Raw genomic sequence first — 63,228 nt, 5'->3', positions numbered from 1 at the left:
TGTCAGAGCAGCTCACAGATTACTGATTACCTGTACATAGCCCAACTATAATTTAGCCCAAACAACTACGTCTTTCCCAACTGTATTTAATTAATTAATTTATTTTGCTCCTTTGCACCCCATTATTTTTATTTCTACTTTGCACATTCTTCCATTGCAAAACTACCATTCCAGTGTTTTACTTGCTATATTGTATTTACTTTGCCACCATGGCCTTTTTTGCCTTTACCTCCCTTCTCACCTCATTTGCTCACATTGTATATAGACTTGTTTATACTGTATTATTGACTGTATGTTTGTTTTACTCCATGTGTAACTCTGTGTCGTTGTATCTGTCGAACTGCTTTGCTTTATCTTGGCCAGGTCGCAATTGTAAATGAGAACTTGTTCTCAACTTGCCTACCTGGTTAAATAAAGGTAAAATAAATAAAAATAAATTTAAAAAATGCTCGTCGGATGTGGCAGGGATTGCAAACTATTATCGAATACAAAGGGAAACCCAGCTTCGAGGTGCCCAGTGATGCGAGCCTAACAGACGAGCTAAATGCCTTTTATGCTCGCCTCGAGGCAAGCAACACTGAAGCATGCATGAGAGCACCAACTGTTCTGGAGGACTGTGTTATCACGCTCTTCGTAGTCGATGTGAGCAAGACCTTTAAACAGGTCAACATTCACAAGGCCGTGGGGCCAGATGGATGACCAGGACATGTACTCAGAGCATGTGCTGACCAACTGGGAATTTGGTCATTTTCAACCTCTCCCTGATTGAGTCTGTAATACCTACAGTATATGTTTCAAACAGACCACCATAGTCCCTATGCCCACCGCGCCATAGCATTCACGTCGCTAACCATGAAGTGCTTTGAAAGGCTGGTCATGACTCACATCAACACCATCATCCCGGAAACACTAGACCCACTCCAATTTGCATATCGCCCCAACAGATCCACTGATGACGCAATCTCAATCGCACTCCACGCTGCCCTTTTCCACCTGGACAAAAGGAACACCTATGTGGGAATTATGTTCATTGAGTACAGCTCAGCATTCAACACCATAGTGCCCACAAAGCTCATCACTAAGCTAAGGACCCTGGGACTAAACACCTTCCTCTGCAACTGGATCCTGTACTTCCTGACGGGCAGCCCCCAGGTGGTAAGGGTAGGCAACAACACATCTGCCACACTGATCCTCAACACTGGGGCCCCTCATGGTTGCGTGCTTAGTCCCCTCCTGTATTCCATGTTCACCCACGACTAAGTGGCCAAGCATGACTCCAACACCATCATTAGGTTTTCTGACAACACAACAGTGGTAGGCCTGACAGTCTATAGGGAGGAGGTCAGAGACCTGGCAGTGTGATGCCAGGACAACAACCTCTCCCTCAATGTGAGCAAGACAAAGGAGCTCATCGTAGTCTATAGGAAAAGGAGGCCCAAACAGGCCCCCATTAACATTGATGGAGCTGTAGTGGAGCGGGTTGAGAGTTTCAAGTTCCTTGCTGTCCACACCATCATTGTCCAAACACACCAAGACAGTTGTGAAGAGGGGACGACAATTATTTTTCCCCCTCAGGAGACTGAAAAGATTTGGCATGGGTCCCCAGATCCTCAAAGTTTTACAGCTACTCCATCGAGAGCATCCTGACCGGTTGCATTACTCCTGGTATGACACCTGTTCGGCATCTGACGATAAGGTGCTACAGAGGGTAGTGCGGACTTCCCAGTACATCACTGGGGACAAGCTTTCTGCCATCTAGGACCTACATACTAGGCAGTGTCAAATGAAGGCCCAAAAAATGGTCAGAGACCAGTTACCCAAGTCATAGACTGTTCTCTCTGCTACCACACGGCAAGCGGTACCGGAGTGCCAAGTCTAGGTCCAAAAGGCTCCTTAAACCGGTTTGGGCGCATTAACTGCTAGCACGACACCTACGACAACGTCCTGTGAAATTGCAGAGCGCGAAATTCAAAATACAAAAATCATAATATTAAACATTCATGAAAATACAAGTGTCATACATCATTTAAAAGCTTACCTTTATTGTTAATCCAAACAGATTTCAAAAAGGCTTTACGGCGAAAGCATGCCATGCGATTATCAGAGGACAGCGCCCCACATCAAAATACTTTTTCAACCAGCACAAGCGTCACAAAATCACAAATAGCGATTAAATAAATCCCTTACCTTTGAAGATCTTCATCTGTTCGCAATCCCAAGGGTCCCAGCTACACAATGAATGGTCGCTTTGTTCGATAAAGTCCTTCCTTATTTCCAAAGTCTGTTTAGTTGGTGCCAATTATCTCAGTAATCTACTCGTTCAACATGCATACAAATGAATCCAAACAGTTACAGGTAAAGTTAGTCCAAACAAGTCAAAAAATGTTTCTAATTAATCCTCGGGTACTATAATATCTAAATAAACTATCATATTTAAGACGGAGAGTAGTATGTTCAATAGGGAAGATAAATAACGAGGAGCGCGCACCTCATTCACACGCCAACAACACTACTTTTCTAATGAGAGAAAACCTTGGAAAAACTACAACTTGCTCATTTTTCAGAAAACAAGCCTGAAACCCTTTCTAAAGATGGTTGACATCTAGTGAAAGACATAGGAACTGCAATCTGGGTCCTATCTATTTGCATATCCCATAGGCTATTATTGAAATGGCCTGTGACCTAAAAAAAAGAATTCAGGATGGATTTTCCTCAGGTTTTCGCCCGCCATATCAGTTCTGTTATACTCACAGACATCATTTGAACAGTTTTAGAAACGTCAGAGTGTTTTCTATCCAATTCTACCAATTATATGCATATCATAGTTTCTGGGCCTGGGTAACATGCAGTTAACTTTGGGCACATCAGTCAACCAAAATTCCGAACAATAACCAGTATGCTATAGAAGTTTTAACAGCTTCTACCCCCAAGCCATAACAACTAATCAAATGGCCACCCGGACTATTTACATCGACCCCCCCCTGTTTTACACCGCTGCTACTTGCTGTTTATTATCTATTGCATAGTCACTTTACCCCTACCTACATGTACAAATGACCTCGACTAACCTGTACTCCTGCATATTGACTCTGTACTGGTACCACCTGTATATAGCCTCGTTATTGTTACTTTATTGTGTTACTTTTTATTTGATTTTTTACTTTAGTTTATTTCGTAAATATTTTCATAACTCTATTTCTTGAACTGTATTGTTGGTTAAGGGCTTGTAAGAAAGCATTTCATGGTAATGTTTACACCTGTTGTATTTGGAGCATGTGACAAACACAATTTGACTTAATGTTTCACTGCACTGAGACTTTAAACAAACTTTTCATGTACTCTGAGTATAAAAAACATTAGAAACACCTGTTCTTTCCATGGCAGAGTGGCCAGGTGAATCAAGGTGAACGCTCTTATCCATTATTGATGTCACCTGTTAAAACCACTTCAATCAGTATATAGATGAAGGGAAGGAGACAGGTTAAAGAAGGTTTTTTAAGCCTTGAAACATGGATTGTGTAGCATTCAGAGGGTGACTGGGCAATACAAAATATTTAAGTGACTTTGAACTGAGTATGGTAGTAGATGCGAGGCGCACTGGTTTGGGTATGTCATGAACTGCAACGTTGCCGGGTTTTCAAGCTCAGCAGTTCCCCTTGTGTATTGAGAATGGTCCACCACCCAACCGACTTCTAGCCAACTTGACACAACTGTTGGACAAAGGATATTCAATGCAATATTAGGAATGTGTTCCTAATGTTTTGTACACCCAGTACAAATTTCACAAATTTTATGTTGACTATTATATTTGTTTAACAAATAATATTCTACACTCCTTTCAATACATATAAAACATAATTGTCTTGTTTCTAAATCTACTCTTCGATTTATTAGTAGTCGTCTATCCTTGCCTATACTCTGCTCCTTTGTGTTCGATTAGCTTAGTCTTTTTCAAGATGGCAGCCTAGCGTGGAGAAGTGTTTTGCAGTTATGTGAACATGTCGCTATTGAGACTGTGTGCCTTACCGAAGTGTCTGAGTGGTCTAATATTGTTGGAAAGAAGTGTTCGTCGTGTGTCAAATGCTGGCCATTGCCACTACTTTGTTACACTCCGGAATAACGTTGAAAGACGAATATCAGGTAAATGTTGTTGTCCCTTGCGCTATCTAACTTGTTAAGTCAAAGGGACGGGTGCTCAAGCATGCAGGATTCATATTTCAGACAGTGTTGTCAGACCTGGAAAGCGCGCTGAATATCACTTGTGATATGCCTCAATGTATACAGCTTGTTTGTAATGATGCATGATAAACGTTAGATAAATTAAGTGACCAGCCACCCCCTAAATCCTGTCGCGATTTTTATAGCCATGCAGCTAGCTAACGTTAGTTAGTGAACTTAGAAACAGTTAGCTAGCTATCATCATGGGTAACGTTACATTACTTAGACATCAGAGGTCGTTGGCTGATAAATGCCAATATATATACCTTTTTTAAGACGTTGCTAATCCATACTAAATGGGAAATTAATTGACTCAAGTCAACCATTTACCTATGAGTTGGAATGTTTTGAAATGGCACATTTTGTTCATGAGCCTTATCCCCCAGATTTGGGCCGTCATGTCTCAGTGATTTAAAAAAAAAAGATCCATGTCCCTAGAGTTTGAAAATGTGTGATAGCAGTGCAGCAATGGTAGCTTTCTGTGTGTTATCACTTTTTTGTACCTCCATCCCATAATTTTTTTCCAATAGGGATTTTAACCTATGAGAAAATGTCAGTATAAAACAAAATATTGCTAGTTTATACCCTTTAATCATTGGACAGGTTTTATTCACAACTATCCATCAGACACATTTTCGGGTGAATTCAGGTTAACAGAACTTTGACCTGTAAGGTATATACAGTTGAATTCGTAAGTTTACATACACCTTAGACAAATACATTTTAACTCAGTTTTTCACAATTCCTAACATTTAATCCTAGTAAAAATTCCCTGTCTTAGGTCAGTTAGGATCACCACTTTTTTTTTAAGAATGTGAAATGTCAGAATAATAGTAGATGTATTTAATTCAGCTTTTATTTCTTTCATCACATTGCCAGTGGGTCAGAAGTTTACATACACTCAATTAGTATTTGGTAGCATTGCCTTTAAATTGTTTAACTTGGGCCAAACATTTCAGGTAGACTTTCACAAGCTTCCCACAATAAGTTGGGTGAAATTTGGCCCATTCCTCCTGACAGAGCTGGTGTAACTGAGTCAGGTTTGTAGGCCTCCATGCTCGCACATGCTTTTTCAGTCCTGCCCACAAATTTTCTATAGGATTGAGGTCAGGGCTTTTTAAGCCATTTTGCCACAACTTTGGAAGTGTGCTTGGGGTCATTTGTCCATTTGGAAGACCAAGCTTTAACTTCCTGACTGATGTCTTGAGATGTTGCTTCAATATATCCACAATTTTCCTCCCTCATGATGCCATCTATTTTGTGAAGTGCACCAGTTCCTCCAGCAGCAAAGCACCCCCACAACATGATGCTGCCACCCCGTGTTAAACAGTTCGGATGGTGTTCTTTGGCTTGCAAGCCTCCCTCTCTTTCCTCCAAACATAACGATGGCCATTATGGCCAAACAGTTCTATTTTTGTTTAATCAGGCCAGAGGACATTTCTCCAAAAAGTACTATCTTTTCCCCATGTGCAGTTGCAAACCATAGTCTGGCTTTTTTTATTGCTGTTTTGGAGCAGTGGCTTCTTCCGTGCTGAGCGGAATTTCAGGTTATGACGATATAGGACTCGTTTTAAGGTGGATGTAGATACTTTTGTACCCGTTTCCTCCAGAATCTTCACATGGTCTTTTGCTGCTGATCTGGGATTGATTTGCACTTTTCGCACCAAAGTACGTTAATCTCGGAGACAGAATGCATCTCCTTCCTCAGCGGTATGATGGCTGCGTGGTCCCATGGTGTTTATATTGTTTGTACAGATAAACGTGGTACCTTCAGGCATTTGGAAATTGCTCCCAAGGGTGAACCAGACTTGTGGAGGTCTGCAAAATTTTTCTGAGGTCTTGGCTGATTTATTTTCATTTTCCCATGATGTCAATGCAAAGAGGCACTGAGTTTGAAGGTAGGCCTTGAAATACATGCGCAGGTACACCTCCAATTGACTCAAATGATGTCAATTAGCTTATCAGAAGCTACAACTATTGTTTAAAAAAAAATCACCCATATTGTGCCATTAATATTAGAATTTTTGGAGCTTAGCCATAGAAATCCATGTACTGAGGCAGCTATGTTTTTGGATTGTATGCAATTTGGTACTTATTTCACTTAAGTTACAATTCAAAAACATAGCTGCCTCATTACATGGATTTCTATGGCTATGCTCCAAACATTCTAATATTAATGGCACAATATGGGTGATATGTTTTTATTGCCTATTCTTTTAGGCAAAACTACTCCAGCTCCTTCAAGTTGGATGGGTTCCGCTGGTGTACAGCCATCTTTAAGTCATATCACAGATTCTCAATTGGATTGAGGACTGGGCCATTCCAAGACATTTAAATGTTGCCCCTTAAACCACTCGAGTGTTGCTTTAGCAGTATGCTTATGGTCATTGTCCTGCTGGAAGGTGGACCTCCGTCCCAGGCTCAAATCATCTGGAAGAGTGAAACAGGTTTCCCTCTAGAATTTCCCTGTATTTAGCACCATCATTCCTTCTATTCTGACCAGTTTCCCAGTCCCTGCAAATTTGAAAACACCCCCACAGCATGATGCCTCCACCACCATGCTTCACTGTTGTGATGGTGTTCTCGGGGTGATGAGTAATCTTGGGTTTGCGCCAGACATTGCGTTTTCCTTGATTGCAAAAAAGCTCAATTTTAGCCTCATCTGACCAGAGTACCTATTTCCATATGTTTGGGGCGTCTCCCACATGTCTTTTGGCGAACACCAAACATGTTTGCTTATTTTTTTCTTTAAGCAATGGATTTTTTCTGGCCGCTCTTCCATAAAGCCCAGATCTGTGGAGTGTACGGCTTAAAGTAGTCCTATGGACAGATACTCCAATCTCTGCTGTGGAGCTTTGCAGCACCTTCAGGGTTATCTTTGGTCTCTTTGTTGCATCTCTGATTAATTCCCTCCTTGCCTGGTCTGTGAGTTTTGGTGGGTGGCCCTCTCTTGGCAGGTTTGTTGTGGTGCCATATTCTTTCCATTTGTTTAAATAATGGATTTAATGGTTCTCTGTTCTTCTCAACAACTTTGTCCCTGACCTGTTTGGAGAGCTCATTGGTCTTCATGGTGCCGCTTGCTTAGTGGTGTTGCAGACTGGGGCCTTTCAGAACAGGTGTATGTATACTGAGATCATGTGACACTTAGATTGCACACAGGTGGACTTTATTTATGTAATTATGTGACTTCTAAAGGTAATTGGTTGCACTAGATCTTATTTAGGGACTTCAGAGCAAAGGGGGTGAATACGTGCTACTTCCGACAGAGATGGCCGCTTCGCGTTCCTAGGAAACTATGCAGTATTTTATTTTTTTACGTGTTATTTCTTACATTGGTACCCCAGGTAATCTTTATTACATACAGTCGGGAGGAACTACTGCATATAAGAGCAACGTCAACTCACCATCATTACGACCAGGAATACGACTATCCCGAAGCGGATCCTCTGTTTTGCCCACCACCCAGGACAATGGATCAGATCCCAGCCGGCGAACCAAAACAACATTGCCGTAAAAGGGGCAGACGAAGCGGCCTTCTGGTCAGGCTCCGGAGCATACTACTCACCAATGTCCAGTCTCTTGACAACAAGGTTGATGAAATCCGAGCAAGGGTAGCATTCCAGAGAGACATAAGAGACTAATGTTCTTTGCTTCACAGAAACATGGCTCACTCGAGACACGCTATCGGAGTCGGTACAGCCAGCTGGTTTCTTCATGCATCGCGCCGACAGAAACAAGCATATTTCTGGTAAGAAGAGGGGTCTTATGATTAACGAGACGTGGTGTGATCATAACAACATACATGAACTCAAGTCCCTCTGTTCACCTGACTTAGAATTCCTCAAAATCAAATGTCGACCACGTTATCTACCAAGAGAATTATCTTAGATTATAATCACAGCCGCATATATTCCCCCCCAAGCAGACATATCGACGGCCCTGAACAAACTTTATTTGACTCTATGTAAACTGGAAACCACATATCCTGAGGCTGCTTTCATTGTAGCTGGGGATTTTAACAAGGCTAATCTTAAAACAAGACTCCCTAAATTATATCAGCATATCGATTGTGCTACCAGGGCTGGTAAATCCCTGGATCATTGTTATTCTAACTTCCGTGATGCATATAAGGCCCTCCCCCGCCCTCCTTTTGGAAAAGCTGACCACGACTCCATTTTGTTGCTCCCTGCCTATACACAGAGACTAAAACAGGAAGCTCCCGCGCTCAAGTCTGTTCAACTCTGGTCCGACCAATCTGATGCCACGCTTCAAGATTGCTTCGATCACGTGGATTGGGATATGTTCCGCATTGCTGCAAACAACAACATTGATGAATATGCTGATTCGGTGAGCGAGTTTATTAGCAAGTGCATCAGTGATGTCTTACCCACAGCAACTATTAAAACATTCCCAAACCAGAAACCGTGGATTGATGGCAGCATTCACGCAAAACTGAAAGCGCGAACCACTGATTTTAACCAGGTCAAGGTGACCGGAAACATCACCGAATACAAACAGTTTAGCTATTCCCTCCGCAAGGCAATCAAACAAGCTAAGCGTCAGTATAGAGACAAAGTAGAGTCGCAATTCAACGGCTCAGACACGAGGTATGTGGCAGGGTCTACAGTCAATCACGGATTACAAAAAGAAAACCAGCCCCGTCGCGGACCAGGATGTCTTGCTCCAAGACAGACTAAACAACTTCTTTGCTCGCTTTGAGGACAATACAGTGCCACTGACACAGCCCACTACCAAAACCTGTGGACTCTCCTTCACTGTAGCCGACGTGAGTAAAACATTTAAACGTGTTAACCCTCGCAAGGCTGCAGGCGCAGACGGCATCCCCAGCCGCGTCCTCAGAGCATGCTCAGACCAGCTGGCTGGTGTGTTTACGGACATATTCAATCAATCCTTATCCTAGTCCGCTGTTCCCACATGCTTCAAGAGGGCCACCATTGTTCTTGTTCCCAAGAAAGCTCAGGTAACTGAGCTAAATGACTACTGCCCCGTAGCACTCACTTCCGTCATCATCAAGTGCTTTGAGAGACTAGTCAAGGACCATATCACCTCCAACCTACCTGACACCCTAGACCCACTCCAGTTTGCTTACCGCCCCAATAGGTCCACAGACGACGCAATCACACTGCACACGGCCCTAACCCATCTGAACAAGAGGAATACCTATGTTAGAATTCTGTTCATCGACTACAGCTCAGCATTTAATACCATAGTGCCCTCCAAACTCCTCATCAAGCTGGGTCTCGACCCCAACCTGTGCAACTGGGACAACAACCAGCCGAGCCACTGCCTGTTCACCCTGCTATCATCCAGAAGGCGAGCTCAGTACAGGTGCATCAAAGCAGGGACCGAGAGACTGAAAACAGCTTCTAGCTCAAGGCCATCACACTGTTAAACAGCCACTACTAACATTGAGTGGCTGCTGCCAACACACTGACTCAACTCCAGCCACTTTAATAATGGAAAAATGTATGGAAAAATGTATCACGAGTCACTTTAAACAATGCCACTTAATATAATGTTTACATACCCTACATTACTCATCTCATGTATATACTTTACTCTATACCATCTACTGCATCTTGCCTATGCCGTTCTGTACCATCACTCATTCCTATATTTTTATGTACATATTCTTCATCCCTTTACACTTGTGTGTATAAGGTAGTTGTTGTGGAATTGTTAGGTTAGATTACTCGTTGGTTATTACTGCATTGTCGGAACTAGAAGCACAAGCATTTCGCTACACTCGCATTAACATCTGCTAACCATGTGTATGTGACAAATATAATTTGATTAGATTTTTACATATGCACACCCCACTTTTCCATTTTTGATTTTTGATAATTTTTTTATTCAAGTTATTTATTTCACTTCACCGATTTGGACTATTTTATTGTGTGTCCATTACATGAAATCCCTTTAAAAACCATTTAAATTTCAGCTTGTAATGCAACATAATAGGAAAAACTCCAAGAGGGATGAATACTTTTGCAAGGCACTGTATATAGTAATTCTCACAACAATCTTCTTACAGATCCACCATGGACATCACAACGAAGACATTTCTCAGCTCTGATCCCAAAGAAAGAGGATGGGAAAAAACGAGTATGGGAACAATCTCAGCTGTTAGATGGTATGTAATAAATTCCTTTTATCATACATGTGATCCCTCAAATGCTTTTACATGTTTGTTTTCTATTATATCACAATGCTAGTATTTTCTCTCTCCCGTTCTTTTTTCCAGTGCTTGAGGCCAGAATCCAGCAACTCCAATCTGACATTGTTTTAGATGTCCAACATGCAAAGGTACAATTGGTCAATGCTTCCAAGTCGGGGAGAGGGGCTTCTTCAGGGAAGAGTCCCAAAAATGTTTCTGGGTGGAGGACTGAGTTGCTCAAGGTGGGACAGACTGGTAAGGGAGGGGGCAAAGATGCTTCAGCCTACAAATCCCGCTGGATGGAGAAACTGATTCAGGAGAAGACGACTAAAACAAAGAAACTGAACCTGAAGCTAGGCATAGAAGATAAACCTGTGAAAAGCAGAAAAGGAAAACTGATGCTACCAGGTACCACACAAAAAAACATATTGACAAAAGCTGGAAAAAAGACTGCTTCGACCTCTAAAAAGAGCAAGACTCTGAAAAACCAAGAGCCAACTGCTATCCAAGCCGACACTATGGCAGGTGCTCCGGTTGCTGCTGCAACTGTACCTATTAGAAAAGCCAAAGGAAAGGGGAAAGCCTCAAAGGAGCCGGCTCCTGAGTTTTCTGAGGCCAGGGACCAGGAGCTGGCTGAGCTGGAGAGGAAGACGGAGGCCAAGGCCCAGGAGCTGGCTGAGGTGGAGAAGTTGGAGTGGAAGCTTAACCAGTGGGCTATGTCTGCCAGCCCGGAGCTCGTGCAGGATAACAGCGAGGCCAGGATGTACGAGGGCGTCCAGCTTAGTGTGCATTGCTACCTGGAGGCCTGTGTGTTCTGTGGCGACATTGACCGAGCCCAGCGCCTCCTGCTCACTCACCACCGCATGATCAGCCGACGCAACCTGCTCAACATAGGACTCTACAACGTCATGATGAGGGTCTGGGCCAAGAAGGTAAGTGCTGCTCACTCTTGTATTAGAATTCTATAATTCTAATACATTGTCTACACAAGTCTCTAAATTCTGCATTACCTCCTTATTCTCCATGTGCACAACTGCAGGGCTCTTTGAACCAGATTGGACGTATGTTCATTCTGGTAGAAGAGGCAGGTCTGAAGCCTAACCTCACCTCCTACTGTGCTGCACTGGAGTGTATGGGCAGAACCCCTAACTGTTCTCCAAAGGTCATCAACAGGTAGGCTAACCCACAGACAGCCATTTACAGAACTTAATTCATAACTGTAACTCTAGGTTCATCTGGAACTGGTTGACATTAGGTAAATATGATAATATCTGACTGTTAAACAAAACAATGCCTAGACTGATTTAAATGTGTAAGAGAATTCGTTGTGGTCTTGGATGATTATTACTAGATGGCCAGTGCATTTGTAGCCTGAGTTTCCCACTAGATGCCAGACTCTCCTATTAGTTTTGCGGTTCATATTTCTCTTTATTCTAGCCTCCTCTGTGATCCAGTGTTAACGAGCATGACTAGAGATACTGGGATTTCAACACTGTTTAAATATGAGATCATCGATATTTCTACACAGTCTAGCACCTGGCCACTCAATACCCTCTAGTCTAGAGGATGCTGCCATTTATATTTCCTGTAATACATTGTTGTGTGGGGCATTTTTTGAGGGCTGAGCATGTGGGCCAGCTGTATGTGGAGAGGTGTTATGGGTGAAAGTGAAGTATCTTTCCTGGAAGTGAGGAGGCGCTAGGCAGGCATCCTGAATGAGAAGTCTCCATTGATGAGTGATATTGCGTTTAGGTCAGTGGTGGTGTTGGGTACTGCATGCTTCCTCCAGACAGATTTATTGCATGACATTTAGCATGGCGGCACACATTGTGTATACTGATATGTGTATTGATGTGTTTACAGGGCTCATCTGTGAAAGAGACCATGGTCTCAGCATGACTCCCAGTCAAAATAAATGTTAATATAGACCTGGTCCTGGGAGAGGGAGAGCGACCTCGCTATATCTTAATGAATGTCCCTATCTGTTGTAGGCCAGGACAATCTGCTGGCTGACTATACAGAGACCGGGCCAAATGGATTTCAGTCAGGCCAAATGGATTGTGATTGATACTGTATGTGTTTGTTTGTTAACAACCTGCTGTCAGTAATTTGATTATGCTTATTGGACAAGGAAATAACAGTCTGTTTGGAGGCTTGGTGGAACTCAATTTGTCAATGTCAATATGCTGACTAGAATGTTAGCCTAATTCATTCAAAAGAAGATAACAATTTTAAAAAATCTGCAAAAACTGTCTGGTAATGGTATTCATGACACAGACTCTTCTATCAGATTTGTTTTCTAGCCTTAGAAGTAGAACTGCAGTTTGTTTGAATACAGAGTCATGGCAGAGAATCCTGAGTCAGTCTTGGTCAGTCTGCGGTTGTGGTGAAAGTGATTTCCTTTCGAGTGCTCTTTCAGACTATCATGACGCTGACCCTCTTGTCTCTCGCTATCCCGCCCTACTCTGCTGTCCCCCCTGAGGATGTCACCCTATGCAGTGTGGCCCAATGACAGAGTAGGTTGCAGAGCAGTAGGGGTGGATAGGGCCAGCTGGTTGGTCCATCGATCACTGTATGATGATACCAATGACATTGTTGTTCTGCGGTGGTGCTCTCTTTCTCACTCTTCAGCCCAGCCATGACATCTTTTCTTCCTCCCCTTCCCCTGTTCGTCTCGAGTTCCCCCTCTTTCTCGTTGTACTGTATCTCCTGGCCTGATGTGATTTCCATTGTCCACAGTGGCACTGTGCCTGGCGGCTAGCATCCTTTTTTAAAGCACATCTCATTCCTACAGAACTAAAGTTTATCTTCAGCTTACACAATTCAGCTTTCTCTCGGTCTCGCTTCTTCATGTACCCATGTCAGCTCCCTGTCCTGATCTGCGCTGTGTGAGCTGATAGCAGTGTAATCACCGCCCCTGTCTCTTTATTCCACCAGACCACACTGAGAGCACAAGGCCTAAACCCCTATTTGTTCAAGAGACACTGAGAAAATGAAATTTTAAACAGTACAGGGAGTCTTTAATGGCCAATCTGTCGCTCCCGACCAGAAGTATTTTAACGATACCAAAACATGCAAATAAATCAGGGTGACACAAAAATTGAGGATTCCGTTTGGTTCTGTGAATGCTATTTAATTACTGTCTTACAGAAAGCTCTGGAGGGCAAAGAAATACTCTCTCATTGATGACAAATCGTCCCCCCTCCAATACCTCATCCCTTTTGCTTTGTCAGTGTCGCAGTATTCTGTTTTACTCCACTAGAGGGCAGTGGTAACACATAAGCCCACCAGGGCCCTCTGTCTCTGGGTTACATCGAGGTGTTACACATCACATGCCACAGCATAACTTTTCCTTCCTACTGACAGACGGCATTCATACAGTGCTCTGAAACAGTCACATATAGGAGCAATTGACCTCAACCCCAGAGTAGGGTAGACGACTCACCTCATCATGGTCTAAGACACTGCATCGCAGTGCTAGAGGTGTCACTGCAGTACCTGGTTTGAATCCAGGTAGGCCGTCATTGTAAATAAGAATTTGTTTTTAACTGACTTGCCTAGTTAAATAAAGCTTCAAACAAATTGTTTAATCCCATGAGTAGACTAAAATAGATGAATTATTGAATCTATAGTAACTAGACTGGAATAGAATGAAATATTTCCAGCATGCCATGCGGCCATGCTGTCTGACACACAACAGGCCTCTTCTCAGACATTTAGGTTGACTTAGCTTAGTAATACACTTCAGCTTTGTCTCTTGCTTAGTTCCCAAAGGCTCTATCAGTTATCCAACGGGCCGCTTTGAATTAGCCAGGCCTTAGTTTCCTCAATCCCTCTTCAGCTTCAGTTGTTACTCCATACACTACATTCTGTATTCCACTGGCTGTGTGCACATCGCTATCTCCTGAATTCAACAGTCCAGTCATGGCAGGTGTGGAGTCTCAGGATGACCATCATTTGAATTAAAATGACACAATGTGCTCTGTGACCGGTCTGTGGACTGCCTGATGTTTCCAAAAATTATGTTTGTTATGCTGGCATTGTCAATCAGCATAATAAAGCCATGCATAATGATATCGGAGCCGAGGTGCTTTAAATATAATTAAGTCACCATGGGGCCATAGTAAACTAGATCCGGCATTAGGCCTCGTTCACCTTCTGAAGACCAAGGTCAAAAAGTTATATGTTTTTTTATGCTGATGAAAGTACATGCCTAACTTTTTACTTCAAGCAATTAAGATAATATTACCAGAAGATGATCAACACTTGTAATCCATCCATTGCCTTTATCCGTCCCCAATGCACTCACCTGTAAGTAATGGCTATTTGAAAGAAATATGCAAAATGCAACTTTGTAGGGAGTACTGACTGAGGTTTGCTACCTTGTTTCTGACATTGTGTTTCCTGTCTGTGCTCAGGGTCCTGCGTCAGATGAAAGAGGATGGCCTGTGTGTGGAAGAGCTGTTTAGACTCTGCGTGTTCAGGCAGGATGAGAGGGACATGGTGCTGAGGGCCATCCATACCGTGGAACCAGACTTTCAACCCAGCATCAACACTGTCCTGCACACTTGCTCCTCACCTCTGGTCAAAGACTTCTACACAGAGGTAGGACACATGTCAACATATGAGTAGAGTAGACACGTCAACCCATCTGTAGAGGATGCACAATTCAGAGACTTGGCTTTTATTGCTTGACCTGACCTGTCCTTTTTGTTAGTTTTTTTGCTTATGAAGCGTTTTGAGAGATCTATTATGAAAAGTGCTATATACATCTAATAAATTATTTACTATGAATAGAGTAAAATATAATAATTATTGAATCTATAGTGACTGAACTAGAATGAAATAGAATAGAACACTCTTTCCATTGTTGGAGACAGAAATGTGTCTCTCTGTCCCTCTCGCTGTCATGCAGCCATGCTGTCTGACTCATAACGTGCTTTTTCTAGCGGTGTATACGTCCATGACGGACTGGGGACATGACCCTGCGTAAGGTAACGTCTTTCGGATGGGACGTTAAACGGGTGTCCTGAATCTCTGTGGTCACTAAAGATCCCATGGCACTTATCGTAAGAGTAGAGGTGTTAACCCTGGTGTCCTGGCTAAAATCCCAATCTGGTCCTCATACCATCATGGCCACCTAATCATCCCCAGCTTCCAATTGGCTTATTCATCCTCTCCCCTGTAACTATTCCCCAGGTTGTTTCTGTAAATGAGAATGTGTTCCCTGTCAACTTACCTAATAATAAGGGTTAAATAAATAAAATACATTTACAGAGCGACTTACAGGAGCAATTAAAACCAAATCAAACTTTATTTGTCACATGCGCCGAATACAACATGTGTAGACCTTACTGTGAAATGCTTACTTACAAGCCCTTAACCAACAATGCAGTTTGAGAAAGTGTTAAAATATTTACCAAATAAAATAAAGTATAAAAAAATAAAAAAGTAGCACAATAAAATAGCAATAACAAGGCTATATACAGGGGGTCAATGTTCTGGGTTACAGGTTAGTTGAGGTAATTTGTACGTGCAGGTAGGGGTAAAGTGACTTTGCATAGATAATAAACGGCGAGTAGCAGAAGTGTTAAAAACAAATTGGGGGGGGGGGGGGGGTGACCATTTGATTAATTGTTCAGCAGTCTTATGGCTAGTGGGTAGAAGCTCTTAAGGAGCCTTTTGGTCCTAGACTTGGCGCGGCGATAACGCTTTGCGTGCGGTAGCAGAGAGAACAGTCTATGACTTGGGTGACTAGAGTCTTTAACAATTTTTTGGGGCTTTCCTCTGACACCGCCTACTATATAGGTCCTGGATGTTGTTGCCTACCCTTACCACCTGGGGGGCGGCCCATCAGGATCCAGTTGCAGAGGGAGGTGTTTAGTCCCAGAGTCCGTAGCTTAGTGTTGAGCTTTGTGGGCACTAGTCAGTGAACAGCATTGTCACATAGGCATTCCTTTTGTCCAGGTAGGAAAGGGCAGTGTGGAGTGCGATTGAGAGTCATCTGTGGATCTGTTGGGGCGGTATGTGAATTGGAGTGGGTCTAGGGTATCCGGGATGATGCTGTTGTGAGCCATGACCAGCCTTTCAAAGCACTTCATGGTTACTGATGTGATAACTACGGGCTGGTAATCATTTAGGCAGGTTACCTTCACTTCCTTGTGCACAGGGACTATGGTGGTCTGCTTGAAACATGTAGGTATTACAGACTCGGTCAGGGAGAGGTTGAAAATGTCAGTGAAGATACTTGCCAGTGGGTCATTGCATGCTTTGAGTACACGTCCTGGTAATCCATCTGGCCCTGCAGCTTTGTGAATGTTGATCTGTTTTAAGGTCTTGCTCACATTGGCTACCGAGAGCGGTATCACACCGTTGTCCTGAACAGCTGGTGCTCTCATGCGTGCTTCAGTGTTGCTTGCCTCGAAGCAGGCATTAAAAGGCATTTAGCTCGTCTGGTAGGCTTGTGTCACTGGGCAGCTCGCTGCTGGGTTTCCCTTTGTAGTCCGTAATAGTTTTCAAGCCCTGCCATATCCGATGAGAGTCAGAACAGGTGTAGGATTCAATCTTAATCCTGTATTGACGCTTTGCCTGTTTGATGGTTCGCCTGAGGGCATAGTGGGATTTCTGTTAGGGTTAAGTGGTGCTGCTATGCTTTCTAACATGATACACTTACAGCATTTTTGCCATACAGGATGTATTTTTAGCTGTGCTTGCACCATGGGGAGGGGGGAGAGTTGTTATTTAACTCCGTGCCAAGTTTTCATAACACCGTCTCACGGGAAGTCGAAACTGCACATTAGAATACATTAGAAACTACACACACACACACACATATTTATATATTAATATATTTATATATATATTAATATTAATACCCTATCTGGACAAAAGGTATACTAGGTACTATTTGCAAATTGGATGTGCAGAAATGCAGTTTGATCTAGTGTTTGGAGATGCTGTGTTCTCCTGTGAGGGGGATATTTCATTTCTATCATTATGAGCTAACTCGTTAATCTTGGTGCCCTACTGCACTTGATCTATGGTTTAGCTGACATTTCTGCCTTTGCCAGGGGTCCTAGCTGGAAGAGAGAGCGAGAAGGAAAGGGAGGGAGGCTTGGTAGTTGTCCCATTACGGTCCATGCTGGCTCTGCTCCGTCTCTGGACAATCTCTGCCCCTGGGCAGAAACAAACGTCTGACACACGCAAACAACAATACACATGAACATACTTAGTATTCAGTCCTCTCTCATGGCCCAGCATGAACTGCCACAGATGCACTGAAACAGAATGTTATAACAAGAGTGTCCGCTAAATGACTAAAATGTATGCGTCCAAATACATCAGTGTATATACTGTAGTTCCTCAGCAGCAAAGCTTGCTCTTTAAATAAGACTAGTATTGTGCCATGCTTTAGTGCCTTCGAGCCAGTGACGAAGTGACTTATCTCCCGCGTAACCTTTAGCTTTGTTTTCGCTGCCATTCAAGCGGCCTCTCCTTTGCGGACATATTTAGTGTCTCTTCCTGTGTCTCCCGGGTTAATAAAGAGACACCGTACATCAACCCTTCAATGAGGTGTTACCTGATAATACCCAGATGTCCTTGCACAGGTCACGGACGCCCTCTTTCAATAATAAATCACAACATGTAAAAGTACACAGGCCCTCTCAGTATGTAGGCCTACTCACTACCCTTCTCACTGGACCACTTAGCCAGCTGTGTGTTTATATAATGAGATATATGTGCCGCCACTTTCTAGGAGCTTTTTAATTGGGTGCCAGCCAGACCTTTGAGGTTTAAGCTTAAAGCAGCAGCATGTAATGATGCAGTATAAGCATATTTATTTTTTAATTGGCCGCGGGAGGGTGATGGGATGGATGTTAATTTGCATAGCTACTGGCTGTTAATTGCGGCTCCGGGTTTGGTTTGTGTTAGTTTGGGCCCTCGTGTCCTCATTATTTCTCTCTGTCAGGTGACTGCAGGCACAGGGGGAATGGTGGCGTGGGCCTGCCTTAGTCCATTTAGTGCCTTCACTCGAAGCACCAAACACACAGACACACACACAGAGACCGACAGACACAACTACACTGACCTTAAATGTGTTACCATCCAATGATAGATGTAAACATATGAATATTCATACTCCTTTGTAAATTATATCATTTGATTTTTAGTTGATCTTGGAAATTAAATGCCAAGCAGTCAAGGTACCAGTCCACAGTAATTGGAGCACACAGATGTGACTACACCTTATTACGTTGAGCACAATGAGCCATCTGTTTACTTTATAGTCTTGTGGCGCTGAATGTCTAGTGATTAAGCCTGGGTAATGTTCTGTGTGTTGGCAGCAGACTAAGCGTTTAGTGCCGTGTTCCCCAACTGGCCAAATTTGGCCTGCGGGTGATTTTATTTGGCACCCCAAGTTTTGTGAGCAACTGTTGGGGGGTGTAAATACACCAGCACATCAGCTCCAAGTGATTTTTAATTTTGGAAATCTGTTCGAAAGTATTCCCACGCATAGGTACACCGGGTCGGACCCGCCCTTTGCCTCCAGAACAACCTGATTTATTCGGGGCATGGACGTGTTCCACAATTGTTATCAAGGGACCTAACATGTGCCAGGAAAACATTCCCCTCACCATCCTGTACCGTTGACATCAGGCAGGATGGGTCCATGTACTCTGCTTACTGCTTACACCAAATCCTGGCTCTGCCATCAGCATGATGCAACAGGAATTGAGATTTGTCGGACAAGGCAATGTTTTTCCACTCCTCAATTGTCCAGTGTTGATCACGTGCTCACTGGAACCGCTTCTTTTAGGTAAAAAACACATTTTTGTCATTTAGCACACTCTCTTATCCAGAGTGACTTACATACATGGGAATTGAACTCACAACCCTGGCGTTGCAAGTGCCATGTTCTACCAACTGAGTCACAGTACTGACTTACCGACTTAGCTGATAGGAGTGGAACCCGGTGTGGTCATCTGTTGCAATAGCCCATCCGTGACAAGGATCGACGAGTTGTGTGTTCCGAGATGCCGTTCTGCACACCAATGTTGTACTGCGTCGTTATTTGCCTGTTTGTGGCCCGCCTGTTAGCTTGCACAATTCTTGCCATCCTCCTTCGACCTCTCTCATCAACAAGCTGTTTTCGCCTACAGGACTGCCGCTGACTGGATGTTTTTTTTTTGTTTCACAATTGTCCGTGAACCCCAGACACTGCGTGTGAAAAGCCCAGGACGATCAGACCACGCTCAGTCACTTAAGTCACTTGTTTTTCCCATTCTAACGTTCAATCAAAATGTTACCGGTTGCCTGTCTGCCTCCTTTTTATAGCAAGCCATGGGAACGTGACTCAGGGTCTATAGGAGCGAACCATTTTTGTGAACAGGGTTGTGTACCTAATAAATTGACCATTGAGTGTATGCGATCGTATAAAAATGTAAGAAAAGTTTGAGATTATGGTTTAGTCAAATATTATTTATGTTTGGGCTTTTTGCGGTCAATTTGCAGTCTACAAATGATTTGTAATTGTGTCCCGGCCACTTGACCATCCGCTAAAGAAAAAAATCTACCCTCGGCTGAATCTAGTTGATAATCCCTGGTCTAGTAATTAAGGCTGCGTAATGCTCTGTGTGTTGGCAGCTGACTGCACTGTCAACACGCACTCAGCGACTCACCCTGACCTGACCGAACCCTCCCCATCACCACACACTCATATTATTCAGAATACACACACGCACCCTCTTTTTGGCTAGGACTGGACAAACACGCTCGAATGTGCACACACGCATTCCAAAATAGCTATGTGAGTAATCTAAATGTATCTAATATTGATTCTGATAATAGACATTAGGTCTAATGTATGCTCCCTTGTCTCTCTCCTGTGATGTAATAATCTCTCCCTGTAAAACCCTGTCTGTGTATGGCCTCTCTGAACCATCTGACCTGTGTGTGTTTCAGAGGGCAGATGCTAAGTACCCCAAGTTGGCCTTCAGCCTGGAGGAGCTGCGGGAGAGGTTCAGCCGTCAGCTGAGCATGGAACAGACTAGCACCATCACCATTCACTCTGTGGAGGCCATGAAGCCTGTTACCCCACACATGGCCAAGATGGTAAACCAACTGCCCCACCCACCTAGACGTATAGTCTGGCCAAACACTGAAATATACTACTATAGTTGTATGGGATAGTGACACACTGAAATATACTGTACTTTATTTTGTTTTTAATGGCCCTGAAATGAGTAATTATTGGAGTTGTATGGGATCTCAAATCACTTTACATTGAAGGGGTGGAATTTCATTTAATCCATTGCCAATGACAAAATCATATTTTCATTATGTTGATTTTTTATTTTGTAATGTTCAGTCAGTGTCAAGTTTGTCTCCAGACATCAGTCAAAACTTTAAATGTAATGCTTTGAGGTCTCTCCTGTTATCTCAGTGATCTGGGGCCAGGCATTTACAGTTTAAACTCTCCCTGCATCTACAGACAATGTTTCAGACTGGGAGCAGGAGGACGAGGGTCCCTGGTGGTTCTGCAACATTTACAGCGGAATGATAATGTACAGCCGAATGATAATGTATTTTGATGAGGCTCTCCTGAGTGGGCGATGTCATCTAGAGGCCAGGTCAGCCTATCTGCTCTGTGTCAGCTGGGCTCTCTCCTCCTGGCATGGACAGGCAATATGACAGTCCCCTAGATGGAGGGTTGACCCAGTTTCACAACCTGGTTGGAGACCTGTTCTGTTCCATCACAATATCTGAATCGGAACACATGCTGAATACCACAGATGGTTATTGGCTAGCTAGTCGAGTCCAAATGAAAGTTATAAGGTGTTTGTTGTTTAACTTGACGTCAACTTTGAACTCATATCCAAAGTGGGTCTTAGGCAGAACTTGCTTATGGAACATACTTCATGTTTTCGTCCACCACACAGTATCCTGCAATATTACCGTGCTGATGGTGGTGCATGTGAATGTTTCAGAGGGCTCTGCTGGCAGAGCAGCGAATGGTCTGGCACAAAGCCCTGGTTGGGGCCCTGAGGGAGAGCAATATGATCCTGGCCAGCATCACCCCGAAGGCCGTCAGACTCAGCCTCTACCCCTACCTCTGTCTGATGGACCAAAAGGACTATGTAGACATCATGATCCAGGTATAAAGCTTGTATTATTATATAACCCACTTAATCTTCTCAACTATCTCTGACCTTGGGTCATATACACTGAGTGTACAAAACATGATCAGTCTATGACCCCTTATTGATGTCACTTGTTAAATCCACTTCAATAAGTGTAGATGAAGGTGAAGAGACAGGTTAAAGAATGATTTTTAAGCCTTGAGACATGGATTGTGTGTGTGTGCCATTCAAATGTGATTTTGGCAAGACAAAATATTTAAGTGCCTTTGAACGGGGTATGGTAGTAGGTGCCAGGTGCACCGGTTTGTGTCAAGAACTGCAACGCTGCTGTTTTTTTTTAACGCTCAACCGTTTCCCATGTGCATCAAGAATGGTCCACCACTCAAAGGACATCCAGCCACAACTGTGGGAAGCATTGGCATCAACGTGTGCCAGCATCCCTGTGGAACGCTTTCGACACCTTGTGTGCAACTCAATATTAGGGAGGTGTTTCTAATGTTTTGTACACTCAATGCATATACTGTATCTCTGTTGGTTCAATTCTTATTTTTCTGAGTGGTATCATTGTCTGAGCTGGTTGACAAATGATATGAACGTTGTAACGTTTAATTTGGCGTTCCACAATGTTCTGTGTTTGAACCCTTCAGGGAAAGCCCACTGCATCCCAGCAGTATGTTGGACCTTGACTTGTTTAGACCTCTGATGTATCTAGACTTCTACAGTCAGGTTTATTTATCATCTTTGTAGCTTGATATAAAATGTAATGCTATGAAATACAGTTGATCCTAATAATGTTGATATTTGTCATTGTCAGAGTCTGTCTAACTTGCCACCCAGTGGGGAGTCTCTCCACATCCTGGCCAAGGAGCTGGGAAACAGGGTCCACAACAAGTTCTGCATCCGCATGAAGAGCCACAACCAGATGGTGGACAAGCTCAGCCATATATACAATGAATATGCTGAGCTACTAGCCAAAGACTCTAAGGTATGACACTCCACAGAAATAGAATGAGTAGAACAGGTGTCCCCATACACGTCAATGATGGCATAATGGGTGGACTGGTGGCGATTGCGAGAGTACCCATAGGATCAAAGCAGGAAGTGTACCTATCAATATCTGCTGTGATTTGTTATTTCAACTGACATTACTAAAAATGCATTCCATAGCATGAGCCACATCAGTTAACATCATTTGAATGAACATTCTACATTACCATAGAAATGTTGCATCACAAGGCAGGCAGCCATTGCGAGTGTACCCATGACTTTACCAGTCATATTGTCAGCGGTAGAGGTTCTAAGCCCATTCTATTCATTCTATTCCTATGTGTCACTCTTCCACCCACATCTGGTCTTTATCTGTTTTTTGTTGTTGTCTGCCTGTCTGCAATTACAAGACGTATTAAATCATTGACCTACTGTTTGACTTAAAGAAAACTTCCTTACTGTGCGGTGCAGGATTTTGACGTATTGCCTAGGGAACGATGGTGGAAGCTGGAGGCGGAGCATAGCTCTGGTCCCTCCCTGCTGGGGGACAATACCCAATGGCCCCACACGGTGGTGGTGGAGCTGGGCACCTACCTGGTGGACCTCATGGTCAAGCACATGAAGGTGAACAGCGACATCCTCAACCCTGCCAATGACAGGAAGTTCATCCCTGTCCTCTACCACATGTACACCTTCCGCAGTAACAAACAGGTAAATCGTATACTACATTTTGAAGTGATTTATGCCAGTCATTTTTTTCACCAGATTTTCAAGGCTTCGGGTCATTTTCGTGACATCTCATTTTGGTGTCATGACTTAGTCTTCACATTGACATCTGTTATAGCTGCTATGTCTGTCTCTTCAGCTCTCCTCTCACAGCCCAGGTCCCTCATATTATGCTCTCTGCCTGCACGGTCCGGGCTCATAAGCATATGAATAATAAAACCGCTTTCCCTGCAAGAGTGGACGGCGGTGCAGTTGACTAAAAGCCGATTTATGCTTTGTCCGTAAATGTGGTCGGAGGCTCCGTATGGAGGGTGTGATGCAGTTGCTCCATATCACATCGCTGTGTGCCTCCAACATCTGTTTATAATGCGGAGGGCTCCGTATTGCTCAGCATTGACTTGATTGGTTGACGGTAGGTGGGGGCGGGAGGTCCTGTATAAACACGAACTCACTTCCTTGACAATTTTCTTCACAACAGCTCTACTCAACAGCTCTGCGCTGCTCCGCAAAGCGTAATAATTATGAATTCCTTGACTTCTGTACAGGCCGTGTCACTGTATTTGCTGCACAGCCAATGCAGAGCTGTTGGCTGGCTGATTGACTGCCCTGGGATAACTGACAAGGAAATTAAGACACTTTCTATTTTGTCCTCTGAGCCTCGTTCCTGGTGTAAAAGAAGTGCCTGCCGGCATCTCAATCCGCTGAGGGTTTCAAAGCTGGTCTCTGGCCACTCCTCCCTCTGCTGTGCTGGCTCAGGGGGGTAGAGTGTAGGGCAGCAGGGGTGCAGCCTAATGATTTTTGCAGCATGCAGAGTAGTTAGGCTGCACAATGCTTCTCTCATTTATTTTTCATGGAATATCTGCCTGGTTGATGGACTGGATTTGTTATATCTCTTGAAGGACTGAATCTGTTGTCTTTCTCTGTCTCTGTGTGTGTTAGACTGCACTGTTGGTTTATACAGTATGTTTTCTACAATGCTGTGTCTCTGTGGGTTTGGTTGGTGAAACCTTTCAGGAAGTAGCTAATTAGTCTCCGGCTGTCACACGTGATTAAAACTGCTATGAACCAGATGCCTTAGCTGGTAACCACAGTATTTACATCATCACAATTACACTTAGTCAGGAAATAAATCAGCCGCATGCGCTCTCCACCAGAAGCCATGGTTAATGTGGTGGCGTTGTCACAGCAAATAAGGCTGCCTGTTTTCGTGAAGCTTAATTAAAACGTTCAGCTCTGCTTTTGAGCAGACATTTGATTGGACTGGTACTGAACCTGTGTTTTTGGATTTCATGTATGTAATTGGATCTCTCGTGTTGTGATTGGCTACAGGTCGGCTTCATCAAGCCGCACCCCATCCTGACACAGATGCAGCAGGACGCCATGGAGACCACGCTGACCTTTGACTCCTACGTGATGCCCATGCTGTGCCCGCCCGTGCCCTGGACCTCGGCCAAGTTCGGCGCCTACCTCCTCACCCCCACCAAGATGATGCGCACGGTGGTTGGCGCCAATCAGCATGAGATCCTGCTGGAGAAGTGCCAGGACGCTGACCTGCATGCCGTGCTGGACTCCCTCAACCAGCTGGGCAACGCCGCCTGGAGGATCAACCAGCCCCTGCTAGACATCATCATCTCCATCTTCAACGATAAGGGCAATGAGAAGCTGGACATCCCGCCGCCCAACTCCGAGGCCCCCAAGATCCTCCGCTACAGCCAGCAGGACTTGGCCACCTACTCCTCAGCCGAGAAGGCCCACCTGAAGAGGGAGCTGGTCAAGGCTAAGAAGAAGTGCAGTGAGATGCACAGCCTCAGGATGGACGCCCTCTATAAACTCTCCATCGCCAACCACATGAGGGACGAGGTCTTCTGGTTCCCCCACAACATGGACTTCCGCGGGCGGACGTACCCGTGCCCGCCCTACTTCAACCACCTGGGCAGCGATGTGACCAGGGCCATCCTGGTGTTTGCGGAGGGGAAGCCCCTGGGGCCGGGCGGTCTGAAATGGCTGAAGATCCACCTGGTCAACCTGACGGGCTTGAAGAAACGCAGCTCGCTGGCCGGCAGGTTGGAGTACGCCAACACAATCATGGATGACATCCTGGACTCTGCAGACAACCCCCTCAACGTCAGTCTGCTAACAATGTGTCCTGTTTGTTATCATAGTGTTACAGCTCATAGATTGTGGATGTAATATTCTACCCACTGAGAGATAATCTAACCATTGATCTGTGGTACCTGATACTGTATTGTCTGTGGTTGTGTGTGCGTTTCCACGGCAGGGTAAGAAGTGGTGGCAGAATGCAGATGAACCCTGGCAAGCCTTGGCCTGCTGTATGGAGATAGCCAACGCTGTCAGATCACCTGACCCCACACACTTCATCTCCCACTTTCCTGTGCATCAGGTAATGACACTGATCTCTAACCCCCGCCCCTTGACCGTCCATTTAGATCGGAAAGGATTAGATAGGTATATGCAATACGGTCATAGCTCCATATTACCCTCTGAAAGAATAGGTGTAAGTTTTGCTATATTGCATACTCCTAGGGTCTAGGGGTCCATTTTGTTTAGCTCCCCTCAAGAGGTTGTACATTGGAGAACCTTTAAACATGTGGTGTCTCACTTACGCGCTATACTGTTATTTTAGAGGCCTCATGAAAAGTTAACAAGGCAACAGCTCCCCTGACACCATTTTGGGGAAATGGTTGTTATGTCACTTGACTGTGCTCAGTCACTGCCCTGTCTGATCCATCCTAAACAGTGTGTTCAGACATCAGTTAACCTCTCTGTTGGTTAGGCTCTAGCTATGTAGAGTTGAGCAGCTCATTGACCTCATCTGTCTGTGCTTCTTCAGGACTCATCTATGACCTCGATTTAAGCTTTTATTTGCAACCTCAATAAGAGTCTTATATTTCTCTCTTCACTCCCTCCTTCCTCCCCTCAGGATGGTTCGTGTAATGGTCTCCAGCACTACGCAGCCCTGGGTCGGGATGTGATCGGTGCCACCTCTGTGAACCTAATTCCCTGTGAGGTGCCCCAGGATGTCTACAGCGGGGTGGCACAGCAGGTCAGTCAGCCTGGGCACCAGAGGGCGCCAGTGGGCAGTGGCTGGGTGATTGTATTGCCCTGCCCCTTCCACCTATAATGTAGAATTAACACACAAGGTCGAAACAGTTGCTGAAATCCGTAGTTTATCAATTAATACATAATGTTGTACTTGAAGAGTGTCTCATTATCGAGCTTGCTCATTTATTTATCTGGGTGGTTGGATACCTAGGGAACAACGGTGTACTTTTTCCTTTGCACTGAGCACAGTCTACAATAACAGCACCTGCTCTCCTCAGACTAGTCAAAGCAGGCTTTACTTTACCTCTCACCCCAGGCCTCCCTGAGCCCCAGTCACTGCAGCGCAGAAGGCACAGCCCAAGGATTTTGCACTGACCACGCTACATATTTTAGATGGGAGACAATTTGATTTAAGCACCGGTGAGAGCGGAGAGCGTTTATGCTGTGATTAAAAAAAGCCCAAAACATGAAGTCGCGTTAAGCTGGAGCGTAGTACACTGATGAGTTCTCAATGAGCTGGGCTGCTTTCAGAATGCTGCTGTGGCAGCGCTTCCTTCTCCTACCTCCATTGTCCAGCCACCCCGAGGAGCGCTTATTAGAAAGCAGCTGATGAAATCCGCTCCGCTCCGAGTCTTGGAGGACAAACACCTCCAGTACATAAAGGGCACCAATCATCAAGGCAACAATGTTTACAGGAAGGATACACCTGGTGTGTCTTTAAGGTGATTGCAGTTAATTGATTTAGACTGTTCACTTGTGGAACTACTACAGCAGGTTCTGTACAGGCTATACAGCAAACTGCTGCTAAAGCCACTGGCCCGTTGAGTCAGATGTGTGATAACTGTGTCATTCACTGGCAGTCTAAATCAATGTACTGTCTGCAGCACAATGTGGTTCTCTTATGCTCCCATGTTATACTATGGGACTGTCAGAGTTAATGTATGATACTTTTGAGTCCGTGCGGTTCCCTTTGGACAAGATGACAGTCAGACTGTGTTTGGTGCTCTGTGTGTTTTATAGGTGGAGGAGTTCCGTGTGCGGGACTCAGAGAAGGGTCTGAAGATCGCCCAGGTGCTGGAGGGCTTCATCAGCAGGAAGGTGGTGAAGCAGACGGTGATGACGGTGGTGTACGGGGTGACGCGCTACGGAGGACGCCTCCAGATAGAGAAGAGGCTCAAGGAGGTTGATGACTTCCCCAAGGTACGGCCTACCAGTCATCTATGTAATTGTTGGTTTTTGATGTCACTCGCTGTGGCCTTTCTGGATGAATAGTATCACATAATAATCTCCTATAACATACGACTGTGTTGCGAGAAATGTGCCATACTGACGGCTGTGAGACGTCTTAAGATTCCCTGTTGAACAGGGAATCTGGGAACAATGTAGCGGGAAATGTTTATTACTGTGAAAACCGCCTTATCCCATTGAAATGCAGTTGTTTGGCAGCCATATTGGAAATGGCCTAGGAACAGTGGGTTAACTGCCTTGTTCAGGGGCAGAATGACAGATTTTTACCTTGTCAGCTCAGGAATTTGATCTTGCAACCTTTCGGTTACTAGTCCAACGCTCTAACCACTAGGCCACCTGCCACCCCAATGCGACGTTCACAAAGCACTGTAATGTGACGTTCATACTTCTGATATCCATGTAGTTGAGCGCAGCAATATCATCATGAATATATACCTTTTTCTTTTCAGTCGAATTTTACACCAAAATCATTGATACCTATAAAAATGGTGATTGTCATAATCTACTGCAGCCATGCTCAATAGGCGGACCGCAGGCTGGATCCAGACCCAGAATGGGGTCAATACGATTCAGGATTCGACTCGTGATATCATATGAACACACATGTAAAATTGCAGGCAATATGTAACTTTTTGGGGGACACAACCAGTTCTTAACTGACTTGCCTAGTTAAATAAATAAAATAAATGCATTCTCATTGAATGCAAGTCTAAGAAGCGACAGATCTGTTCTATGAAGCTATTTCTATGCTTCCTATTAAGTTTCATTTTTGAGTCTTTTACTTTCAGTTTTGTACACCATCTTCAAACAGCTAAAAATACGATATTTTTGGTTATGGAAAATATATTTCACAGCGGTTTAGATGGTACAATGATTCTCTACACTATACTTACGCGAACTATTAGAATTGTAGCAACCAGGAAATGGCGGAGCGATTTCTGCATAGTGCATCTATAAAACTGCCAACAAGAGGGGTGTGAACAGTTCGGGGTTGCGAGGTGGAGGTTTGTTACAATGCAACCCACCCTATTCAAATCAACCCAGGAATTATTTTATGGAACAGCACATAATTTACCTTGTGGAGTTCCTCTGGATTCTGTGCTTGGTCTTTTACCCATTGTGATTATGTGCCTATAAATAAATATACATGTGTTGGATTTGGATATATGCATTGTCCTGCCATTGAGATTGTGTTGTGATTGCAGGAGTACGTATGGGACGCCTCTCACTATCTGGTCCAACAGGTGTTCAGCAGTCTGAAGGAGATGTTCACCGGCACCAGAGAGATCCAGGTACCCTGCGTTGACACACATTACTAATATATCCATCTACCTGCTGCATATACCAGCTCCACAGTTGACGCAGCACTTATTATTAACGACTATAGTTTGCTTTACTATTAGCACAGTAGCCGTGCTCGTTCATCATATGCATGGGCTCATGCATTAAAACCATTCGAGAAAGAATGATCAGGGTAGCTTTACGGTGAGGGCACACAGCCCCAGCTCAAATTAAATATTCCCCCTTCATCTTGCTCCAGCTCCCGGTTCATCTCTAAATTGGTCAGGTCCTGCTGGGTCTACACAGCAGTCTCAAGAAGAGCGCAGCGGTGGCTAGTTACAGTACATGATCAATCCCTCTCTCTTCCACTCCTCCCTGTACCTGGCTGGGAGTTCCTGGATGAAGGAGTGGGAGAGGAGAGGTAGGATGATTAGGGGAAAGAGGGCCAGGCAGACAGTCTGATTAATGGGCCAGCTTTGGGCCTGCCTGCTCTCTGGGTCGTGTGGCTCGGTTGGTAGAGCATGGCACTTGTAATGCCAGGGTTGTGGATTCGATTGCCATGGGGACCAGTATAGAAATGTACACACTCACTACTTTTAAGTCTCTCTGGATAAGAGCATCTGATAAATTACTTAAAATGTGAAATGTAAATATTAGTCTCCTACACTGAGGCTGTGGATGAGGACTTCTAGAACCCTAATGCTCTCTCTTGAATGGAATCGATATATGTCAGACTCCGCAACAGCCAGGCCAGCACTGTTGCTCTGTTATATCTATGGTAGTGTTATATTGTCTGCAAGCAACAACGTTCCACCTGTTTCTTTGAAAACTCTCCATTTGTTTGCACGGATAGATATAATCACGAAAGAAACTGCATCTAAATTTAAACTGATTATACTTCCAAGCTGCTGAGTGAATGTAATGTGTCTTTATTCTCACATTTTCCTCAATTTCACAAACATCTTAATTTGAGCACAAATGTATTCACCAGTGAACAGTGGGTGATGGAAGTGAATTGAATTGCTTAGCTCTGTGTATCTACAGTAGCTGGCAGCAGAGGAGTAGAATGCTGTGACCTGTGAGTGGGATTTTCAAGTGTCCTACTTTCACTCAGTAGCTACCTCTCCTTCCATTGGCTGACCCGTGGCGGTGCCCTCTGTTTCAGGACTGGCTGACGGAGAGCGCCAGGCTCATCGCTAAATCGGGCAACACGGTGGAGTGGGTGACGCCCCTGGGCCTGCCCATCATTCAACCCTACCACCGGACCAGGACGCAGATGGTAAGACTAAATGTGGCTTAGTTAGAGCTCAGAGAAGCATGAAAGTAACTCTCCTGTGTTTCCAAATATCTATGAAATATAACCTCAATTTAATGACAATATTAAAAAATATATATATTTAAGTATGTTCTAAAGCAGCTTTTCTGTGTTGGAATGGTGTGGGCGTACTCCAACAACAGCATGGTATGGGCGTATACTGGTCATAACAAATATTCATGCGAGTAGGCCGCTGATTGGCCAGCTCATCCTCCTTGAGGAAATAGTAAAGTTTGAGGTGTTTTTTTTTTGTGTTTTTGTTTTCTCCAATATATGCTTTGACCACATACGAGTATAGGATGAGTCAACAACATTATTTGGCTATGAGTTAACAGAATATTAACTTTCAAAAGTCTTTCACTGGACAGTTGAACGTCTTACACCCAAGCAGCGAGCCTTCCTTTTTTGTCCCGCTACACTTGTCCACAGTAAAGTTACCCTGTACGCGCTGTTATACGAGCGCGTACATGTCAAACGTAGTCCTTTTCAAAGGGAAATATCAGAATATTTTTACAATATATGCTCTATAGCTTAATCAATCTGGCTGTGGTCACCATTAATGCCAGTCACATGTCCACTGGAGAGATCATGAAAATAACAAGCAAACTTAGGTCCCTTTTCCCCTCTAATTGACCCACCTGGCAGACAGCTTATTGTTTGGCTATTGCTGTGTCTTTAACTGGTAGAGGGGCCTGAAAGCAGTAACCAATTACAGGGCTCTCTTCACCTCATTTGACTTCTACTGACAGACAGGGGGAGGAAACCTCTGAAAGCTCCATCTCTCAAGTTATCCTCAGCACTTCAGGTCTCAGCTGTGTCCTGGCCTGTCTCTGTCCCGGCTCAGTGCACTGCCACCTTGAGCAGGGCACCTCGCTCCTCTACTGCTCTGTGTGTGTGCAGGTGTGTGTGTTTCTGTATAAGCACTTTGTGACATCTGCTGATGTAAAAATGGCTTTAGAAATTTATTTGAAAGTGATGGGCCCCATTTTTCACCTCAGCCTGGTCAAACGCCTCTCTTCTGTGACAGCGCCTACAGTTGCTAGCGGTGTGTTTCTGCTCTGTCAATCAATGTTGTTGAGATATTGAGCACTAGTTAGAATCACTCCTAGGGAACAAACTCTTTGTTAACATGTCTTAGTAGGCTTGTATTTAGCATGCTAGCTCAAGTCAGGTTTTACCAGTAATGAATGTCCTATTGTCATGTCTGTTACCTCTGAGCACTTGTAGGTCAATCAGACGCATTCAATAAAAATGGACTCCACATTAATTTGATCTACCATCAATTTTTCAGAAATAAGGACCGACTTAGGTGGTGGAAAGTCTACCCTGTTTGTGGACAGAATGTCTAATCCTAATCCAGTGTCCCCTCCACCATTTCATTGAGTGAAATGACATCATCAAACCTACCTGACTCACTCATGTCCTCCCTTTTCCCCTCATGTCTGCTGCAGCTGAAGGGTACCATTCAGGACCTAAGTCTCCAGATCACCCATGACTCTAAACAGTAAGTTCTTCTCCATCCCACTGTTTTCCACCAGCTGCCTTATCTGCTTGGTCTGTTTCACAAGCGTTCCCGGAAATCTCGTAATGTTGCGCCTCTGGGTTTAGAAACTCTGTGGCATGATGCCTTCATCGTCTCTGTGAGTGAATTTCTGGGTTCGACAGTGCGACCTTTTTACTCATGTGCCTAAAAATAGATATGTGTGAACTGAAAAAGTAGCGTGAGCACATGTGCGAGTTGTGATACAGCATATAGCAAAAAACATCCTGCCGTAGCTATTTTCAAACTATTTCTGCTGTTTTGTTTTATAGCTGGTAGCTAATCGCACACAAAATCACATAAATAAGAATGATTTCTTATTTCTATGCAAAGAATTACGTAGAGTCCCATATATCCCACATCGGACTAGTAACCGAAAGGTTGCAAGTTCGAATCCCCGCGCTGACATGGTACAAATCTGTCGTTCTGCCCCTGAACAGGCAGTTAACCCACTGTTCCTAGGCCGTCATTGAAAATAAGAATTTGTTCTTAACTGACTTTCCTAGTTAAATAAAGGTAAAATAAAATAAAAAAATTATAATTAAAATCGCACAGCAACAGTGCCTGGGTCACTGAGTGAAACACTGGAAGATACATTTTTAGAAGCGCACAGGAATAGAAGTTGATATAATTTACACTAAAGTCTACTAAAGTGTGAATTTATACTTGTGTTTCTTGGCTATTTACATCATTTGTTCACTAGGTTGTTCAATGTTAGTTTGAGTTTGCTCAACTGCTACAAGCAAAGATGGACCTCTCAGACAGACATGCGAATCCCACGTTACCAAGGTAAAGGCCCGTCCCTTAAAGGGGGAGATGAAGGTGACTCAAATGTACTTTCGTTGTACTCCTAAATGTGGTCCTTGTTAAAAATGTCAGCGTAGAGCCTTGAATTTGCACATCCCATGTCATGTAGCCTAAGCGTTAACGATCAGTCAAAATCCACTTAGCCTTATTATTTTTTTTCTGGTATATTCATTGATTTTCTTTCGCATTACATATAGCAGCTCCCTTTCGAGCGTTAACCTGTTTTAATAGTTTTATTCATATCGGCCACAGAAAGTGAGATCACACAGTGATCCGGAACAACGGGCTTTTTAAAATGTTTTACATTATTTTTTTAACCTTTATTTAACTAGGCAAGTCAGTTAAGAACAAATTCTTATTTTCAATGACGGCCTAGGAACAGTAGGTTAACTGCCTATTCAGGGGCAGAACGACAGATTTGTACCTTGTCAGCTCGGGGATTTGAACTTGCAACCTTTCGGTCACTAGTCCAACACTCTAACCACTAGGCTACCCTGCTGCTTTCATGCAAGACTCTGTGTTATTTTCTTCGACACGAGTATAAAAGGCATTTAGCTCGTTAGCTCCCTTTGTAATCCGTTATCGTCTGCAAGTGTCGGAGCCGGTGTAATAGGATTCCACCTCGTTGGATGTCGTAGCTGGCTTTCTTGTATGTGTCTGTGTCCCGTTCCTTATAAGCGGCCCGTGACTGATGTGGTAAACTCCTCAATGGACATTTACATTTCTGCAACCTTTCAATTGGAAGACAGCAGCCAAAACAGCTGCAAAGACGGCAATATGTTTTCCTTTCTCGCCAACACCCAATTAGCTGTGGGCTTACACAGGACATCTAAAGGAAGTATAGAGTGTAGTTGTGTTGGCAAGCTGCCTTTATCAGTTGAACATCTGATGTTTTTCTTTGTTATTAATTCATACTGACCTACCTGTGCACTGATCCGTGGACTAAGACACTGGCTTTTCAGGTGCTTGCGTCATTTTTATTTTACCTTTTATTTAACTAGGCAAGTCAGTTAAAAACAAATTCTTATTTAGTGGATGAAGTTAGGAGGGAAGGCATTCTTCTGTTTCAAATCTCAGTATGTCTCACGGGCTGTGTAAACTCATATTACGGTGTCCAGTTTCCACCACGATTTCCTTCCACGGCGTCTAGCCCTATGTCTCATGTTTGTGTGTGGGTGCACGAGAGAGACCCACTGTATGCGTGTGGGTGCACGAGAGAGACCCACTGTATGCGTGTGGGTGCACGAGAGAGACCCACTATATGCGTGTGGGTGCACGAGAGAGACCCACTGTATGTGTGTGGGTGCACGAGAGAGACCCACTGTATGTGTGTGGGTGCACGAGAGAGACCCACTGTATGTGTGTGGGTGCACGAGAGAGACCCACTGTATGTGTGTGGGTGCACGAGAGAGACCCACTGTATGTGTGTGGGTGCACGAGAGAGACCCACTGTATGTGTGTGGGTGCACGAGAGAGACCCACTGTATGTGTGTGGGTGCACGAGAGAGACCCACTGTATGTGTGTGGGTGCACGAGAGAGACCCACTGTATGTGTGTGGGTGCACGAGAGAGACCCACTGTATGTGTGTGGGTGCACTTTCTCTGTGAACAACTGTTGTTTTCTGTCCACAGGAAGCCAGACACAGTGAAACAGAAGAATGCCTTCCCTCCTAACTTCATCCACTCTCTGGACTCCACACACATGATGCTGACTGCTCTCTACTGCTACAGGTACACTAAGTACTGACCTCTGACCCCCACCACACAGGACGGACCTCTGATCACATTCCCTACCACATTCTTACCACCATTCAGCTGATGGCTCTCAAGACCCATCTGAATAACAATTTCTGTTTGATCCCATAAACTGTTGTCATAGTATGTCACGTTGATTCAAATCTCAGTATGTCTCACAGGCTGTGTAACCTCATATTACGGTTTCCACCACGATTTCCTTCCACGGCGTCTAGCCCTATGTCTCATGTTTCTACTCTGTGTGCTCCTCTAGCGCCGGCCTGACGTTCGTCTCCGTCCACGACTGCTTCTGGACCCACGCCCTTACAGTCGACACGATGAACAAGGTACTTTAGTACAGTCCTCACCTTCATTACTGTAACTTTTACGGTCTTAGCACACAGCTCCCCTGTATCCTACCTTTTTATAGGCCTTCCCTGATGTCAATTACTTTACACCACTGTCTGCCTGGCCCTTAATACATGCCGTTACAGCTGTTGGCAGGCAGCGCCATATGTCCCGGTGTTGCGTCCTGTCCTTTTCGGAGTGTATATATGGCTGTGTTTCCCTGCCCCTCAGGACATCGAGGTGTCAACAAGACTAAATGGTTTCCACTAGATAACACAGCTACAAAGTCTAAATTTACTATATCGTCAAATTCTGAAATCAAAGAGTTTATTTAAGCATAAGGTTAGCAATGTGGTTAAGGTTAGGTCTAAAATCACATTTTAAGAAAAATTGTATGAATAGGCAGGGTTTATGACTTTGTGGCTGTGTTAACTAGTGATGACCAGACCTATATTGAGATGCTCCGGTTCTATAACCGGGTGCACCTCAGCCACGCTCAAGGTCCTAAACGATATCTTAACCGCCATCGATAAGAAACATTACTGTGCAGCCGTATTCATTGATCTGGCCAAGGCTTTCGACTCTGTCAATCACCATATCCTCATCGGCAGACTCGACAGCCTTGGTTTCTCAAATGATTGCCTCGCCTGGTTCACCAACTACTTCTCTGATAGAATTCAGTGTGTCAAATCGGAGGGTCTGCTGTCCGGACCTCTGGCAGTCTCTATGGGGGTGCCACAGGGTTCAATTCTTGGACCGACTCTCTTCTCTGTATACATCAATGAGGTCGCTCTTGCTGCTGGTGAGTCCCTGATCCACCTCTACGCAGACGACACCATTCTGTATACTTCCGGCCCTTCTTTGGACACTGTGTTAACAACCCTCCAGGCAAGCTTCAATGCCATACAACTCTCCTTCCGTGGCCTCCAATTGCTCTTAAATACAAGTAAAACTAAATGCATGCTCTTCAACCGATCGCTACCTGCACCTACCCGCCTGTCCAACATCACTACTCTGGACGGCTCTGACTTAGAATACGTGGACAACTACAAATACTTAGGTGTCTGGTTAGATTGTAAACTCTCCTTCCAGACCCATATCAAACATCTCCAATCCAAAGTTAAATCTAGAATTGGCTTCCTATTTCGCAACAAAGCATCCTTCACTCATGCTGCCAAACATACCCTTGTAAAACTGACCATCCTACCAATCCTCGACTTTGGCGATGTCATTTACAAAATAGCCTCCAATACCCTACTCAACAAATTGGATGCAGTCTATCACAGTGCAATCCGTTTTATCACCAAAGCCCCATATACTACCCACCATTGCGACCTGTACACTCTTGTTGGCTGGCCCTCGCTTCATACTCGTCGCCAAACCCACTGGCTCCATGTCATCTACAAGACCCTGCTAGGTAAAGTCCCCCCTTATCTCAGCTCGCTGGTCACCATAGCATCTCCCACCTGTAGCACACGCTCCAGCAGGTATATCTCTCTAGTCACCCCCAAAACCAATTCTTTCTTTGGCCGCCTCTCCTTCCAGTTCTCTGCTGCCAATGACTGGAACGAACTACAAAAATCTCTGAAACTGGAAACACTTATCTCCCTCACTAGCTTTAAGCACCAACTGTCAGAGCAGCTCACAGATTACTGCACCTGTACATAGCCCACCTATAATTTAGCCCAAACAACTACCTCTTTCCCAACTGTATTTAATTTTAATTTATTTATTTATTTTGCTCCTTTGCACCCCATTATTTTTTATTTCTACTTTGCACATTCTTCCATTGCAAAACTACCATTCCAGTATTTTACTTGCTATATTGTATTTACTTTGCCATCATGGCCTTTTTTTGCCTTTACCTCCCTTCTCACCTCATTTGCTCACATTGTATATAGACTTGTTTATACTGCATTATTGACTGTATGTTTGTTTTTACTCCATGTGTAACTCTGTGTCGTTTTATCTGTCGAACTGCTTTGCTTTATCTTGGCCAGGTCGCAATTGTAAATGAGAACTTGTTCTCAACTTGCCTACCTGGTTAAATAAAGGTAAAATAAAATAAATAAATAAATATAAAGATCCAAACTATCCGAATTACCATAATGGCATTTCTGTATGAATTATGTGAAGAAAAGAACTTCCAACTGTTATTTCTTCATCCGATCTCCAGTGATTAGTATTGAAGAGGTTATTTCATAGTATTGTTATTTCTTGTCATGTTTAAATCTCAAAGTGCTCTTCCCTAATTTCATAGCCAATTGAACATAAAGCAAGGGGAAACGCTCAAAATAACTAGGTCAGCACCTCAACATATGACATGGGATTTTATTACCCCTTTAAGATGCACTCCAGAATCTGAAACAACAAAATTTGTCACGAATTGGATTCGTAACATATCATATGAATTGAAGACAACAACAAAAAAAGGAAGAATTTCAGGATGTAACATATCACGCTAAATGGATGACGTACTGTAGTACACAATTTGATAACGTAGTACACACAAAACGGGGCCCACTTTTGGCTCGTGACCACCACCTTCGGAACTACTGTCTGAAATATTACAAAAGTTTGAGTGCATCTTTAGGTCATTCTTCAGGAATGCATTAAATTGGTCCTGACCTGACAGCAGTAATGATTTGCACCAATCACTCTAGCTTGTCTTCTATCCCCTCCCTCATTTTCCACCTCTGCTTCTCTCCCCCTGTCAGTGTTGAATAGAGCTGTTGGTTGAGTGTTGGGGAGTATAGTAGAGTAGCTGAGCATGTTGTGCTCTATTGGGTTGCCAGGTTTGCCGGGAGCAGTTTGTGGCACTGCACAGCCAGCCCATCCTTCAAGAGCTGTCCAACTTCCTACTGCAGAAATACTGCTCTGGGCTATCGTAAGTTTCTACAACACACACACAAACTGGACCACTGGCCCACCTCACTGGCAGAGCAGTTTGGTTTAATTTGCACATAATTATTATGAAGATAGGAAAAAGTTTTTTTTTTTTAACACACTTTTATATAAATAAACATCACACTATTTTATCTCAGAATGTATGTCACTGTGCATATTTACTGAATACGTTGCTCACCAAAAAGTACATACAATGGCACCGCCAATCCCACTGCCTCAGCCATGTATGCATAAAACAGCGTTTCCCAAACTAAGAAGTCACGTCGTCTGATTCTAAAATAGGGTTGTGGGAGAAATTTATATATTATATATTTTTTTAAATCAAGCTTGGTTCTTAGAACCGGGGTTACGTTAGTAACCTACGGTAGCAGTTAAATCTGTTTGTAATGAACACAGCGGTTTCAGTTTTCTTCCTTCAAATGTGCCCACATAAAAAAATACTCTAGAGCAGCCTTTCGTAAAGTGTGGGTCGCGACGTGTCAGAGTAAATGGATATACTCTTTAGTTAATTACTGGAATTGATTTGGCCAAGTGCATTTGTGCTTTCTGTTCGATGCGCTCTCTGCTTAGCAGCGGTCTCGGCTGAGTTTGGCAGATGTGGGAGAGGGAGATGCCCGTGTGCTTCGCGGTTCACCGGATCTTTTTTCTGCAGCTTTCTTGAAGATCACTCCGCGACACACGATGCAACGCTGTCGTTCAGCAGCAGATGATGTCCTCTCAGCCACTGACTTGTCATTCCCACTCGCCATCACTCACCGCTATCATCAAATGGACTCATGCTAACCACAAGTTCGGACTGAGCTCAATTGTCATGAAACGCAAATACAAGGATTAGTTTCTCTCCCTCTTTCATACAAACGTTGAGAAATAACGAGGAGCGCCCACAATGTGTTTTGTGTGGGGAAGTGCTTAACGTTAGTAATGAGCCTCTCAAAACGAACAAATTAATACAACGACACGCCCTGGCCAAACATACAGCATGATGGTAAACCCAGGGAGTTCTTTCAGAACAGGGCAGAATGCTTCAGGAAACAGTGCTTCAACAGTGGAAAAGTAAGTCAACTAGCAAGGCATTGTTGTCATTTTATAACAGGCGATAATAAGCAGAAATAAGAGAGTACGAACTCCCATAGTAGTAGATGTGAGTTTCGCTTTCAAACAATCCCGTAACCTTATAAATTACACAGTTAACGTTAATAGCTAACATTAGCCAAAGCAAGCTAGCTAGTTACTGATGGTGTAACCCTTAGTAACAGTACAGATAAAGATCAGGCCTACTGTACATATTACTGTAGAAATGATTGTTGAAAACTAGTCTAGGATGGAACTGTTGCTGTTAATACAAATAATAAAAAATATTCTGCACTGGAATAAACTGATTGAGGAAAGATTATTTTTGAGGCAAACTCACACAGTTCTGGGTTACTCATCTACAGTAGGAAGCGGCCTCCTGCCTGACTGAGAAAGCAGTAGATGTTCTGATCCAGTTTGCCACCACATGAGTCAGGGTTTTCAACTCTGACCTACTTAAAGAAACAAGTAGAGAAACAGCCTCATTGCTGAGTATGACCTCTGTGTTGCACTGTTAAAAACCCAGTCCAGGAAAGACCTGCTTGCTGAAAACTTTCACCACCTCTCATTAGGATGTTTCTGGTCTACATCTGTGTGATGTGATCAATTCGTTTATTATAGTTCAGAATAAAAAAAAAATCTATTGTATTTTAAACAGCAACAGTTCCAACCTAGATTTTCTTTTAACAATAATTTCTACCGTAAGATGTACACTGAATTTTTATTCTGTACTGTTACTTCGGGTTGCACTATCAAAAAGCCTGTGTGTGTGTTCTGTTACTCATCTGTGTGATGTGATCAATCTGTTTATTCCAGTTCAGAATGAAATTGATAGATTTTTAACAGCAATAGTTCCAACCTAGACTGATATATGAGTGTTTTTAATGGTGGAAAATAAACATGAATGTATATTTATATAAATTTTTAATTTCATTGTTATTTGTTTTTGTCTATATTGCACTTGTTTTAGGCATAAGGGCAATGAAATGTACCGATATTTACATATAGTTGAATTTTTTTCTACGCTTGGGTCCCAGGAAAACGTCACATTTCTAATTTGGGTCCCAGGCTGAAAAAGTTTAAGAACCCCTGCTATAGAGTATTCACTAGTGTTTTTGCAGACTTTACTGTAGTATTCACTGTAGTGTATACTGTAGTATTTACAGTTAACTATAGTATAAATACTGTAGTAAAATAACTATTATATACTAGAGATGCACCGATATTACATTTTTGGACGATAACGATCTGATATTTTCCTTGCCCTCCAAAAAAAGATACCGATAACCAATTATATAGTGATCTTTTAAGCGTTCTAGTACAGTTAAATAGTTAAAACACACACACATGCGGACCAAATTAGTTTGTTGGCATTTACGTATGTCCCCATTAAAACATCATTAAAACCCATTTATTTCACTTACCTGCTGTGCTGTTTCCTTGTTCATTTTTCCTTGTTCATTTGTTCATTCTCAACCAGGATTTCATCATACATGTCAATGAGTGAAGTTTCAGCTCTGTCTGTGGCCTCTCTTCCTCGGTGCACACTGTCAGTGTGTCCGTTTCCATATTGTCCAGCTGTCTGTAACATTTCCCGTAAACCCTGTTTCTTGTCTGCTTTGAAGTAGCGGGCCTTGTACTTAGCATCGAGCAAGGTGGCCACACCGTAAAGCGGCTCAGAGAATGACACCGGATCGCTTGTTCACAGCCTCTACTAGAGTACTTTTGCAAGTTTTAACCCCACGGTCTGTCGGCAGTTTTGTTGAGAAGTCGTTTCAATGCCATGACCGAGGGTATCACGTCTGCTGCAGTCGCAGTTGATGAGCTTATTTCTTGAGTCAGTTGTTTGATTGGAGCTAGGAGTGTGTTCATGTTTCAAACATGTTCTCAAATGCCATTGAAATGGCAGCAGCGGTATGAGAACCAGCACATTCTTGAGCATGCAGTACGGCTTTCCTTCAGTATGAAATCCTTATCGACCCACTGTGCTGTCAGACTCAGCATGCTCATGGGGCTGACATCTCTGGTCCAAATGTCAGTTGTGAAGCTAATAGCAGTGACACCCGTAGCTCAGGGATGTGCATTTCAACAATACTGTGTAACATCTGAAAAATGGCGCCTACTTGATACAGTGTACCGGGGCTCGAGGTGCTCGTCCAGTCGGCGAAAGCTAACATCATCCACGACAGAGAATGGTTGATTGTCAAGGGCCATGAATTCCATTTTCTTGGCATTTAATGAATTTCACCTTTTGAGCTGTCTCACTGAATTTTTCTTACTCTTTCAAATGACTCCTCGACTTGAATTTGTTTAGTTGCTGGAAGTGTGCCCTTAGTATTTTTCTTCTTTTGTTCTGTGTAGTGCTGTATATTTTACGTTATATAAGTATGCAAAACATCGGTTTTGCACATCAGCGTTAATTAAACAAGACATCGGGCTATTGTCATTTTTAGCTAATATCGTCTGATTCCGATATGTTTACCTATTTACTTATTTATTTTATCGTGCATCGCTATTATATACTGTAATAATGAATGTAGTGGTGTTGCTGATCGTAGTGTAATGTTTTTGCGGACATTACTGTAGTAATTACTATAGTGTTTTGTTTTATTATCTTTGACATAAAGTGGAGGCTTTCTACTTCAGGAAACCTACTGAAATACCAAAAGAGCACATTTTCCACAACCTGTAGGTAGGTAGGACTGGGGCCTACAACCTGTAGGGAACACTGTACATGTACAGTATATGGTCTATACTTGACATGTAGGTTTTGACTTATGGGTGGCAAAAATTGGGATATGGGAAGGGGAATGGGCAGGGTATATGCAAATTAAACACTGTACTATTTACTATAGTTAAACAAGTGTATTTACTACATATTTTTTTTTTGTACTATTGTAGTATTTACTATAGTATTCTACTACAAAGTATCCACACTGCTCCTTCGATGGGGTAATTGGGCATCCAGGCCAGCCCCTCATCTCCTCTGCCAAGGCCCCGTGAGGTCATAGCCCCTAGGAGGAGAGGCGAGATGAGGATTTTTTTTAATTGTATTTTATTTTACCTTTATTTAACTATGCAAGTCAGTTAAGAACAAATTCTTATTTTCAATGCCGGCCTAGGAACAGTGGGTTAACTGCCTTGTTCAGGGGCAGAACGACAGATTTTTATCTTGTCAGCTTGGGGATTCGAACTTGCAACCTTTCGGTGACTAGCCCAACGCGCTAACCACTAGGCTACCCGCAGGAGCTTAAAGAGATGAGCCTGAGGAGACTGCACAACTGCCCTGCTCTCTTCAATAATAGGGACTCCTGATCAACCACTCACCACAACAACTTAATAAGCACTTAATCTGTCATCCTTTCTCCTCCAGGAGCGAGGTCAAAAACAATAAGTTTTTGGAGTACCGGAGGATGCTGCTATTACTGGCCAAAGTGCCTCAAACAGGTCAGTGTTTCTCTCTTTGTCTGCACCGTACAGGACCTGTGTATTCTGTTCGTCAGATCCATGGGATCCCCACAGCACAGGGGTTGATTGATTAAAGTGTCAGCACCATACCAGTCTGCCCATCATTCCTGAAGAAGGCTTTTGTGGTTGTTTAACCTCTGTCCATCTGAGGCTGGTTGGTACCAGCAGCTCCACCCGCCATGCAAAGTCTCCTTACACGACTCAGGCAGGTGTAGTGGTGTCTGAACCACACGGAGGCCATCACTACACTAACCTCTGGCTGTCTCCTCTAACAGAATACAGTGGAGTACTAGCTAGACGTTGTTATACAACAGGGGTACTCATGCACTATTTGAGAAGGTCCGGTCACGCAAAGGTCCGGATGGATATAGTCATTTATCGGCGTAGTAACAAAGCCCCACCTCACAACCCATGCGACCCCAAACTGTTCACACCCCTCTTGTTGGTGAAGAGTCCATTTTTTGGACACATCTACTCATTCAAGGCTTTTTCTTTATTTTTACTATTTTCTACATTGTAGAATAATATTGAAGACATCAAAACTATGACATAACACGTATGGAATCATGAATAACCATATCAAAACATATTTGAGATTCTTCAAAGTAGCCACCCTTTGCCTTGATGACAGCTGTGTACACTCTTGGCATTCTCTCATCCATCTAAACCTGGAATGCTTTGACCAACAGTTTTGAAGGAGTTCCCACATATGCTGAGCTGCTTTTCCTTCACTCTGCGGTCCAACTCATCCCAAACCATCTCAATTGGGCTGAGGTCAGGTGATTTATGGAGGCCAGGTCATCTGATGCAGCACTCCATCACTCGCTTTGGTCAAATAGCCCTTACACAGCCTTTAGGTGTGTTGTGTCATTGTCCTTTTACAAAACAAATGATAGTCTAAGCAAACCAGATGGGATGGCATATCGCTGCAGAATGCTGTTGTAGCCATGCTGCTTAAGTGTGCCTTGAATTCTTAATATATCAGGCAGTGTCACCAGCAAAGCACCTCCACACTATCACATCTCCTCCTCCATTCTTCATGGTGGGAACCACACATGTGGAGATCATCCGCTCTCCTACTCTGCATCTCACAAAGACACGGTTGGAACCAAAATCTCAAATGTGGACTCATCAGACCAAAGTAAAGATTTCCACTGGTTTAATGTCCATTGCTTGTGTTTCCTGGCCCAAGCAAGTCTTCTTATTGGTGTCCTTTAGTAGTGGTTTCTTTGCAGCAATTAGACCATGAAGGCCTGATTCATGCAGTTTCCTCTGAACAGTTGATGTTGAGATGTGTCTGTTACTTGAACTTCGTGAAGCTTTTATTTGGGCTGCATTTTCTGAGGCTGGTAACTCGAATGAACTTATCCTTTGAAGCAGAGGTAACTCTGGGTCTTCCTTTCCTGTGGCGGTCCTCAAGAGAGCCAGTGTCATCATAGCGATAAATGGTTTTTGTGACGGCACTTAAAGAAACTTGAAAGGTTATTTGAAATTTTCCGCATTGACTGACCTTTGTCTTAAAGTAATGATCGACTGCCGTTTCTCTTTGCTTATTTGAGCTGTTCTTGCCATAATATGAAATAGGGCTATCTTCTGTGTACCACCCCAACCTTGTCACAACACAATTGATTGGCTCAAACACATTAAGAATTTACAACATTTACTTTTTAACAAGGCACACCCGTTAATTGAAATGCATTCCAGGTGACTACCTCATGAAGCTGGTTCAGAGAATGCCAAGAGTGTGCAAAGCTGTCAAGGCAAAGGGTGGCTACTTTGAAGAATCTCAAATATAAAATATTTTTTGCTTACTACATGATTCACTATGTGTTATTGAATCATTTTGAGGGCTTCACTATTCTTCTACAATGTAAAAAATAAAGAAAAACCCTGGAATGAGCAGATGTACAAACGTTTGACTGGTACTGTATGTAAATAAGGTATTTCTGTTTGACCTTTTTTTTATTTGTCACTTTGGGGTATTGTGTGTAGACTGGTGAGGGGTCTGAATACTTTTCGAATTCACTGTATATAATGGTAGTGAGAACATTGACTCCTATACAGTGTCCTATAGAAGTCAACAGCCATATGTCAGGGAAACTCAGAATTGGACCACAATATTTGACCGATCAAAACGTAGACAATCATTACCCATTAATGTATCCTCCACTACGTCCTACCCCTTTTCCCTGACGTGAGGTTGTGTTCTTGTCTCCCAGGCGACTTTGATCTCCAGCAGGTGAAGGAATCCACGTACTTCTTCAGCTAAGAGGAACAGACTGACAATCAGAGCAACAGGATGCAAAAGCCAATGGATGAGTAGGATTGACAGACTGTGAGGCTGAACACTGAGAGGGCTGTGTGGGGACTGGGAGGGCTTGTCTCTCTCAGGCATCAGATGACTGATCCACTGCCCGATGGGTGAAGCCAAGGCTTTCTGCAACAGCTCCATCACACATAATGACCCACCCAGAAAGACCGCCATAGACCAGTGTGGGAGGAGACAAGGAAATGAGAGCAGCTTCCCCACTCTGGACGGGAGAGAATCTCAACAGTGCTCATATAGGCTTTGACATTTCCCCTTTTACTGTTGTGTGTGAGAGAATGAATGATATCCCTTGTCTGAAAATGTGAGCGTTGTTATACGTGTGTGTTCCGGTGACTCTGTCCTCCCATAATGAACACCTTCACTATAAAGAGACTTCTAAGAGTGTGAGTGACCAGTGTGTTTCCTCCCTATCTCTCTCCACAGTGTTCTGATCTGCCTGTTCCCTCCCTCCCTCTAACACCTGGCTGATTAAGCACATGATACTGCCTCTCATTGATTGAGGCACCCAGGAAGAGATGCCCACTCTGACATTTAGAGCCACACCTCATTTACCTTGCAAGTTTCCACCGGAGACAGTTATTCTCACTCGCATTGAGAGGGGAAAAAAATAGTAATAATGGGTGGGTGGATGGATGGAAAGGTAGCTGTGAGGGAGGACGTCATGAATTGTCCTTACAAAAAAATTACGTTTTCAAACTATCTGCAGTTGCCATCTGGGGGGGGAGAAATGGTTCACTTCTGAGGGATTTCTTTTTGTCAGTGAGCATTTCTCCTTTGCCAAAATAATCCATCCACTTGACAGGTGTGGCATATCAAGAAGCTGATTTAACAGCATGGTGCACACAGGTGCACTTTGTGCGTGGTACAATAAAAGGCCACTCTAAAATGTGCAGTTTTTTCACACAACACAATGGCACTGATGTCTCAAGTTTTGAGGGAGCGTGCAATTGACATACTGACGGCAGGAATGTCCACCAGAGCGGTTGCCAGATAATTTAATGTTAATTTCTCCAACGTCGTTTTAGAAAATGTATCAGCACGTCCAAACGGCCCAGACCACATGTATCCACGCCAGCCCAGGACCTCCACAACCGGCTTCTTCATGTAGCCTGGTGAAAGTAAAAAGCACAGGACACAAACTAATTTGGGGTTTATTCTGTCGAAGCTTAAATAGGATTATGTAGAAGGGAAATCTCCACTAGATGAAGTCACCAAGTAAAGTTCAGTTTAAATTACAACCAAGTGAAATAAATCTGTTTTAATAAAGTGCATAAAACGAGTACAGTAAGTACCAAGTGAAATGCCCAGTAGCTCTGCTTTCTATAGAAAAACAAAATACAGAGACTACAATGTTCAGTTAGAATGGACTTTCTAACATTTCAAATATCTGGGTACAATATGTCCTTATTTGTCATAAAAAGATATGAATACTTACAAACACACTGTCCACATGATAACTTAACCCCATATGGAACAATAGCTCCTCATTTCACCCTTACTGCACTGGAGGAAATGTCATATCAACAGAGGTTACAATACAAAAATTAAACAAAATCTGTGGACAGGTGTCTTTTATACAGGTAACAAGCTGAGAGTGTGCTCCTAATCTCAGCTCGTTACCTGTATAAAAGACACCTGGGAACCAGAAATCTTTGATTGAGAGGGGGTCAAATACTTATTTCCCTCATTAAAATGCAAATCATTTTATAACATTTTTTATATGCGTTTTTCTGGAGTTTTTTGATATTCTGTCTCTCACTGTTCAAATAAACCTGACATTAAAATTAGACCGATAATTTCTTTGTCAGTGGGCAAACGTACAAAATCAGCAGGGGATTAAATACTTTTTTCCCTTACTGTATATCACATTTACATAAGTATTCAGATCCTTGACTCAGTACTTTGTTGAAGCACCTTTGGCAGCGATTACAGCCTCGAGTGTTCTTGGGTATGACACTACAAGCTTGGCACACCTGTATTTGCGAAGTTTCTCCCATTTCTCTCTGCAAACCCTCCCAAGCTCTGTCATGTTGGATGGGGAGCATTGCTGCACAGCTAGTTTCAGGTTACTCCAGAGATGTTCAAATCGGGTTCATGTCCGGGCTCTGGCTGGGCCACAAGGACATTCAGAGACTGATCCCGAAGCCACTCCTGCGTTGTCTTGGCTGTGTGCTTAGGGTCGTTGTCCTGTTGGAAGGGGAACCTTTGCTCCAGTCTGAGGTCCTGAACGCTCTGGAGCAGGTTTTCATCAAGGATCTCTCTGTACATTGCTCCGTTCATCTTTCCCTCGATCCTGACTAGTCTCCCAGTCCCTGTCGCTGAAAAACATCCCCACAGCATGATGTTGTCACCATAATGCTTCACTGTAGGGTTGGTGCAAGGTTTCCTTCAGACGTGATGCTTGACATTCAGGCCAAAGAGTTCAATCTTGGTTTCATCAGAACAGAGAATCTTGTTTCTCATGGTCTGAGAGTCTTTAGGTGCCTTTTGGCCCTTTTCCAAGCGGGCTGTCATGTGCCTTTTACTGGGTGGCTTTTGTCTGGCCACTCTACCACAAATGGCTGGTTGGTGGAGTGCTGCAGAGATGGTTGTCCTTCTGGAAGGTTCTCCCATCTCCACAGAGGAAATCTAGAGCACTGTCAGTGACCATCAGGTTCTTGGTCACCTCCCTGGACCAAGGCCATTCTCCCCTGATTGCTCAGTATGGCCGGACGGCCAGCTCTAGGAAGAGTCTTGGCAGTTCCAAACTTCTTCCATTTAAGAATGATGGAGGCCACTGTGTTATTGGGGACCTTCAATGCTGCAGAAATGTTTTGGTACCATTCCCCAGATCTGTGCCTCGACACAATCATTTCTCGGAGCTCTACGGACAATTCCTTTGACCTCATGGCTTGGTTTTTGCTCTGACATGCACCCTGAAGCTTTACATGAAATTGAATGTCATTCTGATAATTACTCACGCTTCAAATAATCTTGAGTAGGTAGGCGAATAATTACAATTTAGCAGATTAACACGAGTGATAAATGATCAGATGGTCATGTACAGGTAGAGATATTGTTGTGCAAAAGAGCAGAAAAGTAAATGAATAAAAACAGTATGGGGATGAGGTAGGTGAAAATGGGTGGGCTATTTACCAATAGACTATGTACATCTGCAGCGATCGGTTAGCTGCTCAGATAGCTGATGTTTGAAGTTGGTGAGGGAGATAAAATCGCTGAAGTTGGAGACTTTTTGCAATTCGTTCCAGTCACAGGCAGCAGAGTACTGGAACGAAAGGCGGCCAAATGAGGTGTTGGCTTTAGGGATGATCAGTGAGATACACCTGCTGGAGCGCGTGCTACGGATGGGTGTTGCCATCGTGACCAGTGAACTGAGATAAGGCGGAGCTTTACCTAGCATGGACTTGTAGATGACCTGGAGCCAGTGGGTCTGGCGACGAATATGTAGCGAGGGCCAGCCGACTAGAGCATACAAGTCGCAGTGGTGGGTGGTATAAGGTGCTTTAGTGACAAAACGGATGGCACTGTGATAGACTGCATCCAGTTTGCTGAGTAGAGTGTTGGAAGCCATTTTGTAGATGACATCGCCGAAGTCGAGGATCGGTAGGATAGTCAGTTTTACTAGGGTAAGCTTGGCGGCGTGAGTGAAGGAGGCTTTGTTGCGGAATAGAAAGCCGACTCTTGATTTGATTTTCGATTGGAGATGTTTGATATGAGTCTGGAAGGAGAGTTTGCAGTCTAGCCAGACACCTAGGTACTTATAGATGTCCACATATTCAAGGTCGGAACCATCCAGGGTGGTGATGCTAGTCGGGCATGCGGGTGCAGTCAGCGATGGGATGAAAAGCATGCATTTTGTTTTACCATCGTTTAAGAGCAGTTGGAGGCCACGGAAGGAGTGTTGTATGGCATTGACGCTCGTTTGGAGGTTAGATAGCACAGTGTCCAATGACGGGCCGAAAGTATATAGAATGGTGTCCTCTGCGTAGAGGTGGATCAGGGAATCGCCCGCAGCAAGAGCAACATCATTGATATATACAGAGAAAAGAGTCGGCCCGAGAATTGAACCCTGTGGCACCCCCATAGAGACTGCCAGAGGACCGGACAGCATGCCCTCCGATTTGACACACTGAACTCTGTCTGCAAAGTAATTGGTGAACCAGGCAAGGCAGTCATCTGAAAAACCGAGGCTACTGAGTCTGCCGATAAGAATATGGTGATTGACAGAGTCGAAAGCCTTGGCAAGGTCGATGAAGACGGCTGCACAGTACTGTCTTTTATCGATGGCGGTTATGATATCGTTTAGTACCTTGAGTGTAGCTGAGGTGCACCCGTGACCGGCTCGGAAACCAGATTGCACAGCGGAGAAGGTACGGTGGGATTCGAGATGGTCAGTGACCTGTTTGTTGACTTGACTTTCGAAGACCTTAGATAGGCAGGGCAGGATGGATATAGGTCTGTAACAGTTTGGGTCCAGGGTGTCTCCCCCTTTGAAGAGGGGGATGACTGTGGCAGCTTTCCAATCCTTGGGGATCTCAGACGATATGAAAGAGAGGTTGAAATAGGGGTTGCGACAATGGCGGCGGATAGTTTCAGAAATAGAGGGTCCAGATTGTCAAGCCCAGCTGATTTGTACGGGTCCAGGTTTTGCAGCTCTTTCAGAACATCTGCTATCTGGATTTGGGTAAAGGAGAACCTGGAGAGGCTTGGGCGAGGAGCTGCGGGGGGGGGGCGGAGCTGTTGGCCGAGGTTGGAGTAGCCAGGCGGAAGGCATGGCCAGCCGTTGAGAAATGCTTATTGAAGTTTTCGATAATCATGGATTTATCGGTGGTGACCGTGTTACCTAGCCTCAGTGCAGTGGGCAGCTGGGAGGAGGTGCTCTTGTTCTCCATGGACTTCAGTGTCCCAGAACTTTTTGGAGTTGGAGCTACAGGATGCAAACTTCTGCCTGAAGAAGCTGGCCTTAGCTTTCCTGACTGACTGCGTGTATTGGTTCCTGACTTCCCTGAACAGTTGCATATCACGGGGACTATTCGATGCTATTGCAGTCCGCCACAGGATGTTTTTGTGCTGGTCGAGGGCAGTCAGGTCTGGAGTGAACCACGGGCTGTATCTGTTCTTAGTTCTGCATTTTTTGAACGGAGCATGCTTATCTAAAATGGTGAGGAAGTTACTTTTAAAGAATGACCAGGCATCCTCAACTGACGGGATGAGGTCAATGTCCTTCCAGGATACAGGTGTGCCAAGCTTGTAGTGTCATACACAAGAACACTCGAGGCTGTAATCGCTGCCAAAGGTGCTTCAACAAAGTACTGAGTCAAGGATCTGAATACTTATGTAAATGTGATATACAGTAAGGGAAAAAAGTATTTAATCCCCTGCTGATTTTGTACGTTTGCCCACTGACAAAGAAATTATCGGTCTAATTTTAATGGCAGGTTTATTTGAACAGTGAGAGACAGAATAACAAAAAACTCAAGAAAAACGCATATCAAAAATTTTATAAAATGATTTGCATTTTAATGAGGGAAATAAGTATTTGACACCCTCTCAATCAAAGATTTCTGGCTCCCAGGTGTCTTTTATACAGGTAACGAGCTGAGATTAGGAGCACACTCTCAGCTTGTTACCTGTATAAAAGACACCTGTCCACAGAAGTAATCAATCAATCCGATTCTAAACTCTCTAAACTCATGGCCAAGACCAAAGAGCTCTCCAAGGATGTCAGGGACAAGATTGTAGACCTACACAAGGCTGGAATGGGCTACAAGACCATCGCCAAGCAGCTTGGTGAGAAGGTGACAACAGTTGGTGCGATATATTCGCAAATGGAAGAAACACAAAAGAACTGTCAATCTCCCTCGGCCTGGGGCTCCATGCAAGATCTCACCTCGTGGAGTTGCAATGATCATGAGAACGGTGAGGAATCAGCCCAGAACTACACTGGGGGATCTTGTCAATGATCTCAAGGCAGCTGGGACCATAGTCACCAAGAAAACAATTGGTAACACACTTACGCCGTGGAGGACTGAAATCCTGCAGCGCGTGCAAGGTCCCCCTGCTCAAGAAAGCACATATACATGCCCGTCTGAAGTTTGCCAATGAACATCTGAATGATTCAGAGGACAACTGGGTGACAAGTGTTGTGGTCAGATGAGACTAAAATGGAGCTCTTTGGCATCAACTCAACTCGCCGTGTTTGGAGGAGGAGGAATGCTGCCTAGAACATCATCCCCACCTTCAAACATGGAGGTGGAAACATTATGTTTTGGGGGTGTTTTTCTGCTAAGGGGACAGGACAACTTCACCGCATCAAAGGGAGGATGGACGGGGCCATGTACCGTCAAATCTTGGGTGAGAACCTGCTTCCCTCAGCCAGGGCATTGAAAATGGGTCGTGGATGGGTATTCCAGCATGACATTGACCCAAAACACACGGCCAAGGCAACAAAGGAGTGACTCAAGAAAAAGCATGTTAAGGTCCTGGAGTGGTTTAGCCGGTCTCCAGACCTTAATCCCATAGAAAATCTGTAGAGGGAGCTGAAGGTTCGAGTTGCCAAACGTCAGCCTCGAAACCTTAATGACTTGGAGAAGATCTGCAAAGAGGAGTGGGACAAAATTCCTCCTGAGATTTGTGCAAACTTGGTGGCCAACTACAAGAAACATCTGACCTCTGTGTTGGCAATCACAGAGGTCAGATGTTTCTTGTAGTTGGCCACCAAGTTTGCACAAATCTCAGGAGGAATTTTGTCCCACTCCTCTTTGCAGATCTTCTCCAAGTCATTAAGGTTTCGAGGCAATTTTTTTGTTGTTATTACTGTCTCTCACTGTTCAAATAAACCTACCATTAAAATTAGACTGAACATTTCTTTGTCAGTGGGAAAACTTACAAAATCAGCAGTGGATCAAATACTTTTCCCTCACTGTGTGTGTGTGTGTGTGTGTGTGTGTGTGTGTGTGTGTGTGTGTGTGTGTGTGTGTGTGTGTATATATATATTTTTTTTTTTTTTTTTTAATTGTTTTTTAATGTTCATAGATATGCAGAAGGAAAAAAATAACTGTTTTTGCTTTGTCGTTATGGTGTATTGCGTGTAGATTGATGAGGAAGGTGGCCAACCCAGACAGGATGATCACATCAGTGACTCAACCCACTCAGGTGATGCACCCCTCCCAGGGACGGTGTCAGAGGGCCCCAGTAAGCCAGTGACTCAGTCCCTGCAATAGGGTTAGAGGCAGAGAATCGCAGTGGAAAGAGGGGAACCGGCCAGGCAGAGACAGCAAGGGCGGTTCGTTGCTCCAGAGCCTTTCCGTTCACCTTCCCACTCCTGGGCCAGACTACACTCAATCATATGACCCACTGAAGAGATGAGTCTTCAGTAAAGACTTAAAGGTTGAGACCGAGTTTGCGTCTCTGACATGGGTAGGCAGACCGTTCCATAAAAATTGAGCTCTATAGGAGAAAGCCCTGCCTCCAGCTGTTTGCTTAGAAATTCTAGGGACAATTAGGAGGCCTGCGTCTTGTGACCGTAGCGTACGTGTAGGTATGTACGGCAGGACCAAATCAGAGAGATAGGTAGGAGCAAGCCCATGTAATGCTTTGTAGGTTAGCAGTAAAACCTTGAAATCAGCCCTTGCTTTGACAGGAAGCCAGTGTAGGGAGGCTAGCACTGGAGTAATATGATCAACATTTTTTTTGACACTTTGCTTCTTGAAAGTCCAATATCTTGAAAACTTGACTGCTGACATGTAAAACATTTTAGGACTGTATCAACAGTGGACTAGTAATACAAATACAAAATACATTGTTTTTGATTGGATTTCCCCCTTAAGCAGTGAGAGTCAGTGTTGGTTGCTACCTCAGGGTATTTGTATCTGAATTAAAACTAGCTGGGGGAAATGGCTATATTCTCTGTCCCCAGAGCATTTTTCAGCTCCTCTGGGCTATAATACTGTACAAGCCCCCCCATAGTGACAGTTATCCTTGAATGTCACATGTCACTTCCAATAACATACTTGTTGTCATTATACGATCTTCATTTGTCCTGTGCAGGAGCTATGACAGCTTACTTGTCTAGAAAGTATGTATGTATTAAATGGTGAGAGATCACATCAATACAGACAATCATTATTTGGGGCGGCAGGTAGCCAGCCTAGTGGTTAGAGTGTTGGGCCAGTAACAGGTTGCTGGATCAAATCCCCGAGCTGACAAGGTGAAAACCTGTTGTTCTGCCCCTGAACAAGGCAGTTAACCCACTGTTCCCCAGTAGGCGTCATTGAAATAAGAATTTGTTCTTATCTGACTTGCCTAGTTAAAGGGTAAATAAAAGATATAAAAGATGTTAAGATACTTAAGATATTTATTGTAGGTAACAAGCCTATGGGCTTGTTACCTACATGCTTCAGGTTTGCAATACAGCTCAACGGTAAGTACAAATCCTGCTTTTGGAATGGATATTAGTTTGATTTCTTTTTCTTGGTGCCATCTAGTGAGCATGATTGAGAATTACAGAGATTTTACCAATCTATTAGTAGCAGTACTGGATCAGAACAGGTGATGTCACTGTGGTTCCACTGAATGCAGTCTGGGGAGGCAGTTGACACTGCTATCAGCATAGGTATATTTCTACATTCATCAATATACATTTTATGATGTCTATTTTTTTCCCTTGGAGAGAGTGTACATCTAAGAATAAATATTCATACACCTTACTCAGGACAGTATTTTGAACCGGTTCCTATGGGCAAAACATAATCAGAAACAATCACAACGAGCTCTAAATGTATCCAAGTTTGTATTCACAAGCTTGATGTAACCATTGCATGCTAGGAATATGGGACCAAATACTACACTTTTTATTACTTTAATACACTAGAAATGAATTTGTCAAAATACCGATGATTTCTTCAACTAGGGGACTGGATACATCAAGTGCTTTTATTTCTAAACAGTAGAACAACTATGTATGAAAATACATTAAAATAAAAGGTGACATTTCGTACTGCCCCCTCATATGAAACATTTGATCACAAATCCAAAGTCTTGGAGTATGGAGCTACAACCCCTGACATCTGGACTGAGCTGAAGAACCCGAGAGACATGGTGGTGGGACAGAGAATAGAGCTGAGGCCAGACTGAAAGACAGCTTAGGCTGACCTTGAACGAGCGTCACTAAGAGTGTTACTAAGGCTGAACTGCTGTTCCAAAGGATCAAGGTGGAGGAGCTGAAGAGAGAATGCATCCCTGAAAGCCAGTGAGAGAGGTGGAGGAGCTGAAGAGAGAATGTATCCCTGAAAGCCAGTGAGAGAGAGGTGGAGGAGCTGAAGAGAGAATGCATCCCTGAAAGCCAGTGACAGCCAGTGAGAGAGAGGTGGAGGAGCTGAAGAGAGAATGCATCCCAGAAAGCCAGTGACAGCCAGTGAGAGAGAGGTGGAGAAGCTGAAGACAGATAACACAGCCAGACCAAAGGTGGCCTTCTCTGCTAGTTTGGCTAATTTAGGACATGTTGGACGCTTCAATACTGACATTACATTGGTCCACAATAGAGATTTCAACAAACATTGGCACAGCCTACAACCCTACTTCAGATTCACTGACTATGATCCCTGCACTCCTGAATACATTAGTGTATTCCACAGGAGGCTGCTGAGGGGAGGACAGCTCATAATAATGTCTGTAATGGAGTTAATGGAATGGTATCAAACACGTAATGACGGGCTATTACTATGAACCTGTCCTCCCCAATTAAGGGGCCACCAGCCTGTGGTGTATTCATGTATCACAATACCCAGAAAGTTATGTTAAATGCCATATACGATTCTAATGGATAGGATGCACCTGCATCTAATGCAATGTCTTCAGAGCTAGACAATGGGGTTGTGGTCTGCATGCTTGCTTCTCTCCCCAAAGGCTACAGGCTCTATTGTGATATTGATTCCCAAACCCCCTTCAGTGGCTTGTAATGTGCTTTCATTATAACTCATTTCTGTGTTCTATTCATGTGTTGTTCTAATAACCAATTTCTGTGTTCATGCAAGTGACGGATTTAACGAATCCTCACTTATCAGTATCTGCAATTTGGCAGGACGCCCAGACCTTGTTTTGAGAACTACAAAAGATATCTCAGTTTCAAGGTCTCAGCTTACAGAGAAGAAGCCTCGTGAGATATTGGTCTGTCACATGTTATGAACCAGTATTGGTCAGTCACATGAATGAAACAAAATGGTAATGATGCTAAATCATGCAAATAGAACTTGTCTGTGTATAGCCGTTTATAGGACAACTGCTGGGGCTGCCAAAGGGGAGATTAATATGTGTACTATGCTGTATTGAGTTGGTTGGAACCTCTCCAGCGCTCTGACAAATGAAGGAGTATTCATTTACGATTGACTTTGAGTGTCCCTGTGTAAGAATTTCCCCAACAGGCTTCCTGCTCTTTCCTATGTTAGGGGGGCACCAATCTGTAACAGCTATCTCGTGAGCAGTTGTGGGGTTAAGATGTACCTCTATAATGATAAATATGCTTTTAAAGAATACATTATAATTTTTTTTGTTTCCCCCAGGGTGAATTACAGAGCATTTATTTATTTTCCATCATCTTTAATTGCAATTTCCCAATTCTCTCTGCAGCTGTTATGAAGATGTCTGATACTCATGGATAATAATCATGCAAGTCTGAGGAGACATCAGCCCAGTGTCACGGTCACGTGCTGGGGCAACAGCAAATACACACACACACAGAGGCACACTATGATACTCCTGTATACTTCTGGCCCTTCTTTGGACACTGTTTTAACTAACCTCCAGACGAGCTTCAATGCCACACAACCCTCCTTCCGTGGCCTCCAACTGCTCTTAAATGCAAGTAAAACTAAATGCATGCTCTTCAACCGATCGCAGCCTGCACCTGCCCGGACGTCCAGCATCACTACTCTGGACAGTTCTGACTTAGATTATGTGAACAACTACAAATGGTTAGACTGTAAACTCTCCTTCCAGACTCACATCAAACATCTCCAATCCAAAATTAAATCGAGAATCCACTTCTATTCTGCAACAAAGTATCCTTCACTCACGCCGCCAAACTTACCCTCGTAAAACTGACTATCCTACCATTCCTTGACTTCGGCGATGTCATTTACAAAATAGCCTCCAACACTCTACTCAGCAAATTGGATGCAGTCTATCACAGTGCCATCCGTTTTGTCACCAAAGCCCCATATACTACCCACCACTGCGACCTGTATGATCTCGTTGGCTGGCCCCCAGGTCATCTATAAATCTTTTCTAGGTAAAGCCCCGCCTTATCTCTGCTCACTGGTCACCATTGCAGCACCCACCTGTAGCAAATGCTCCAGCAGGTATATTTCACTGGCCAGTTCCTCCTTTGGTCACCTTTCCTTCCAGTTCTTTGCTACCAATGACTGGAACGAACTGCATAAATCACTGAAGCTGGAGACTCATATCTCCCTCACTAACTTTAAGCACCAGCTGTCAGAGCAGCTTACCGATCGTTGCAGCTGTACACAGCCCATCTGTAAATAGCCCACCCAACTACCTCATCCCCATACTGTATTTATTTATTTTGCTCCTATGCACCCCAGTATATCTACTTGCACATTCATCTTCTGCACATCTATCACTCCAGTGTTTAATTGCTATATTGTAATTATTTCGCCACTAGGGCCTATTTATTGCCTTACCTCCCTTATCCTACCTCATTTGCACACACTGTATATAGACTTTTTCTATTGTATTATTGACTGTATGTTTGTTTATTCCATGTGTAACTCTGTGTTGTTGTATGTGTTGAACTGCTTTGCTTTATCTTGGCCAGGTCGCAGTTGTAAATAAGAACTTGTTCTCAGCTAGCCTACCTGGTTAAATAAAGGTGATTAAAAACAATTTTTAAATGATGGGTGGATGTACAGTATGTACTTAGATGACAGATTCAATTAATTCAGAACAATGACTGCAGCTTCAAAACCACACATTTCAGTATTTATTCAGCATGGGGTTCTATTTTATCTCTCAATCGTGGGTCTTGTAATGGCATAGCTTTGCAGTGTTACTGCAGTGCAGTGCCTGCCTGCCTCCCCTCCTCTTGCTTCCATTGTGTGGGTGTGCACAGAACTCGCTCCCTGGCCCTCACACTGAAAGGCCCCGACCATTCATCCTCCACACTGAAGCTCATTAGAACTCTATAGAAGCACAATTGTGAGCCTCACATTAGACACTTCCTCACTGCTGCCACAGACACCATACAAAGTGCCAGTTTGCTGCTAAGCTAAGCGCATTGTCTTCTGATTCATAGAGTCTGCACCTCCATTCATGATATTAAGTTTGAGTGGTGGAATATCAATTGAGTGTGCAATGGCCCGGTATCTTTTTTAGAGACCAGGGACAGAAAGAAGCTCAGCTGGTCTGCAAAGTGCTGGATCTCAACAGGATCATTGTGGAGCTCTGAATGGGGGACCTCACTTTTTCTCTCCAATAGAGAGCAGAATGGACATCAAATGAATTCACAGGAACTTGTTTTCAGGGTATTTTCAAGAGCCGCAATCCCGATGTCTCAATTATACCTACTTCCCTTGGAATGCTACCTTGGAATCTGTCCCATTAACAAGTTGTGAATCCTAACGATGCTTTTCATGCCAAATATCAAGTCTTACAAGATTGCAATCCATGTACAATCCATTTGTTGACAAGCACAGTCAATATCATCAAGGAAATAATAATTGTTGTTACTTAGCAGAGGCATAGCATTTTACCCCCTAGATTTATCCAATGCGTTAGACACAGTTGATCATGAAATATTATTTGCTAAATTACATTATTACGGTTTTCATGATCTTATATAATTATGTTCATGATAGAGAACAATTTGTATATGCAAATGGTTGTGCATCTACCAGGGCCAGGATATCCTGTGGCATTCCACAGGGTTCGATCCTTAGACCTGTGTTATTCCTAATCTATATCAATGACCCATTCTCTTTGCTGATGATACCAACTTGGTTTTATCACACAAGAATTTCGATTCACTAATCAATGAAGCCAACTCAGGCATGACCAAGTTTTCTGAATGGTTCCATATAATCAGATTATCTTTAAATGTAAAAAAGAAACCAACTGCGTTGTATTCACTGGTAAGAATAAGAAAGAAAAAAATGTAAGAGCCAGAATCTCAATTGGTGAGAATGAAATGGACCAGGTTTAATTCACTAGATTCCTAGGTGTTGTAGTTGATGAAAAGTTATCCTGGAAAAAGCATATGCAGCAAATTTGTATCATCAGAAAGATTAGTGGATTGGTTCATCAGCCTTGCTTCCTAACACTATACTACAGCTTAAGTTACTCATATCTCATTTACTGCAATATTGTCTGGGCTATTACACATGCTTCCTACCTACCCAAATGACTCATAACATAGAAGAAATTTGCAGGACTAGCCACCCCCTTTAACTACTTGGCTCCATCTGCCCCTCTGTTTAAGAAACTCAATATATTGTCCATTAATATACTCCATGAACCTTCATCTACAAATACATATACTTCCCAGACAGCCTACCGAAACTTTCAATGGATTCTTCCATGTTCATTCCCAAATCCATGCATTCAACACGACACTGCAATAACCTTCACCCTCCCCTCTGCCGTGCCTCAAATAGTCAATTCTCTAGCTAGCAGATACAGAGGTTCCATACTCTGGAATTCCTCAATAACCTTCACCCTCCCCTCTGCCGTGCCTCACATAGTCAATTCTCTAGCTAGCAGATACATAGGTTCCATACTCTGGAATTCCTCAATAACCTTCACCCTCCCCTCTGCCGTGCCTCACATAGTCAATTCTCTAGCTAGCAGATACAGAGGTTCCATACTCTGGAATTCCTCAATAATCTTCACCCTCCCCTCTGCCACACCTCACATTGCTCTAGCTAGCAGATACAGAGGTTCCATACTCTGGAATTCCTCAATAACCTTCACCCTCCCCTCTGCCGTGCCTCACATAGTCAATTCTCTAGCTAGCAGATACATAGGTTCCATACTCTGGAATTCCTCAATAACCTTCACCCTCCCCTCTGCCGTGCCTCACATAGTCAATTCTCTAGCTAGCAGATACAGAGGTTCCATACTCTGGAATTCCTCAATAATCTTCACCCTCCCCTCTGCCACACCTCACATTGCTCTAGCTAGCAGATACAGAGGTTCCATACTCTGGAATTCCTCAATAACCTTCACCCTCCCCTCTGCCGCGCCTCACATTGCTCCAGCTAGCAGATACAGAGGTTCCATGCTCTGGAATTCCTCAATAACCTTCACCCTCCCCTCTGCCGCGCCTCACATTGCTCTAGCTAGCAGATACAGAGGTTCCATACTCTGGAATTCCTATCTTCACTTTGACAAAATGTCATCATCACTCAATAACTTCAAGTGAAGACTAGGGGTCAGACCGATGATCCAAACTACCCAGTAGTCTCCTCCATGTAGCCTAGCTCTCACACACACACACACTCACACACACACACACACACACACACACACACACACACACACACATAATCAAACATGTTTTTCCTGTATATTCAGTATACTATCAACATTTGTAATTAGTATTCTTTGTTTAACTGATTGAACAAACTTTTTTGGTACTAATATTTGTATATAGTTTTTTTGGTGTGGTTTTCATTTAAGCCCTTTTGGGTTTCCAACCTCACCTGCACACCAGTTTTTATCTGTACTGTTGTGTCTTTAACTTGTTTTCTTTGGTGCAAATAAATTAAACCTAAAACCCCAAACCCAAAAAAGAACAAATTGTTTATCCCTTAAACTGAATAATCTCAAACACATTGCAGATAAAAACAACAGTGTACTCATCTTGCAGGCAGTATCATCAGAGATGCAGCTTATTATATACTTTTTTTATTTGCAAGGTTGACTTATTTAGAGATAAATAGTCCCACACTGCTGCCTGTGGCTCACTGTGTCACGAACAAATGGTTCCTGTTGGCAACAGACAAAAGCCTAGGCCAGTATCACAAACAGCAGCCAATGTGGAGCATGTAAACAGGCATTAGGTACACACAGAGGTAGATAGCACAGCCTGAGCCCACTAACACCCCTCAAACAAGACACCACAGTTGCTTTTTCCACCAGTCTGGAGAATATAAAACCTCAAATCTGATTACAAGCAACCTTTGGCTCCCTGGCGGCCAGACAATGGCTCTGGCTGTCTGGGACATTTTCCATGCCCAGCATGAGGTGTCCCCCGAACCGTGCACCCCCTCGCCTCGCTTTGCCTGGACATGTCCTCCTTTCCCCCAGCTCCTCTATTATGAGGCTGTGTCATTAGCCGGAGCAGTCAGCTCAGGGTCATATGGTTACACATGATGCCAGCCACCCATTGGCTAATATATACCACACACGCACTCGCGCAAACACCCCCCCCCCTCACACACACACATATAAAATCATGCTACACACATATCAACCCCACCTTCCCCAAATCCCCCCTTCCCCAAACCACGTGTAAATATTGCACTATAATTTGTGCCTTCCTGTATTATACTTATTCTAACATTTTTATTCTATTCTACTGAACCATTTACTTTATGTTCATATTCTTATCTTTTATTATTTCTTGTTGTATTTGCATTGTCGAGAAGGAACCTGCAAGGGAACATTTAATTGGACAGTGTATACAGTACTATACCATGTATATCCTGTAACGCTTCAACTGTGCCTCTGAAATTCAATAAATCTATAACAACAAACCCGGGTTCGAGTTCCAGTTCGGCTTCCCCTGAATCAGTGGAGGCTGCTGAGGGGAGGATGGCTCATAATAATGGCTGGAACAGAGTCAATGGAATGGCATATTCATAGAGTTAAACATGAAATATGAATGACCTGATTGAATCGGTCATTCACAACATTCATATTCTGTATCTGGTGGTCAATTAAAGTTAAGTGTAATTGAGATCAAATTTCATTCTTGACCAAAACATTTCATTTAAAAAATGTAGCAGATATTTAAATTCTATGTCAAATGTGCACGGTATTACTCAATCAGAATAATTATAAAATGATTAACTCTTGAAAAGTAAAGATATGAGAAGGCAATGTACATTCTTTGTGGGAATTCACTTTTTTTCTAGTTATGTTATCTTGCATCAAAATTCATACGTAAAACAGTGACCTAGATCAAACCAAACCAAATAATAGTATTATGCATTGTGCGCACAAATGAGCTGCAAACTATTTCATTTCCATGCCTTTCTATGGGACACAATGGCTGCTCTAAGGTAGCTGCAGAAAAGAGAACTATTTACTGCAGGACTGAGAAATATGCTTGGTGCACGTTAACTTTGGCCAGCAGTCCATTTGATCTGGTGTCTATCATTTAATAGGCAAGTTGACATAATGAATGGAGACGGGCCCACCTTCTGCCACTCCAGAAAGCACCCAGTCTTATCTGAATTGAGAATCACATTAGAACCTCTTAGCCAATCACACGGTAGCCCTGGAGCAAAGTGCAGACCCTGGAGGAGAAGAGAAAGAGAGAAGAGAAGAAGAGAGAGAGAGAGCTTTTCTTTTCCCAGCGACTTCAATGAAGTTGGCCCTGGTCTGGGGAGACTTGAAGGGATTATATCTCAGATTTGAGTCTCTTCTGTAACTTGGCTCTGTGGCTGCTGAGACTAATGGGCTGTACTGTGAGGTGAGTGAAAGGGAAAGGGGGATACCTAGTCAGTTGTACAACTGAATGCATTCAACTGAAATGTGTATTCCGCATTTAACCCAACCCCTCTGAATCAAAGAGGTGCGGGGGTTTCCTTAATCGGGTGAGGGAGCGTTCCTTAGGGTCACAGTGAACAGGATGATCGGTGGTCAGAGGGAGAATATGGCGGCAGGATCACCTACTCATCCAGGCTTTGGCATCTCTGGGAAGAGCTTCCTCATAGACAACCTGCTGCGCTCGGCAGGGCCATCCTTTTCCTCATCCTCTTCCTCGCCCACCTCAGGTGGACCAACAAGTGGGCTCTTCAAGGAGCCCTCGACCGGCCCCTACTGGAGCACCTGGGGCCCTCAGCATGTTGTCTATGAGGGCCAGAGTAAAAACTGTGAACAAGTCAAAGACAGAGGGCTTCCTCCTCATCCACACTCAGGTACAATGGTATATAATACACCACATGATGATATTATTATATTATATTGGTGATTGTGAGATCTAGTGTGTAGGCCCTTGAAACTATACATGGGGGAAATGTGTTTGATTTTATATATATATTTATAAAAAATGTATGTGCCTTAGAATTGACAAAACAAGTTGTTTCGATTCTCCCTCGTGTCAAAATGCATGCAACATGATTTGAAACATTTAGAATCAGTCGAAGTAAAGCACATTTTCAGAAAATACTTATTGTTCAGAACAAATCCTATTTATATAGATTTCTCATTAAAAAGACACTGTAAGGAAGTGTAACCTCTTCATCCTATCAACTTATTCTTCCATGCTTTCAGTTCAAAATATCAGAAAATTATATCAGATACAAATTCCATTTGCTATACTGCCATTTAGGTCACACTTTAATTGGATAGTTCATCTGTAGATGCTCTACAGATGATTAGCAATATTTCAACTAACTATCTACTAACCCTAGCCCTAATCCTTATTCTAACCCTAAACTTAACCCTTACCCTAACCCTAACCCTTACCCTAAACCTAAACTTAACCCATACCTTAGCCCTAACCCTAACCTTAATCTTTGTTCTAAACCTAACCCTAACCATAAACTTAACCCTTACCCTAGCCCTAACCATAAACTTAGCCAGCAGTTGTTGATCAACAGATCATTTTGTTGATAGTATGACCATCTGCAGAGCATCTGCAGATGGACTATCTAGAAAATAAAGTGTGACTGACATTTTCTTTATGTGTTTTCCTTTCAATAGTAAAGTAAATACAATTCTAAAACATTAGAAACTTCATCTTCACCTGCAGGTTATAATGGATATTTACTACAAATAAGACCCATTCTAAAAGATTACACGTAGTAGTTATTATACACATGACAATAATGAAAGTCAGAGTCATTTTTTAAAACGTTTTAGTTGCTCCTCTAATGTTAACCATTTGACTACCCAAAACATGCAATATGTAGTATTTGTATTGAATGAAAAGATTTTGGCACAGAGAAATGTACATGCTTACATACCACATGTCGTAAATGTATCTCATACCAGCTTCCATCTCAAATCAAATCAAATTGTATTGGTCACATACACATATTTAGCAGATGTTATCGCGGGTGTAGCGAAATGCTTGTGTTCCTGCAGCAGGGCATTAATACCTGACAATACAAAACAATACACACAAATCCAAGAAAGAAAAAGAAAATAAATATAATGGTGTGTATGGACATAATGGCCAGTATATGAATAGAAACGGTGTGTACAGCAGAGGTTTTATAGGATAGGCCTTGACTAGAATACAGTATATACACTGAGTGTACAAAACATTAGGAACACCTTCCTAATATTGAGTTGCAGCCCTTTTGCCCTCAGAACAGCCTCAATTCGTTGGGGCACAGACTTTATAAGGTTCAATACAATGCTTCCCACTATCGTGTCAAGTTGGCTGGATATCCTTTGAGTGGTGCACCATTCTTGATACACACGGGAAACTGCTGCGTGAAAAACCCAGCAGCGTTGCAGTTCTTGTCTCGCTCAAACCAGTGCACCTGGCACCTACTACCATTCCCCGTATAAATCTTTTGTCTTGCCCATTCACGCTCTGAATGGCACACATACACAATCCATGTCTCAGTTGTCTCAAGGCTTAAAAATACTTATTTTACCTGTCTCCTCACCTTC

At 43.5% G+C, this 63,228-nt stretch overlaps 1 protein-coding gene across 3 annotated transcripts; it reads left to right on the top strand.

Annotated features, from left to right (window-relative positions):
• Window positions 1-3,916: 3,916 nt before the first annotated feature.
• LOC109897836 (DNA-directed RNA polymerase, mitochondrial) lies at window positions 3,917-44,748 on the top strand. Of its 3 annotated transcripts, none has more exons than XM_020492439.2 (21): window positions 3,917-4,140; window positions 10,274-10,372; window positions 10,484-11,328; window positions 11,436-11,569; window positions 14,815-15,001; window positions 20,360-20,509; window positions 21,385-21,552; window positions 22,352-22,522; window positions 22,996-23,235; window positions 24,580-25,374; window positions 25,529-25,651; window positions 26,192-26,314; window positions 27,334-27,513; window positions 28,767-28,853; window positions 30,008-30,121; window positions 31,609-31,661; window positions 34,137-34,235; window positions 34,513-34,585; window positions 37,382-37,473; window positions 41,938-42,011; window positions 44,252-44,748. In XM_020492439.2, the coding sequence occupies exons 1-21, from the start codon at window positions 3,999-4,001 to the stop codon at window positions 44,299-44,301; spliced, it is 3,999 nt and encodes a 1,332-aa protein (XP_020348028.1). In that variant the 5' UTR covers window positions 3,917-3,998; the 3' UTR covers window positions 44,302-44,748. The 3 variants fall into 3 exon arrangements, with proteins under 3 accessions (XP_020348028.1, XP_020348030.1, XP_031689088.1); XM_031833228.1 differs by lacking the exon at window positions 3,917-4,140 and adding an exon at window positions 7,925-7,966; XM_020492441.2 differs by lacking the exon at window positions 41,938-42,011 and having other exon boundaries at window positions 3,937-4,140.
• Window positions 44,749-63,228: the final 18,480 nt, after the last annotated feature.

This window comes from Oncorhynchus kisutch, linkage group LG10 (assembly GCF_002021735.2).
Source record: "Oncorhynchus kisutch isolate 150728-3 linkage group LG10, Okis_V2, whole genome shotgun sequence".
Classification (NCBI taxonomy): domain Eukaryota; kingdom Metazoa; phylum Chordata; class Actinopteri; order Salmoniformes; family Salmonidae; genus Oncorhynchus; species Oncorhynchus kisutch.
This window is presented reverse-complemented; position numbering and strand designations above follow the sequence as displayed.

What these genes read in the sequence shown, in the direction of transcription:
- LOC109897836 (XM_020492439.2), top strand. Translation starts at nt 3,999, where the DNA reads ATGTCGCTATTGAGACTGTGTGCCTTACCGAAGTGTCTGAGTGGTCTA. An exon ending in ACAATCTCAGCTGTTAGATG is followed by an intron (nt 10,373 to 10,483) that starts GTATGTAATAAA and finishes TCTTTTTTCCAG; the next exon opens with TGCTTGAGGCCAGAATCCAG. An exon ending in CCTTCCGCAGTAACAAACAG is followed by an intron (nt 23,236 to 24,579) that starts GTAAATCGTATA and finishes GATTGGCTACAG; the next exon opens with GTCGGCTTCATCAAGCCGCA.